The sequence below is a fragment of the Schistocerca cancellata genome, chromosome 12, assembly GCF_023864275.1.
Source record: "Schistocerca cancellata isolate TAMUIC-IGC-003103 chromosome 12, iqSchCanc2.1, whole genome shotgun sequence".
NCBI classification, from domain to species: domain Eukaryota; kingdom Metazoa; phylum Arthropoda; class Insecta; order Orthoptera; family Acrididae; genus Schistocerca; species Schistocerca cancellata.
The window spans coordinates 17,847,166-17,919,254 of NC_064637.1; the positions used below are offsets into that span (position 1 = coordinate 17,847,166).

At 45.2% G+C, this 72,089-nt stretch overlaps 1 non-coding gene across 1 annotated transcript; it reads right to left on the reverse strand.

The window, feature by feature from the left end:
• Positions 1 to 27,085: 27,085 nt before the first annotated feature.
• Positions 27,086 to 27,160, reverse strand: Trnal-caa (transfer RNA leucine (anticodon CAA)). Its single transcript has one exon. It is a non-coding gene; the product is annotated as a tRNA-Leu (tRNA).
• Positions 27,161 to 72,089: the final 44,929 nt, after the last annotated feature.

Consider the following 72,089-nt stretch of genomic DNA (forward strand, 5'->3'; position numbering starts at 1 on the left):
GGCTGGTTGCGGGACACGAGGAATCGTCAGGCAAGAAGTCTGGGGAGTAAAACTTTTAGAGGGGGACCAAGTCTCGAATACAGTAATCTTGTTGAAGTGGAGTTAGAGTAAAATAGTTACGTGAAATGGAGATACTCTGAAAGCTCGGACGAGCGGGGAGAACTGCACGTGACGAGTCTTCCGACTGAACGCCACAACAGTGACGTGGCTGCCTACGGCGGTTTCCGGCTGAGCGGCTCGGTAACCAGACCGGTGCTGCTCCGAGAGTAACGAGGTGGCACGGGGCCGGCAACGGGAGCCGCCGCGTCCCTCCTAGAGGGGGCGCCGGAGAGGGCCATTAGCGCCGACGGCTGCCAGCCGGCGCCGCGCCCCGCCGCGCCGGTCCGTGCCACCAGATAAGGGCGGCGGGGGGCGTGACGTCAGCGGGCGCCACAGGCGCCGCCTGCCGCTTCTAACTCCAATCCGGCACGTACATCTCTGCTCACTTCTGTTACACACTGTGGCAGCAGCGCACCGAGTGGCCTGTAATGTGAATACGATATTCCACAAACGCCAGTACAGTAGGCGCCCATAAGCGTGCAACTACTCTTACAATATACGAGGTGCATTCAAGTTCTAAGGCCTCCGATTTTTTTTCTAAATAACTACTCACCCGAAATCGATGAAACTGGCGTTACTTCTCGACGTAATCGCCCTGCAGACGTAAACATTTTTCACAACGCTGACGCCATGATTCCGTGGCAGCGGCGAAGACTTTTTTAGGAGTCTGTTTTGACCTCTGGAAAATCGATGAGGCAATAGCAGCACGGCTGGTGAATGTGCGGCCATGGAGAGTGTCTTGGAAAAAGCCAAAAGTCACTAGGAGCCAGGTCAGATGAGTAGGGAGCATGAGGAATCACTTCAAAGTTGTTATCACGAAGAAACTGTTGCGTAACGTTAGCTCGATGTGCAGGTGCGTTGTCTTGGTGAAACAGCACAGGCGCAGCCCTTCCCGGACGTTTTTGTTGCAGTGCAGGAAGGAATTTGTTCTTCAAAACATTTACGTAGGATGCACCTGTTACCGTAGTGCCCTTTGGAACGCAATGGGTAAGGATTACGCCCTCGCTGTCCCAGAACATGGACACAGTCATTTTTTTCAGCACTGGCGGTTACCCGAATTTTTTTTGGTGGCGGTGAATCTGTGTGCTCCCATTGAGCTGACTGGCGCTTTGTTTCTGGATTGAAAAATGGCATCCACGTCTCATCCATTGTCACAACCGACGAAAAGAAAGTCCCATTTGTGCTGTCGTTGCGCGTCAACATTGCTCGGCAACATGCCACACGGGCAGCCATGTTGTCGTCTGTCAGCATTTGTCGCACCCACCTGGATGACACTTTTCGCATTTTCAGGTCGTCATGCAGGATTGTGTGCACAGAACCCACAAAAATGCCAACTCTGGAGGCGATCTGTTCAACAGTCATTCGGCGATCCCCCATACAATTCTCTCCACTTTCTCGATCGGCCGGCTTGTGTGAGCCCGAGGTTGTTTCGGTTTGTTGTCACACGATGTTCTGCCTTCATTAAACTGTCGCACCCACGAACGCACTTTCGACACATCCATAACTCCATCACCACATGTCTCCTTCAACTGTCGATGAATTTCGGTTGGTTTCACACCACGCAAATTCAGAAAACGAATGATTGCACGCTGTTCAAGTAAGGAAAACGTCACCATTTTAAGTATTTAAAACAGTTCTCATTCTCGCCGCTGATGGTAAAATTCCATCTGCCGTACGGTGCTGCCATGTCTGGGACGTATTGACAATGAACGCGGCCTCATTTTAAAACAATGCGCATGTTTCTATCTCTTTCCAGTCCGGAGAAAAAAAATCGGAGGCCTTAGAACTTGAATGCACCTCGTAAGAAGAGATGCACGAACAGAAATTCACAGTGATGTAGTATGGCGGCCAATTTGAAGCCGCCATATTGGACGCGATCTGTGATCTGCACACAGTGTTACACGAGGAAACTCATGGTGGCTTTCTCTCGAGCACCGCTTTATTGTTCCATAAGAACATGGGAGGACTGCCGGATATCAGTAACGTCCTGCCACGATTTTTCGGCGTAGAGTCCTCTGGCCATCTTCAGGTGAGTGCCAGTGCAGTAACAATCAGTACGCCGGGAAAGCTTCAAACATCACTGCTTTATTCATTCCCACGTTATGTCGCATTTTGTGCAGAAGGAGGCAAATGGTCAAAAACGAATTTTTACTCTGCTACGGAGTGTACGATGCTTTGAAACTTAATGGCAGAACAAACATATATACCGGACTGGGACTCGAACGTGGGACTTCCACCTCTCCTGGGGAAATCCACTGTAGGATTGAGCTACGCAAGTACGATTCACGACCCGGCCTCATAGCTATACTTCCGCCATCACCTCTCCTCCTACCTTCCGAACTTCAAATAAGTTTTACTGCCGCGCGGGGTAGCCGCGTGGTCTTAGCCGCCCTGCCACGGTTCGCGCGGCTCCCCCCTCCCCTCGGCGGAGGTGTTAGTCCTCCCTCGGTCACAGCTGTATGTGTTGTCCTTGTCATAAGTCATAAGTTACTTTAAGTTAGATTTAGGAGCGTGTAAGCGTAGGAATCGATGATCTCAGCAGTTATGTCCCATAGGAACTTACCACAAATTTCTCCTGCACGCCTTGATCACTGTAGGTTCAGCTGTGGAGAAAATTTGTCCTGGAAGCAGTCTCCTACGGAATTGCTACGTTATTTCTCAGCGATATTCTTTCTTCCAGGTGTGAAAGTCCCACAAGATACACGGGAGAACTCTTGTGAAGTTGGGAAGGTACGAAAAGTGGTGGTGGCAGGAGTAAAGCGGTGGTGGTGGGTCGTGAGTGGTGCTCGGGTAGCTGCCTCTACAGTGCATCAGCCAACGAAAGGCAAAGGTCCCAGGTTCGAGTCCTACTTCGGTACACACTTTTTATCAGCCATGACATTAAAAAAAAAAAAACTAAGTTCTGGTGATTACACGCAATGGCTGAAGATTGTGCTCGACGCGTTCTTCAGCACGTTGTAAAGTTGTTGTTATCCGCTTCACCTATTCGTTATGTACTGCGACCAGGACATGTGACAGAATTCGAGCGCAAGCGGCAATAGTCCGCTGCCTGATGTGCGCAAGGTTTCAGATACACAGATGCCTTCACCTGTTCTCAGAGGCAGAAATATCGGGGATTAAAGTCATTAAATTTCTATCTGCGCGATCATGCGAAGATAATTCAGTACGTGGTGACGATCAGAAACCTTAAACACACCAGGGAGCAGACTATCGATGCATGTACCCGCACTCTGGTACATGCGTTGATCTCTCTTAGATTGTCTTGACGTGATTGATTAACGGCCTCCTACTGAGTGATCAGCTGAGATGTTTTCATTTTATGCACAACTGAAACAACTCTTCCGCTGAACACCTAGAAGCACACCATTAATTACATGTCAGCTGCTTGGAGTGTATCAGAAATGAATGAAATGGATAAAATACCTTGTAACGGACTGGACACAACATAGAGTAGATTTTCTTTGTTCTGTACTAAATGTGGCGTAACTCTCAACAGATAAAGCTATTCTGAAGTGAAAGGGTCTTTCTCACGATGTTCTCACTCTGATATTGCACGTTACCCCATTCCATTTTAAAATTACAGGAGAAGTTAGTGACGCCCGCGCTTCGTACTGTAGTGATACACATTGCACACAACAGCTCTGGAGAACTAAATTATCTGTTACCATTTTCTGGAAAAAGAAAATCACAAGAGAGTACCTGAATGAAGGAGTTACTCCCGTTATGCGGCCGTATTCTAATGGATTACTGCAATTTTATACTGATCTGATTGTTTCCTGCCAGCCGATGTGGCCGTGCGGTTCTAGGCGCTTCAGTCTGGAACCGCGTGACCGCTACGGTCGCATCTTCGAATCCTGCCTCGGGCATGGATGTGTGTGATGTCCTTAGGTTAGTTAGCCGGCCGGAGTGGCCGAGCGGTTAAAGGCGCTACAGTCTGGAACCGCACGACCGCTACGGTCGCAGGTTCGAATCCTGCCTCGGGCATGGATGTGTGTGATGTCCTTAGGTTAGTTAGGTTTAAGTAGTTCTAAGTTCTAGGGGACTGATGACCACAGATGTTAAGTCCCACAGTGCTCAGAGCCATTTGAACCATTTTTTGATTGTTTCCTGCTTTACACTCTGCTAGTGTCAGTGACGTAAGATTTATAATGAGCGTAATCATTAATCACGTGTAGGCCGACTGAATCTTCTTGCCTAACTGCAACGCTGCGGGCGGCCGTGATTTTCTAGCAAACAGACCACTAGAGTCCGGACTTGGAGGTTCCCGGCTCGACCCCGGGTAGGAACAGGAGTATTTCATCGTTTCAGTCCCCCCATGATTGCCCCCCCAGTCCACTTAGCCCGCTGTCAAGTCGAGTGCCGGGGATTTTCCCTGCAGGTAAAGGGCGGCCGGGGCTGTAGACCCATGGAGGTAGAATAAGGGGAGATGGCGCTACAGACATACGCTGTATGTTGTTTTGAAGCCAGTGGCCGGGGTCTCCCGCCATCTTGGATCCCCCAAAACATTAGCAGACGCGTGTTTACAATTGCTTCTTGTTCGTTATTTCTGTCGTGTGCACGCGATATTTGTTTTATACAGTAAATGTTACACTGTTTTAGTGAACAACACAGCATAAGGAACGTAACTTCAAACGTTTTTCCCAGTGCGTATTCGCTACAGTAATACAACACGAAAAATGACGCCTCTGGCCTCAGTACTTTAATTCCTTTTTGTTTATACACTTCGAATAACCTAGAAGAGAAGTATGTCCTATGAAAAACGTGCTTTCGCAATCCATTTCTATTCACTTTCATTGTGTTTGTGCGGATAATTGATAAAGCCAGAACTCCAAAAGCAGTGATTGATAGTTTAGAGGAACCAATTTGTGTTCGTTGTTTTTTCAAGTCAGATGCAATTTTTAAATGTTCAAGTGTGCAAGAAACTTACCTTATTTCCTTTGGTATCCCGTAGATATATGCAGAGATGATATGAACAAGCCAGCTTTCATGTCAACAAAGTGAAAGATTCGTTAAATTACGAAGGAAAAGAACTGAATTTAAGATTGTCAGGTCCATTTTAGTTTACACATATGCTTTGTTTTTAAATTGTACCTACCAATTGACATTCAGTGTGGCAGATAACAGCAATTTACAGGATAACACGACAGCACAGTGATTAATGTAATAATCTAAATAGCCTGGACTTAGATAGGGAACTTTGCTTTAACAAATATATAAAGCTTTAAGTACTTATAATTCAATCACTGTAAAAGGCGTTCACCCAGAAAGCTCTTCGCGTTGGATTGATAGGAAATCTAAAGTCAAATCACAGAAATAAAACCATACAGTAAAATTTTATAGTGCATCAGAATTTCAAGTATATATAAGAAAATAGCGCATAAATAAGTCCAATTACGAATGCAAGTGTTTTGTTTACACTTTAGACTACAATCAGAATGATTAGTACACCCGTAAGCGACGCAAGCCGGCATTTTATTTATCAAAACACTTCACGACTACACGGAATCAAACGACCAGAAGCGAATGTTTTGGGGTAGCTAACATAACGGACCTTCAGTTGGGTCGGATTCAAGTTTGTGACGTCATGGGAACTCCTCTTATTTTTACCTCCATGTGTAGACCTGACACCCCTTTCCATCCAAGCGTCACGGCGAACAAAGGCTGCTCTGTGCCTAGTCAGGCGAATGGCTCGCTCGAGGGCTCCCACCACAGACTGACGATGCAGGCGACAGAAATCTGCAGCCACACTCCAACACCAAAATACTCCATTCGGTAGTGAAGAGATCTACATCTACATCTGCATCTACATCCATACTCTGCAAGCCACCTGACGGTGTGTGGCGGAGGGTACCTCGAGTACCTCTAACGGTTCTCCCTTCTATTCCAGTCTCGTATTGTTCGTGGTAAGAAAGATTGTCGGTATGCCTCTGTGTGGACTCTGATTTTATCTTCATGGTCTCTTCGCGAGATATACGTAGGAGGGAGCAATATACTGCTTGATTCCTCGGTTAAGGTATGTTCTCGGAACTTCAACAAAAGCCCATACCGAGCTACTGAGCGTGTCTCTTGCAGAGTCTTCCACTGGAGTTTATCTATCATCTCCGTCACGCTTTCGCGATTACTAAATGTAACGAAGCGCGCTGCTTTCCGTTGGATCTTCTGTATCTCTTCTATCAACCCTGTCTGGTACGGATCCCACACCGGTGAGCAGTATTCAAGCAGTGGGCGAACAAGTGTACTGTAACCTACTTCCTTTGTTTTCGGATTGCATTTCCCTAGGATTCTTCCAATGAATCTCAGTCTGGCATTTGCTTTACGGACGATCAACTTTATATGATCATTCTATTTTAAATCACTCCTAATGTCTACTCCCAGATAATTTATAGAATTAACTGCTTCAAGTTGCTGACCTGCTACATTGTAGGTAAATGAGAAAGGATCTTTCTATGTATTCGCAGCACGTTACACTTGTCTACATTGAGATTCAATTGCCATTCCCTGCACCATGCGTCAATTCGTTGCAGATCCTCCTGCATTTCAGTACAATTTTCCGTTGTTACAACCTCTCGATATACTACAGCATCCGCCGCAAAAAGCCTCAGTGAACTTCCGATGTTATCCACAAGGTCATTTATGTATATTGTGAATAGCAACGGCCCTACCATAATCCTCTGCGGCACACCTGAAATCACTGTTACTTCGGAAGACTTCTCTCCATTGAGAATGACATGCTGCGTTCTGTTATCTAGGAACTCTTCAATCCAATCATACAATTGGTCCATATTCTCTTACTTTGTTCATTAAACGACTGTGGGGAACTGTATCGAACGCCTTGCGGAAGTCAAGAAACACGGCATCTATCTGGGAACCCGTGTCTATGGCCCTGTGAGTCTCGTGGACGACTAGCGCGAGCTGGGTTTCACACGATCGTCCTTTTCGAAACCCGTGCTGATTCCTACAGAGTAGATTTCTAGTCTCCAGAAAAGTCATTATACTCGAACATAATACGTGTTCCAAAATTCTACAACTGATCGACGTTATATAGGTCTATAGTTCTGCACATCCGTTCGACGTCCCTTCTTGAAAACGGGGATGACCTGTGCCCTTTTCCAATCCTTTGGAACGCTACGCTCTTCTGGAGACCTACGGTACACCGCTGCAAGAAGGGGGGCAAGTTCCTTCGCTTACTCTGTGTAAAATTGAACTGGTATCCCATCAGGTCCAGCGGCGTTTCCTCTTTGGAGTGATTTTAATTTAGTTTTATCCATAGTGGATGCTGTCGAACTGCTTGACTGTTCCTTTATGGGGTTGTAGAAAAATATACGCTACCAGTCACAATAAAAGGTTGTTTAATCGTCACACGACCGGTCTCGGGCTTGCGCCCATTTTCAGGTGTTTATACATTCATGTACTTGTTTGTACTGTTGGAGAACACTGTACAAATACAAATAATTATTTGCTGCTGACTTCACAAATACAAGTGGGACAATTGTAAGTGGGCAGTATTTGACGAAAATATATCTGTACTTACAAAAAGACGAAGCACCATTATTACAGCTATGCTGTGGTGACAGTTTTGCCACTTAGTTACACACTTATGGTCATTTCCACGTCCATATATCAGTTTTAACAAGTATAGCTCCACATTACAGTATTATGATGTGCACTCGTGAAATACACTATGTTTACATACAAAGTTGTGGGCTGTGCTCAAAGAACTTAGATTTTAATTGTTACTCTATCCCTCTGTCGTCAATTTCGATATCTACCATTTTGTCATCTGTGCGACAATCTAGAGAAGGAACTTCAGTGCAGTCTTCCTCTGTGAAACAGCTTTGGAAAAAGCGATTAAGTATTTCGGCCTTTAGTCTGTCATCCTCCGTGCCAGAATGGCCGGTGTGTGCATGAGTACAGTAGGGGGACCCGCGTGCAATTACCGGTAGTGGCAGGGGTGTTTCGTTGGCAGGTGGACTGTAGGGTGGTCCACTCAGACCCGTGATGTCGGCCGAGAAGCAACTTGAGTGAGACGACGGCCGAGGGAGCGCCGTGCTGGCCACACACCGCTCCAGCTGGGACTTTAGCCGCACAGCGTCGCAGACCACGGACCAGGTCCGCTGTCTGCGCGGCCGACGGAACTGACCTCGTGTTGCTCGTGTGCGGTTGCGCGCAGAGTGTGTGACGTAAGCGCGGCGCTGGCGTAGGCCAGAGGCGAGCGTTTCGCACTGAGCTACTGCCAGCCAGATACGCACGCCAAGGGCACATCCCCTCCACGCGTCACCTTTGGCTGCCTGCCACGGGACTGCTGTTGCGCTCTCCATAACGTGCTGCGGTCCTTCTGGAAGTGTCCCCCAGCTTACGACGACAGTACTTCTACATCTACATCTACATACATACTCCGCAATCCACCATACGGTGCGTGACGGAGGGTACCTCGTACCACAACTAGCATCTTCTCTCCCTGTTCCAAACAGAACGAGGGAAAAATGACTGCCTATACGCCTCCGTGCGAGCCCTAATCTCTCTTATCTTATCTTTGTGGTCTTTCCGCGAAAGGTAAGTTTGCGGCAGTAAAATAGTTCTGCAGTCAGCCTCAAATGCTGGTTCTCTAAATTTCCTCAGTAGCGATCCACGAAAAGAACGCCTGCTTTCCTCCAGAGACTCCCACCCGAGTTCCCGAAGCATTTCCGTAACACTCGCGTGATGATCAAACCTACCAGTAACAAATCTAGCAGCCTGCCTCTGAATTGCTTCTATGTCCTCCCTCAATCCGACCTGATAGGGATCCCAAACGCTCGAGCAGTACTCAAGAGTAGGTCGTATTAGTGTTTTATAAGCGGTCTCCTTTACAGATGAACCACATCTTCCCAAAATTCTACCAATGGACCGAAGACGACTATCCGCCTTCCCCACAACTGCCATTACATGCTTGTCCCACTTCATATCGCTCTGCAATGTTACGCCCAAATATTTAATCGACGTGACTGTGTCAAGCGCTTCACTACTAATGGAATGTTCAAACATTACGGGATTCCTTTTCCTATTCATCTGCATTAATTTACATTTATCTATATTTAGAGTTAGCTAGACAAGATCAGAGGTCGTTCGACTCATCAAGCCAGACTGCAAAGCATTTGGAACACATTAAAGTATGTTGAGGTCAAACATGGCAGAAGCGCTGAAAAAAATAATTTTTTATGGTGATGGTTTGCCTATTTTCACTTGTGCAGTGCGTCCCACTTCAGGACTATGGCTTGAGTCGTGTTCACAAAAGCACCGGATCTATTGAAAATAGTATCCCCCCGAATCAATAAATCGTTTTAAGTGTTTTGAAACAGTCAAAGCACTCCTTTTTTTTAGAATTTCATGGCTGTTCTTAACTGCGTCCCAACGGTGTCCTTTTATTGCCAGCCGGCCGGAATGGCCGAGCGGTTCTGGACGCTACAGTCTGGAATAGCGCGACCGCTACGGTCGCAGGTTCTAATCCTGCCTCGGGCATGGATGTGTGTGATGTCTTTAGGTTAGTTAGGTTTAAGTAGTTCTAAGTTCTAGGAGACGTATGACCACAGCAGTTGAGTCCCGTAGTGCTCAGAGCCATTTGAACCATTTTTTTTTTATTGCCAACTTCAATTTCGAGAAGAAGCAGATGCCGACTGGGGCCAAATACGGCGGGTGAGCCAGGACTTGCGATCCGTTTGCAGACGATCTTCGCCTTGTGGGGTGGGGCGTTGTCGTGAAGGAGCGACCGCGAACCTGCCTGTCGGTATTCGGGTCGAATTGACGAATTCTCGGCCGCGAACGCAAAACAGAGCTCTGAACTTGATGCTGCCTTACTGTTGCAATTCCATTTTCCGACGAGTGTCAGGCTCGCACTGCTACGTTCGCGCCCAGGGCATCTGCTGCACCTGCACAGAAGCTCATGCTTTGACTTTCTACACAGCTGGTGTTGAAACTTCAAGGACTGCAACCCTGCAATTCGCTGTGAGGTAGCATTGTAGTTTCGAATTTCACACAATCCGTCCCAAAGGAATCGCAACACACTCCGTATGGCAGCGACAGCATGACAATTCACGAAGACACAAGAGGGAGTCTTTGGACTCAAGAACGGGGCATGGAAAGATCTCTGTTGAGATGTACAATGAAAGACAATAAAAGGGCAGAAGACTTCAGATCAATTACCGACGTCCTGGAGGTAATACCAGTGTCTAATGAAAAATGGGCCATCCACGTTGCCAGAAGAAATTGGGACGTACAGAGTCAGATCAGAGGCAGATCACAAGGAACACCTCCAGCCGACGGGACAAAGGCCTGCTGAAGGTCCCTGGAGCCAACTGGCTGAATATAGGTCGAGACTATTTCTCGTGGAAGAAGAAGTTGCAGACGTACCTTAGGCCAGTATTTACAGAGGCTATACACACCAACAAGCCAAAATATCGTGACCACCCGTTTAATAGCGTGTTGGTTCACTATGCAAACACAATATAGCAGCGATTCTGCTCGGCACGGATTCCGCAAGTCCTTGACAGTATGTGGCACCAGAAGTCTACGCACAGGTCAAGCAATTCCCGCAAATGACAAGGTGGTGGTGTACGCTGATGAGTGTTCCAGCGGGTACACATTAGCACCTTTTCTCGCCAAGACATAAATGTGAGTTCGCTATAATACCCCTCAAAGCACTTTTCACCTCTCTTGCCTAGTTTCGCTTCTCTGTTCTTTTTTTATTTATTTATTTTGCTTTGTTTTTATTCTTATTATTATTCGCGTAACAACTCATATATTAAATGAGTTATGTTACCACGAAAAGAGACTCGAAATACCTTTTAGCGGTGCTGTGCTATGCCTTTCTTTGGATCACTAATTTTCAACAAAAGAAAATGTATTATGTTCCTATTGTTCTGTATCTGGCTTTCTATTAAAGCAGTTATAGTACGCAATGATTGTTCAGTATTATAATTTTGCAGTGGATTTTTGTTAATAGTAAAACAACAATAAGTACCACGGCTAACCCGAGAACATGAGACTATTATCGGAGAAAAATAATATTTTTACTATAAGGTTGCCAGACCAGAACTACGTACAGCAAGATTTCTTTCATGTGATGAAAATAAATTATCTCTTTTCACAATTAGTACTATATTATCAGCAGCCCGCGTCAGCCTGTAAAACACATCATAAAATCTGCTGCTCTGCTCTGCAACTTCGAAAGCTGAAAGAAATAATTTTTTCACTTCACTATTACCTGACCGCTTCTTTGCGGTATGATAGGTTTCATGTACTGCAATTTAAATGAACCGCGGCAGAGGCTGGCTCGTTCGTAGCACCGCTCTGCACCACGACTAATATTTAAACAACTGAAAATGTCTTAAAGGGATGGGATAAAATACCAGGCAAGCTTGACATGAATCATAATGCAAGGTTTCACTAAATAACTATATTCAAACATTTAAACAATTTGAGTAGTACACACCTTTTTAACAATCTTGCCTAATGGCGTCCCTCTTACAAACTTGACAAAAGAATGCTACGCTAGCATACAATATCACGTCACAGGCTATCGTTCTCACGTAACTCCAAGAAGAAGACAGAGAAATTAATGTTCGTTATGTATTATTTATACTAGTCGCATATTCTCATATTTGTTTGATATTTATCGTCTGTGGCGGTTTCATTACTCGCCGACACAGATATTATCTAAAATAAATAATTAAAAAAATACATAATTTTATACAATAACAAAATATGATACACAATGTTTTCTCTTTATCACATAATATGTCTTTTACTAAGAGACGTTACACTCTGTAGTACGATTCTGACTTTGCAACACAGACAGTTGTCCTAATAGATTATGTCATCGCTGCAGAGGGAGACTTCAAGGGTGAATATTCCCTAACATACTTATATCAAATTAGTAAGTGAGACCTAAAATCTTTTAGAAAACAACAAAGTGGAAAAATTCGTTTGCAAAAAGTAGAATGGGAACCAGCATCCTTTCTGTCAGCCATTCACGCCTCTACACAGTACACTATTGTTCAGAATTGTTCCTCGTGTCTGTCTGATCTATAACATCCCGAAGGCTTAAAGTGCCTCTGTGTTATTAACTGGCATTTAATTATAAAGAGTACGTGCCAAAAACGACGCAGTTATTTATAAATCTTCAATAAACAACTGCTTTCATACGACGTACTTTCATAAAGCACTAGTGATAATACGGACAGCACCAAATCCTTTTTTACTCTCGTGATCAGCCAGCCACGGTCATCTGCTCTCTTGTTTTAACATCTTCTGTTTCTTGCGTCTGTCTCTGGTTTTCTTGTCCTGTTTTGTTCACTGTAGTGTTTGTTGCTCTTCTGTTGTTCTTATGGTTCTTCTTTTCTCACGATTTTGTGTAGTAAGTCTCGTTTGTTATATTCTTTCCCTTGTGGACTTGTTTCATAATAGGAACAAGGGACGGATGACCAAGCAGTAATGTCTCCCCCCCCCCCCCTTTAAACCAAACAAACAAATTCCGGAAGCCTTTGACTACCAACTACCGTTTCCCGCCATTTTATTATGACGAATCGCACCAAAAATTCCGCGTTTTCCACAGACCCACTATGCAGCACTGGTTTGAAACATCATATATTAACGTCTGCAGCTCGTGGTCGTGCGGTAGCGTTCTCGCTTCCCACGCCCGGGTTCCCGGGTCCGATTCCCGGCGGGGTCAAGGATTTTCTCTGCCTCCTGATGACTGGGTGTTGTGTGATGTCCTTAAGTTAGTTAGGTTTAAGTAGTTCTAAGTTCTAGGGGACTGATGACCATAGATGTTAAGTCCCATAGTGCTCAGAGCCATTTGAACCATTTTTTTTTCATATATTACCGGAACTAACAGTCATTGGATCTCGACCAACGGGAGCAGCAATGTCGCGATACGATAAACCGCAATGGCGATAGGCTACAATCCGACCTTTATCAAAGTCGGAAACGTGATGGTACGCATTTCTCCTCCTTACACGAGGCATCACAACAACGTTTCACCAGGCAACGCCGGTCAACTGCTGTTTGTGTATGAGAAATCGGTTGGAAACTTTCCTCATGTCAGCACGTTGTAGGTGTCGCCACCGACGCCAACCTTGTGTGAATGCTGTGAAAAGCTAATAATTTGCATATCACAGCATCTTCTTCCTGTCGGTTAAATTTCGCGTCTGTAGCACGTCATCTTCGTGGTGCAGCAATTTTAATGGCCAGTAGTGTAACATCACTCAGCATTGGAAAGGCATCTGGAACGGATGAGATACCTGCGAAATTGTACACAGAGTCTGCGAAACAACTAGGCCGTCTTTCAGCAGAAGTTTATCGAAGGTTACTGGAACAACAGACGGAACCAAGTGTAGGGGAAAAAAAAAAAAAAAAGGCAAGTCATTCCCGTTCTCAAGAAGTGTCACAGAGCGAGGTGGCGCAATCGTTAGTATACCGGATTCCCATTCGGGAGGACGACGGTTCAAACCCGCGTCCGGCCATCCTGATTTAAGTTATCCGTCATTTCTCTAAATCGCTTCAGGCAAATGCCGGGGCGGTTCCTATGAAAGGGCACGGCTGACTTCCTCCTCCATCCATGCCTAAGCCGACGGGACTGATGACATCGCTGTTCGGTCCCCTCCCCTGAATCAACCAAACAACCGTCCAAGCATTGATGGACGAGGTATAGTCCAGGTATCGCTGCCGTCAACCTGTTGTAGAATTATCGAACATATTCTATGCTCGCGGTTTATGACGTTTCCTCTATAAAAAGCAAGACGGATTCTGTAAACAGAGGCCTTGCGAAATACACGCTACTCCGTCCGCCCATGACGTGCACAGCAGGTAGGCAAAGCGGCCTTGCTGGTGCCGTGTTCCGTGACCGCCGGAAGGTGTTCGCTGCAGTTCCGCACTGTCGATTAGTGAACAAAACAGAAGCGTCAGGTTTGCGACTGGATTCAGGACTTCCTGAGAGAGAGGACACGGTGCGTGACCAAGTCGACAGATGTAAAGGTAATTCTGAAGTACCCCAAGCGAGTGTGACAACAGCATTATTGTTTACAAATACATATACTATCTCTACCCCAACACGCGTTGCTGTGGCTGAGTCTGGTAAAATGGAAAAGAAAGAAAAGAGAGGACACGTTTTTGACATGTATGCAAATTGCATATATTTATTTATTTATCTAACCTGATCAGATTAGGGCCATCAGGCCCTCTCATACATCGGACCAGTGTCTCACACATGCAGCATTTCACACATCACAGTTACATCACGACAATAGTTTAAATAAAAAAATTAGATTACTGTAGTGACAATATGATTAAAGAGTAATGACTAAGAACTAATAAAGTAAGTGCTCGCAGTATTTTTGAAACAGCTGATATACATACAAATTATGATAAAAGCAATAATAGTAACAGACAAATAGATCAAATAATAATGATAAACATGAGAAAAATTGGCAATAGTAATGAAGATTTGTGCAGATGTACATTAATATCTTTTGACAATGTTGACTGGAATACTCTCTTTCAAATTCTAAAGGTGGCAGGGGTAAAATACAGGGAGCGAAAGGCTATTTACAATTTGTACAGTAACCAGATGGCAGTTATAAGAGTCGAGGGACATGAAAGGGAAGCAGTGGTTGGGAAGGGAGTAAGACAGGGTTGTAGCCTCTCCCCGATGTTATTCAATCTGTATATTGAGCAAGCAGTAAAGGAAACAAAAGAAAAATTCGGAGTAGGTATTAAAATCCATGGAGAAGAAATAAAAACTTTGAGGTTCGCCGATGACATTGTAAAGGACTTGGAACAGCAGTTGAACGGAATGGACAGTGTCTTGAAAGGAGGATATAAGATGAACATCAACAAAAGCAAAACGAGGATAATGGAATGTAGTCGGATTAAGTCGGGTGATGCTGAGGGTATTAGATTAGGAAATGAGCCACTTTAAGTAGTGAAGGAGTTTTGCTATTTGGGGAGCAAAATAACTGATGATGGTCGAAGTAGAGAGGATATAAAATGTAGACTGGCAATGGCAAGGAAAGCGTTTCTGAAGAAGAGAAATTTGTTAACATCGAGTATTGATTTAAGTGTCAGGAAGTCATTTCTGAAAGTATTTGTATGGAGTGTAGCCATGTATAGAAGTGAAACATGGACGATAAATAGTTTGGACAAGAAGAGAATAGAAGCTTTCGAAATGTGGTGCTACAGAAGAATACTGAAGATTAGATGGGTAGATCACATAACTAATGAGGAAGTATTGAATAGGATTGGGGAGAAAAGAAGTTTATGGCACAACTTGACCAGAAGAAGGGATCGGTTCGTAGGACATGTTCCGAGGCATCAAGGGATCACCAATTTAGTACTGGAGGGCAGCGTGGAGGGTAAAAATCGTAGAGGGAGACCAAGAGATGAATACACTAAGCAGATTCAGACGGATGTAGGTTGCAGTAGGTACTGGGAGATGAAGAAGCTTGCACAGGATAGAGTAGCATAGAGAGCTGCATCAAACCAGTCTCAGGACTGAAGACCACAACAACAACAACATTAATATCTTGGTGTGTAAAGTAGATGTTTACTAGTATAGCGAGTTTTGGGGGAGATTTAAGGAAGAGGAAAGAGGGAAGTAATGAGGTGAAGTGCATTCATGTACAGAGGAAGGCATTACTGTTGCTTAAGTAGATACGTCATTAACTGTTTTTTGAGGCCGGACATGTTTTTAAGTTCTCTAACATAACGAGCGAGGCTATTCCAGGGTCGAGTTTCCGCTACTGTAAATGACTTGGAGAAGGTGACTGAGCGATGCAGTGGAAAAGAGAGGATTTTATTATGATGGGTACGTGTGTTTCTGTCACGTTGTTCCGACATAAGCGTTAAGGACGAGGAGAGGTATGAGGGACAGTGTACATTTATAAGGCAGTAGATGAGACAGAGTGTATGGAAATCTCTGCGTTTGTCTGCACGAAGCCAGGACAATTTCGCATATGCTGGTGAAATGTGATCAAATAGTCGAACGTCACAGATATATCTGACGTAGGCATTCATGACCAGTTCCAGACGTCGTGAATTTTCCTGAGAGAGGCCTTGTAGAATAATATCGCTTTAGTCAATGATTGGGGGGAGTATAAGCGTTTGTACTAATTTCCTTTTCAGATCGAAAGGGAAGAGCTTTTTTATATTTTTGTAGGACATGATGCTTTTTTGCACACTGCAGTTACGTGTTCTGTCCAATTTAGATTTTCATCTTTTATTACTCCCAAACTCTTTGCTGAGGGAGAGAAGTTAATATTTGTTCCATTTAGGATAAGAGATGGTATGGATTCCCGAGGTTTTGGGCTAATGAGCTTAGAGTGGCCAAAAAGTACCGCTTGGGTTTTAGATGGGTTTAGTTTTAGTCCTATGTTCTGTGCCCATTTTGATAGTGCATCGAGGTCAGTATTGAAATTTTCAATAGCTTTCGTAAGATTGCTTGGTTTCGCACTTAGATACAACTGAAGGTCATTAGCATACATATGATATTTGTAATAGGTCAGAACCGATGACACATCCTTGACATACAGAGAGAAGAGTATAGGACCTAATACTGAGCCTTGGGGGAACGCCAGAGACTACCTGCCGCCATTGTGATTTTATATTCCCGGACAGGACGCGTTGCTGACGAGACGTCATGTATGAGCGAAACCATTGCATTGCATTTGGTGAGAAATTTAGACAGCTAAGTTTGGCTAGTAAGATGTCGAAGTCGACAGTATCAAATGCTTTGCTGAAATCTAAGAAGCAAATGATAGTCGCTTCTTGTCTGTCCATGGCAAGTTTCAGGTCATCTGTCACCTTTATCAGTGCGGATGTTGTGCTTCGATGTTAACGGAAACCTGATTGTTATTCGCCTAGTAGGTTGTTAGTAGTTAGGTAGTTGGTGAGCTGGTCATGGACTATATATTCTAAGGCCTTTGATAGTGCAGGGAGAAGGCAGATGGGGCGGTAATCAGAGGGTGCTGTGGCGATGTCCTTTTTAGGCTGCGGCTTAATTTGTCCCAGTATGCAGGCCTCATGGAAAGCACTTGTGATTAATGAATCGTTGAAAATGTCTGTTATAGAGAGCAGGAGTTGATCTATAATAAGTTTTACCATCTGGATAGTAATGCCATCATGTCCAGTAGATGCTGATCCAATCCGCATTATGACTTTCTTGACAGTATTGCAAGTGACGTGCTGTAGATAGAAGTTTTCTTTGCTACAGTCGTTCATCCCCATGAAGTAATCAATGATTTTTTTTTCGGTTCAATTGTGGTTGCAGGTAATGTGAAGAATCGGTTTAGTTCTTCAGCTGGGACCATGGGATTTTCTGCAACTTTTATTTTGCCTACGGGCATGCCTGAGCTTATACGTCCTAACATTCTCCTCCCTCCACTCTACATACATGTTCTCCTCCCTCTGTCATTGTTCATCTTCTCCTCCTTCGTCCTGTCCATCACCTCTTTCCCCCTTCTATCTCCCTCTCCTCCTGCTCCCTGCCACTTTCCATCTCCTCCTTTTCGTTCTACATGTTCATTTCCTCCCATCGGTTTTTCTATCTCTTCCCTTCTTCCCCCTTGTCCTCACCCCTTTCTTACCTTCAGCCTTGTTTATTGTTATTGCAAATTCATATTCCGCTATAGCAATATTTTAATAAAAAGCCCGTGAGCCAGCAACACAACAACCTTATTTTCTGCGAAAACCGGCTGCCACGAAGAAAACAAAGCAGCACATTGTTGTGTATACAATTTATGTTTAAACATGTGTATAATGAGGAAGAACACAGATGTGAAAAATAATCTGTCTAATGGTTTGAATGCCCTCTATCGTAGTTAAAACTTGCTGCGACAAATAAAACAAAACCTGACATTTTTACAGCAGAGTAATTTCTCCATCGCAATCGGTTTTAACAGAAAATTGAACAGTGATACAACTTTGTGTGGAGTGACGAATCACGGTACGCAATGTGGCGATCCGATGGCAGGGTGTGGGTATGGCGAATGCCCGGTGAACGTAATCTGCCAGCGTGTGTAGTGGCGACAGTAATATAAGGAGGCGGTGGTGTTACGGTGTGGTCGTGTTTTTCATGGAGGGGGCTTGCACCCCTTGACGTTTTGCGTGGCACTATTGCAGCACAGGTCTACACTGATGCTTGAAGCACCTTCTTGCGTCCCACTGTTGAAGAGCAATTCGGGGATGGCGACTGCATCTTTCAACACGATCGAGCACCTGTTCATGATGAACGGCCTGTGGTGGAGTGGTTATACGACAGTAGCGTCCCTGTAATGGACTGGCGTTCACAGAGTCCTGACCTGAATCCTATAGAACACCTTTGGAATGTTTTGGAACGCCGACTTCGTGCCAGGCCTCACCGAACGACATCGTTGCTTCTCTTCAGTGCAGCACTGGGCTGCCATTCCCCAAGAAACCTTCCAGCACCTGACTGAACATTTGCCTGCGAGAGTGGAAGCTGTCATGAACGCTAAGGGTGGGCCAACACCATACTGAATTCCAGCATTACCGATGGAGGGCGCCACGAACTTGTAAGTCATTTTTTTCGGACAGGAGTCGGGCAAAACGTTACTTCCTCCTCCATATGTCTCGCGAAATAACGACGACCAGAAAATCAGAGAAATTATAGATCACAGGGAGGATGGTACACAGTGGTTCTTCCCACATTCAGTTCGCGAATGAGACGGTGAAGGAATAAAAGTGGTAACAGCCTCTCTCGCGCGCCGTAACTTGGCTTGCAGAGTACAGAGGCAAATATAGGAACGCGAACTGTAAAATTACAAGTAGTGACGGCAGGAGGCAAAGGCGTGTGTATCACTTCACAGAAATTTTGGTCGATGCCATCTATACTTTCGTACCCTCTGGTATCAATGGAAAATAGACTCCGACTTATTGGTTACATACAAAGAAAACATCAGTATGGAAAATTACCCAGCGATAGAATCTCCATTACGGCGGCAATTAGATTATTGAGGGAGGGCGTAGTAGGACACATTCGGAGTGTGAAGTGCCTGTTCCTTTGCTGGACGTGCCAGAGAAACATATACTGCTATATAGGCAACAGTATTTTAAATCGTAACGTCAGTGGCACACCCAGCCAAAAAAAGTTTCGAAGCACACAACAACGACTGGGTGTACTGCAGATCTGAAACATGCGCTGATAGTGCGCATGCCCTGGAGAATCCTGGAAGAGGGACAAACCTAAATGAGATTGGAAAGAACTCTTGGTGCACTGCTCTTGTAGGAGAGAAAGCTGGAGAGAGATCTAAACGACGAAGCGCAGTAGCTGGATAGACGTGAGAAGACGATAACCACACTGGGAAATAAGATTACCTTAGACTACCGTGCTATTGGCGACCCCTTAAATAAACATGCCACATCCGTTTAACCTTAACAGCGGACCCCGCATGCCACATCCGTTTAACCTTAACAGCGGACCCCGCAACGTCGCGATTAATGCTTGGAAGGAGAGAGAGACTACCACGCTACTACCGAAAGCTAGAAAGAGGAAAGAAAGAAGACAATCACTACTCAAAGGTTGTGAAGGGCACAATGTCGCGTCATTACGTAACGCGAACTGGCGGTTTTTAAATATGTAGCGATCTGCTTAAGTTACTCGGGTCACATATGCTATGTGAAGTGAAAAGAATGCTTCATTCATTCATGCAAGGTATGTAAGTAATACACTCTCAGTTGTGAATGGAAAATTCAACACGAATCTTAATAACGCAGCGGAGCGGTTAAGTAATATTATTGTAATATTCCGGCTGCGAGTACCAGCGATGATGCCCTAACGTAATTGAGACGACGACGTTATTTGCTGTGTAAAAGGAGAACCTATGGCTTTTTGTTATTTTGGAGATGAGGAATGGCTATTGGATATTGTTTTTTTGGAGTCAGATACGTAGTTTGCTTATAGACGTAATTTGAAGTGCAGAGGGGAACTTGTAATCTTAGTAATCAAGAATAAAAAATTTATTTTGTGAAAAATAAAGTAAATATCGTCTACGAACTTTTATTCGATTTTGGGTCCCCGGACCTTCACAAGTGTTTCAGCAATCCAGTGCATAGTGATTTCTTCGCACATGAACAATACTCGGGGGGGAATCTGCTACTATCACGGTTCAAACGACGCGCAATATTTCGCCGCCAGCTTGTGTGTTAAAGACGTTCCCTAAGTGACCAATTTGTTAGTAAGAAGATATCATACTGCCACTGTTGTTGAACCTTCTCGTTCTGAGAGTGTTTTCAGAAAATCTTACGGCGACTGTGAATACTTTAGCTGCCGCGAGGGACGGAGTCTTCATCGCGAGTTGCAGCAGTTTTCTCCGACTTTGCCTGGCGTTCTCTGAGAACCGGGGAAACGGAAACCTTCGACTGCCAACTTATCCGTTCTCTCCTTTCAGCAGCCACGAAGAAAACATATTCATTCTAAAGGCAAATTTTTTCACAGACTTTTATATTAGGCAATTCAAAATTTTAAAATCCCAGCATCTAGGCAAAAAGTCAAGAGTTTAAACGCAGTACCTGTCTTATCTGTGTCAAAGGTCAAGTTAATTACTTTCCATTTACGACTTAGCTGTTCACTATACCGAGTTTGTGCCTGGTTTGGCTGTCTCGTGTACGACGAGCTAGGGAGCAGCAATTTCGCGCCTTACGCTACGCCGCACAGAGCTAACGAACGCAACTGGACACGAAACCTGATGTCATCCGCGGCTGCTTGCATCATCCGGTAGTAATTGTGCGAGTACTGCCCTTCGCGACCACTTGACCTGTCCGGGTCCAGGAAATGGAGAGGACGTCAGAGAACAAGTAGTTTGGAGTTAAGTGTCCCGTAGTATCAAGGTCACCAGAGTTGGACTCTTAAGGCAACAAAACCAGAATATGCAGAGAAAATCGGGTGCAGCTGCGTCCTAAAGCCATCAGTAGATGGTAACGTAATACCACATGAGAACCCAATTTGGAAATGAGACAGAGTTACTCGCAGAACTGAAGCCGTGATGGCGGGTTGCGAGGTGTTCCTGGGCAGCTCAGTTGGTAAAAACAAAAAAACCTGAAAAGCAAGGTTCATATCAGAGTGTTGGAACGGCATACTGTTTCAGTCTACTAGAGGTTACAAACGCAACACGACGATACTGAGGAGAAGAGGCTGAAATCCAGCGATGTCTGCATGAAGCTCACACGCATTCATGAGCCAGAACGTTAAGACTAGTGCTCCCAATTGCCGCCTGGCGATGTTGTAGGGACATGACGCGCTAAAAAAATTAAGAGTGCAGAAGAGGAGCAGAGACGAATGACCAATCACTCTGGCGACGATATGAGCCGCAAGTGAGGAAACTAAGTAACATTAGCGACTTTGGTAAAAGGAAGATTGTGTACGGCCCGGCGTCTGGGAATCAACACCTCGGAGACGCCGAATCTCGTCGGCTGACCGCATGCTACCTACCTCTCCGGAGCACGTGTGCGAAGTTGATCGAGGACGGTGAAATCACGATCAGACGACGAGGAGTTGAACGTGCACGTCTCATTACAGAACGTGGAGGTCAAAGGCTTGCTCGCTCTGTAGAGCAGAGGGTGGTGACTCGTGTCACATCTCAGCACAGAGTACAGTGCTGCTTCAAGCACCGTTCAGTGTATATTGTTGAACATGGTGCTCCGCTGCAGTCGACCCTACACGTTCGCATGTTGACCCAATAACGTTGCCGATTAAGATTGCAGTGGTGCACACGATCACCGAAGTTGGTCCGTGGATCAGTGGAAAGTTGTCACCTGGTTCTCGTTACATCAGATCGCGTCTGGATGCGCCGTCATCCAGCTGAACATCTACATCTACATCCATACTCCGCAAGCCGCCTGACGGTGTGTGGCGGAGGGTACTTTGAGTACCTCTATCGGTTTTCCCTTCTATTCCAGTCTAGTATTGTTCGTGGAAAGAAGGATCTCTCTCTGTTAGCACACTGGTACCCCTCCTGCTCCAAGTCGGCCTGTTTGGCGTCCTACCCCCCTCAAGTCGCTTGATAAAGGAAAGGACTGAGCGAGGTGGCGCAGTACTTAGCTCGCTGGAGTCACATTCGGGACGGTTCAATCCCGCGTCCGGCCATCCTGATTTCGGTTTTCCGTGATTTCCCTATATCACTTCAGGCAAATGCCGGGATGGTTCCTTTGAAAGGGCACGGCCGATTTCCTTCCCCATCCTTCCCTAACCCGAGCTTGTGCTCCGTCTCTAATGACCTCGTTGTCGATGGGACGTTAAACACAATCTCCTCCTCCTCTAATCTCTCTGATTTTATGCTCATGGTCTCTTCGCGAGATATACGTAGGAGGTAGCAATATACTGCTTGACTCCTCGGTGAAGGTATGTTCTCGAAACATCAACAAAAGCCCGTACCGAGCTACTGACCGCCTGGTTAACGCCACAGACGCAGGCCGGTGGGAGCTGGATCATTATTAGGCAGATATTGACCTGGACTTCCCTGAGTACCAAAGTAGTAATGAAAGGCACCACGACTGTTCTGGACTAGGGACATTAGCGAGGACCAGGTGCATCCCTCCATGCTGATGGCGTCTCCCAGCAGGCCAAGTGTCCATCTCATCGTGCTTCAGTCGTGTGAGGAGCTTACCTCGATGAGTTGCCCACTACATTCCTCTAATCTGTACCCAATGGACGCTATCGATCCCTAGCAAACATGCTCCCTGGTTACCGACCTGAAATTTACGGGAATTTCTAAACTCCGACCGGAATGTATATCCTAAAGATAGGATGAACGGTGGACGGGGGTTGGCGTGTTTATAACAATAGAAAATACGGCAATATCTACTGAGATTAGCACACATGCAGAATGCGAAATAATTCGGGTGAAGATAAGTGTTAAAGGTGGATCGACCGTGAATAATAACGGCAATCAGATGCTTTTATAGACGACACATCTGGCTGCTCAGCAGCAGGTGGCGAAACAGTTGAGTGGAAAAACTAGGAGAATATTTTGCGTTAATTTACTGGTCGTTTTACAGTTTTACATGGAGATTTCAACTCGCAAGATGCAGACTTGGGACTCTTAAGTGAGTTGGACAGCAACTAGGGCAAGGAATTGTGTGATTGTTCTAAGTGCCTTATCTGCCCAATATGGTTCAAATGGCTCTGCGCACTGTGGGACTTAACATATGAGGTCATCAGTCCCCTAGACTTGGAACTACTTAAACCTTACTAACCTAAAGACATCACACAATCCGTGCTCGAGGCAGGATTCGAACCTGCGACCGTAGCAGCAGTGCGGTTCGAGACTGAAGCACCTACAACCGCTCGGCCACAGCAGCCGGCGCCTTATCTGCAAACTACCTCGAGCTGACAGAAAACCGACACATTCAAGATAATATCTTAGACCTGCTGATGACAAATAGACCCGAAGTTTTCGACTCAACGCAAAATATGGAATCAGTGATCATAAGGCCATAGCATTACTAAATACCGCTGCAAATAGGAATACAAAAAATAAGGGTTATATTACTGTTTCGCAAGAGCGACAAGAAACAGATTTCAGGTCAACACGAAAATCTCATCACCAGCAGTGTCAGTACTGTCCATCAATGGTCGAGGTTCAAGAGCATTGTAGGTATAGTGCGCTTTAGACTGATATGTGTCGAGCAAATTTGTGAAATATGTTGTTCGACAACCGTGTTAGAAAGTTTTTACGAAAGCAAATACAGCTGCACTGCAAATTTCAACGTAGGCAAAGCCTCAGTCAAAACATAAACTAAGCCAAAATTAGCGTAAGGAGTATCACGCACGAAGCGTTCAACGAATTCGAAAGTAACATTCCATCTTTGCCTGCCCGGTTGGCCGTGCGGTCTAGCACAGGGCTTTCTGGAGCGGGAAGGAGCGCCTGGTCCCCGGCACGAATCCGCCCTGCGGATTTGTCGAGGTCCGGTGAGCCGGCCAGTCTGTGGATGGTTTTTAGGCGGTTTTCCATGTGCCTCGGCAAATGCGGGCTGGATCCCTTTATTCCGCCTCAGCTACACTATGTCGACGATTGCTGCGCAAACAAGTTCTCCACGTACGCGTACACCACCATTACTGTGCCACGCAAACATAGGGCTTAAACTCGTCTGGTTTGAGACGTTCCCTGGGGGGGGGGTCCACCGGGGGCCGAACCGCACAATGACCCTGGGTTCGGTGTGGGGCGGCGGAGGGGTGAAGTGGACTGCGGTAGTCGTCGTGGGGTTGTGGACCACTGCGGCTGCAGCGGGGACGGAGCCTCTCCGTCGTTTCTAGGCCCCCGGTTAACATAACATAACATCCCATCTAATGATTTGACAGAAAATCTGGTCGTACATTAAACGGACTGAAGCCATCTGTCGAGATGCACTGTGACCGTAACTCTTTTGAAATGGAGGGTGACCCAGAAAAGGGCAAAATACCAAACGACGTTTTCCAAAACTGTTTCACAGAGGAATATCGCGGGTAGTTCCTTCTTTAAATCGTTGCACGAACGACAAAATTACAGGTATCGAAATAAATGACAAAAAACAGCAAGGCAACTAATATCACTCATCCGACAAAAGGCACTGCTATTGACGAGATCCAGCTCGATTTTACCCAGCGTCTGCGACAGAACTTGCGCCGCTTGTAGCAGCAGTGTGTCGTAGGTCTCTGGAGCAGCGAAGCGTTCCTAAGGATAGGAAAAAAGGAGAGGTCAATCCCGTTTCCAAGAAGGGTCGTTGATGGGAGAATTGGAAGACCAATATCTCTGACCACCGCCGGGTTGCAGAAATGAGGAATATGTTTTATGCTTGCAAATTATGACATTCCTGGAGAACGAAAATCTGCTCTTTAACAGTCAGCATCAGTCAACAGCAACCGCATTAAATCTGTCTCGCTTTGTTCGTCTACTGGACCCAGAAAGCAGTGTGCATGGGCGACCAGGTAGATGTCGTGTCCTTGAGTTTCGGAAGGCGTTCGACAGAGTTCTGCGCTGTCACCTGATGAACAAAACAGGAGTCTACGAAATATCAGATCAGCTGCATGACTGGACTGAAGAGTTTACAGCACACAGAACACAGCGTGTCGTTCTCAACGGAGACGAGTCCTCACACATAAAACTAACTTCGGACGTTCCCCAGATGAGTAATACAGGACCATTCCTTTTCACAATATATTTAAATGACCCAGTAGATGACGTTCGAAGTTCCATGACGGCTTTCGCGGATTATGTATTCAGAGAAGCCGCGAAAAGATCCTTTATCGAATGATTACACGATTGAAGAACAATCTCTGGAAAAAGCTGCTGCTGCTGTTGTTGTTGTGGTCTTCAGTCCAGAGACTGGTTTGATGCAGCTCTCCATGCTACTCTATCCTGTGCAAGCTTCTTCATTTCCCAGTACCTACTGCAACCTACATCCTTCTGAATCTGTTTAGTGTACTCATCCCTTGGTCTCCCTCTCCGATTTTTACCCTCCACGCTGCCCTCCAATACTAAATTGGTGATCCCTTGATGCCTCAGAATATGCCCTACCAACCGATCCCTAGTCAAGTTGTGCCACAAATTTATCTCTTCTCCAATTATATTCAATACCTCCTCATTAGTTATGTGATCTACCCATCTAATATTCAGTATTCTTCCGTAGCACCACATTTCGAAAGCTCCTATTCTCTTCTTGTCCAAACTATTTATCGTTCATGTTTCACTTCCATGCATAGCTACACTCCATACAAATACTTTCAGAAACGACTTCCTGACACTTAAATCTATACTCGATGTTAACAAATTTCTCTTCTTCAGAAACGCTTTCCTTGCCATTGCCAGTCTACATTTTATATCCTCTCTACTTCGACCATCAGTTATTTTGCTCCCCAAATAGCAAAACTCCTTTACTACTTTAAGTGTCTCATTTCCTAATCTAATTCCGGGAGCATCACCCGACTTAATTCGACTACATCCCATTATCCTCGTTTTGCTTTGGTTGACGTTCATCTTATATCCTCCTTTCAAGACACTGTCCATTCCGTTCAACTGCTCTTCCAAGTCCTTTGCTGTCTCTGACAGAATTACAATGTCATCGGCGAACCTCAATGTTTTTATTTCTTCTCCATGGATTTTAATACCTACTCCGAATTTTTCTTTTATTTCCTTTACTGCTTGCTCAATATACACATTGAATAAAGTCGGGGAGAGGCTTCAACCGTGTCTCACTCCTTTCCCAACCACTGCTTCCCTTTCATGTCCCTCGACTCTTATAACTGCCATCTGGTTTCTGTGCAAAATGTAAACAGCCTTTCGCTCCTTATATTTTACCCCTGCCACCTTCATAATTTGAAAGAGAGTATTCCAGTCAACATTGTCAAAAGCTTTCTTTAAGTCTACAATGCTAGAAACGTAGATTTACCTTTCCTTAATCTATTTTGTAACATAAGTCGTAGGGTTAGTATTGCCCCACGTGTTCCAACATTTCTGCGGAATCCAAACTAATCTTCCCCGAGGTCGGCTTCTACCAGTTTTTCCATATAATATCTAGGAGCCTGCGTACGGAGCTATTTGAAGTGGAATGGCCACATAAAATTAATCGCGAGTGAGGTAGAAGCCTCAGGAAATGTAGTCCATCAACAAGTTCGACCAATAGTGGAATATTGCTCGTCAGTGTGCGATTCGTATTAGTTAGGAGAGATAGAGGAAATAGAGAAGACCCAAAGAAGAGCAGAGCGTTTCGTTACAGGCTCATTCAGTAAGCGCTAAAGAGTCACGGAGGTGCTCAGCCAACTCGAGTGGCAGACGCTGCAAGAGAGGCGTTCTGCATCACGGTGTGGTGTGCTGTGCTGTTAAAGTTACACAGCGCACGTATATTGCTTTCCCCTAGGTATACCTCTCGACTACACTGTCAGGATACAACTACAGACATTCTAGAATGAGATATTGACTCTGCAGCAGAGTGTGCCCTCATATGAAACTTCCTGGCAGATTAAAACTGTGTGCCGGACCGAGACTCGAACTCGGGACCTTTGCCTTTTGCGGGCAAGTGCTCTACCAACTGAGCTACCCAAGCACGAGTCTCGGTCCGGCACACAGTTTTAATCTGCCAGGAAGTTTTACAGACATTCTAGTCCAGGCAGAGGGTTACTAGTAATCGTTCTTTCTCGCGAACTATTCGTGACTGTAACAGCAAAAGTGGAAGTGACGCTGGTACATACAGTATCCACCGCCACATACGGTAAGGTGGCTTGCGCGGTATAGCTGGGAGACATAGAATTCGTGATATATGCGTAACCATGATGGGCCACATACCTCCGCAAACCGGCCACGTACTTGTTAAATCCACGCCAGACAGAATGCTGCTATATTGCGTTCCTAAGCAGATGACCACAATATCTTAGGTTATCTGTGTACGACTCAATACCGCGCGGGGTAGCCGCCTTGACGCGGTTTGCTCGGCTGCCCGCGTCCTCCCTGGGGCGTGTGTGTGTGTGTGAGAGAGTGTTGTCCTTAGCATAAGTTCGTTTAATTTAGATAAAGCAATGTGTAAGCCTAGGGACCGATGACCTCAGCAGTTTGGACCCATAGAAACTTACCACAAATTTCCAAATTTGTACGTCTGAAGAACTGTAGTTTCCCCGCAGTCTTGCCTACCAGAGGCTGTGACAAATGTCCTGTAAACCAGACTCACGCGATTGCAGAGGCAGCGGTGTTTATTGAGGAGCTAACAACAACGAGACTGGATCATAATGGAGGAATGAGTTTTGGTTTCGTTGCACATTCGTCTGGAAGGAAATCAGTTGCCGATGCAACGAGAGGAAGATCCTCGAGTTACGTGCTGCGTTGTCTTTTTGTGAAGTAATGTTTTCGTTAATGGTAAAAGGAGTAATGTTAAAGCTCAGAGGTGATGTACTGCAACCACATGGGCGAATTTGTGTATTCCCGTGGCGTATTTAACCCTTTATTTGGCAGTGTTGCTCTCAAGCAACTTCAAATTTACGTTGGCCTTATGGGACAACAAACACTTCCCGGTGCCTTTTACTGGTATTGTTGCCTCCAGGCAACGTTCCTTTACCCACTGCGAATGCCAGTTGTTGTAATAGTTCTAGGTTTTCCACACAAGATGGCAGTTTTGTGCAGTGGTGTTACAGAGATCTCCTCGTGTGAGCAATAGGGGTGTCTTATTTTGGTTCTGAAAGAGTGGATTTCAATAAATTAGGAGATTTTCTTCACGAAATACCCAGACGTGAGTTTACAGCAGAAATATTTCAATCCAATATTGTTTTGAATTACGTAAATACTATGAAACTTTTATGTTCCCTGTGAGCAACATTGCCCATAGTTGGGACATGTGCCATTAGTATATTACATATGCTTACGGCGTGACAGACATTTTTATTTTCAGGGGCTTTTTAGCTATGGATTCCAGAATATTTTATGGAATTAAAAAAGCGAGAGGAATAGTAGTTCCACCAGAAAACCCGGCTTTGTCTGATCTAAGCGAATCTGAAGACTGTGAACTCGAAGTTTTGACAGACTCTAGTGGTGATGATCCAGACTACATTCCAGAGCGTCAATCTCAGTTCCATAACCTAGTTATAGCAGAAACTGATTCTGATTCAGGAAGTGAAATCTCAGAAGCTGAACACGTGCAAGGACCTTCTGCAGCGAATCCTTCTATTGCAAGTGCCAGCGTATGGGAGGAGTTGATCTTGCTGGTATGTCGATATACTCTACAGAGTACCGATGAAAACTAGGCGTTGGTACATGAGCTTGTTTCGATTTATGCTAGATCTGAGTGTTGTAAATGCCTGGCTGGTATTTCGAAGAAAATCTCTGGGCAAGAAGACCTCATTGAAGTCATTCAGGGCAGATATTGCCAATGGTTTGATGTTTTCAGGGAAAAGGAAAGTAAGAAAGCCCTAAATAGACATCACAAAAGAAGAGGAGGAAGCCAACAGCGCCGACTGTTACACAAGATGTCCGATTTGATAATATGGAGCATTGGCCTGTATACGGTCCCAAAGGTCGTCATCATTGTCCATCTGGATACTCTACAGTCACGTGTTCAAAATGCAATCTAGTTTAGTATTGTGCTTCGTTCCAAAGAGGAACTGTTTCCAAAAATTCCGTTGCAAGAAGAAGTAGAAGGGAAAATGAAACAGTTCTATTACACAGCAGGAATGCATAAATGTGGTTATAAATTAAATTATTCACGAACAGGAAACCTTTTGCTTGAGGTTATTGGCAAACACTTTTTTTCTATGATATGTATAAATGTGTGCTTGTAAGCAGCATTTCATAATTTTTGTCAAAAATTTCTAATACTGACTAATTGTATTTCTTCAACCATAATAAATAACTATAAGCACTGAAAAATTTTTTTTGTTTTTATTTTCACCATTTGCCAGATAAAGGGTTAAACCCAATCGCGAGTCGGTGGGACGACGTCGATCGGGCTGGCCGCGCCACCAACCTCAGTCGAGAAACCTGGAGCTACCGTCCACCGCCCTGGAGTCGCCGTGGCTGCACACCCCTGAACCTCGCTGACACTCTTCCTACGAGTCTCGCAGCACCCCGCGCTGCAAAGGGCTTCTGACAGGTGGTCACACTGTGACTGGAGAGTGTAACAATGTCTTCACTTAAAACTTCCGGGCTGATAGGCCGTGGTCGAAGTATAAAACACTCTCCTGCCGTTTCGTCTCCGACTGCGGGAGACATCCTCGGAGGTAAAGCGGCGAACTGCGAAGAGAACTCGAGGCAGCGCTGGTTATATAGCCAGTGCAGAGGGCGCCACTGTCGATCACGTGGCGTCTGCTACGAGGCTGTCTCTGGTAATGCCAACATTCTCGATTGAAAGTAATCGAAAAGTTATTGTTGTTGGTAGGATAGACAGTCATATTAAAAATTCAGCTCATTTCATTGACCAGTTAAAGGAAACGAGCGTGGGCCCGGATGATATCCTCGTCAGTTTTGGCGTTGTGTCGTTATTTACCATGATTCCGGTAAACGAAGCTATCTTATGCATAGCGCATATTTTTCCTACCGATAATGTGGCATTATTCCGACACTGTCTCACCACAACCTACTCTCAGTACAATAATAACTTTTATGAACAGATTGACGGGGTGGCTATGGGCAGTCCTCTCAGTCCTGCTGTCGCTAACTTATTTATGGAGACTTTTGAACAACGGGCGTTGCAAACTGCCAGTAAGAGACCAGCCAGATGGCATCGCTGTGTCGATGACACGTTCGTAGTATGGACAGACGGAGCAGAGGAGTTGGATGCCTTCCTGACACATTTAAACAGCATTAATCCGAAAATCCAATTCACTATGCAGACGGAAAGGAATGGGCAATTGAATTTCCTGGATGTGTCTGTGATTAAACGACGGGACGGAACGTTGGGCCATAAGGTGTATAGAAAGCCCACACATACTGATCGTTATCTACACAAAGATTCAAACCACCACCCTAGACAAAAAAGAGGTGTAATGAAAACTTTGCTAGACAGGGCGTACAAACTTTGTGAACCTGTTTATTTAAAAGATGAGATTGAACATCTACGGTGAACTTTCGTGATGAATGGCTATTCTAGCAAGGATATAGATCGAGCACTTCGCTCTAGGCACAGAATCAGGAGTAACGACGAACAACAGTCGCCCAAGGGCAAAGTTTTTCTTCCGTTCGTTAGTAAGGTCACAGATCGCATTGGGAAAATTTTAGGCAAGTATGGCGTGGAAACTATTTTCAGACCCACCAGGAAAATAAAAGAATTTTTAAGGCCGGCAAAAGATGCACGACACCCTTTGGCTACACCGGGGGCATATAAAATTCCTTGTAGTTGTGGACAGGTTTACATCGGTACCACAAAGAGAAGTGTGAACACCCGTCTTGTTGAACATAAGAGGAACTGCCGCCTGGGTCACACGGATAAATCGGCCGTAGCGGAACTTGTTTACCAGGAAGGTGATCATGAAATAAAATTCAGCGAGACGAGCGTCATCAAAAACCTCACATTATTATGCACGCTTGTATGGAGAGGCTATCGAGATTGATAAACATCGTAATAATTGTAACAGGAAAGACGAAGGTGTTAAACTGGATAAAATTTGGATGTCAGCGTTGCACCGCAAGCGTGACGATCGATTACTTTCAATCGAGAATGTTGGCATTACCAGAGACAATCTCACAGCCGACGCCACGTGATAGACAGTGGCGCCCTCTGTACTGCCTACATAACCAGTGCTTCCTCGAGTTCTCTTCGCAGTTTGCCGCTTTACCTCCGAGGATGTCTCCCGCAGTCGGAGACGAAACATCAGGGGAGAGTTTTATACTTGGATCACGGCCTATCAGCCCGGAAGTTTTAAGTGAAGACAATACCGGCCGTGACAGCTTACATTGTATGAATGATAACAATGATTATGACGACGACGACGGCAGTGGTTGTGCACCGCTACATGCAGATGATGACGATGATGTTTAATTTTGTGTCTCTGTATTTTTAAATTTAAATGTGTTGTACAGTTTTTTACGTGGAACACATATAGCGTCTCCCTACTCTCTATCATATTTGAAATCGTATTAATTTTGGCAAATACACTCCTGGAAATGGAAAAAAGAACACATTGACACCGGTGTGTCAGACCCACCATACTTGCTCCGGACACTGCGAGAGGGCTGTACAAGCAATGATCACACGCACGGCACAGCGGACACACCAGGAACCGCGGTGTTGGCCGTCGAATGGCGCTAGCTGCGCAGCATTTGTGCACCGCCGCCGTCAGTGTCAGCCAGTTTGCCGTGGCATACGGAGCTCCATCGCAGTCTTTAACACTGGTAGCATGCCGCTACAGCGTGGACGTGAACCGTATGTGCAGTTGACGGACTGTGAGCGAGGGAGTATAGTGGGCATGCGCGAGGCCGGGTGGACGTACCGCCGAATTGCTCAACACGTGGGGCGTGAGGTCTCCACAGTACATCGATGTTGTCGCCAGTGGTCGGCGGAAGGTGCACGTGCCCGTCGACCTGGGACCGGACCGCAGCGACGCACGGATGCACGCCAAGACCGTAGGATCCTACGCAGTGCCGTAGGGGACCGCACCGCCACTTCCCAGCAAATTAGGGACACTGTTGCTCCTGGGGTATCGGCGAGGACCATTCGCAACCGTCTCCATGAAGCTGGGCTACGGTCCCGCACACCGTTAGGCCGTCTTCCGCTCACTCCCCAACATCGTGCAGCCCGCCTCCAGTGGTGTCGCGACAGGCGTGAATGGAGGGACGAATGGAGACGTGTCGTCTTCAGCGATGAGAGTCGCTTCTGCCTTGGTGTCAATGATGGTCGTATGCGTGTTTGGCGCCGTGCAGGTGAGCGCCACAATCAGGACTGCATACGACCGAGGCACACAGGGCCAACACCCGGCATCATGGTGTGGGGAGCGATCTCCTACACTGGCCGTACACCACTGGTGATCGTCGAGGGGACACTGAATAGTGCACGGTACATCCAAACCGTCATCGAACCCATCGTTCTACCATTCCTAGACCGGCAAGGGAACTTGCTGTTCCAACAGGACAATGCACGTCCGCATGTATCCCGTGCCACCCAACGTGCTCTAGAAGGTGTAAGTCAACTACCCTGGCCAGCAAGATCTCCGGATCTGTCCCCCATTGAGCATGTTTGGGACTGGATGAAGCGTCGTCTCACGCGGTCTGCACGTCCAGCACGAACGCTGGTCCAACTGAGGCGCCAGGTGGAAATGGCATGGCAAGCCGTTCCACAGGACTACATCCAGCATCTCTACGATCGTCTCCATGGGAGAATAGCAGCCTGCATTGCTGCGAAAGGTGGATATACACTGTACTAGTGCCGACATTATGCATGCTCTGTTACCTGTGTCTATGTGCCTGTGGTTCTGTCAGTGTGATCATGTGATGTATCTGACCCCAGGAATGTGTCAATAAAGTTTCCCCTTCCTGGGACAATGAATTCACGGTGTTCTTATTTCATTTTCCAGGAGTGTATGTTGTCATCTTAGATTGTGCCTAAATTCTGAAATCTACCGTAGTTGACAACTTTTCGTCATCCGAAAGAAGAACACTAGATAACCTGGATATTTCGTACACATTGTGTACATTCAAGCGAAATTGCGATTCATCACGCACGTGACTAGTGTTTGGCAATTAGAAAATCATGGTGTTGTGACTCAAAATGCGACGTCATCTCTTGCTTAATGGTTTCCTTTAGCAAGCAGCACTCTCTTTCGAAACCGAAGGTCACGAAAGGCAGCACTTGTCGTACGTGAGTCGCGCAGGGCCCGTGGCACTAATTGCTGCGCCTCGCACGAGCGGGCCGGGCCGTATGAGGAAGAGACTGGCGCAGCAGGCGGAGGGGGAAGTGCGAGTCGCCAGTGGCAGCTGCAACGGGAAGGAAGCTGGCCAGATAGCGCTGCGCCTACAGGGAAACAACAGCACGCTCTCTCACCCACATCCCGATTTCTTTGTCCACAGACCAACGTGTCTGAATTAATTGAACAGCTCTGAAAAAGTTTGGGTTTATTTTTAAGAAAACCAACTTGAAAATACACTATGTGACCAAAAGTATGGACTCGCATTGGGGAGGACGATGGTTCAATCCCGCGTCCGGCCATTCTGATTTAGGATTTCCGTGAGTTTCCTAAATCGCTCCACGCAAATGCCGGGATGGTTCCTTTGACAGGGCACTGCCAACTTCCTCCCCCATCCTTCCCTAATCCGATGAGACCGATGACCTCGCTGTCTGGTCTCTTCCCCCAAACAAACCAAACAAATCAATCAAAAGTATCCGGCTGAAACTTCCTGGCAGATTAAAACTGTGTGCCCGACCGAGACTCGAACTCGGGACCTTTGCCTCTCGCGGGCAAGTGCTCTACCATCTGAGCTACCGAAGCACGACTCACGCCCAGTACTCACAGCTTTCGTGCTTCGGTACCTCAGATGGTAGAGCACTTGCCCGCGAAAGGCAAAGGTACCGAGTTCGAGTCTCGGTCGGGCACACAGTTTTAATCTGCCAGGAAGTTTCACATCAGCGCACACTCCGCTGCAGAGTGAAAAGTCTCATTCTGGTATCTGGCTGAAAACGACTTACATCCATCGGTAATGCTGGAATTCAGTGTGGTGTTGGCCCACCCTGATGACCGCTTCCAGTCTCGCAGGCAAACGTTCAACCAGGTGCTGGAAGGTTTCTTGGGGAATGGCAGCCCATTCTTTGTCTGCTCCAGTTTTACAGGGCGTTTGTGCGGTCTCGGCTCGATTATGGGTGCACGGTGTATGGGTCTGCGAGGCCTTCTTACTTAAAAATGTTGGACGTTGTGCGCCATGAAGGGCTTCGGTTGGCCACTGGGGCATTCCGAACTAGCCCCATACCCAGCCTCTGTGCAGAGGCTGGTGAACCGCCACTTCATATGCGGCGACGGCTACTTACAGTGTGCCAGGCGTATAAAACTTTGTCCACACCATACACCCCTGCATACCATACCGTTGCTCAGCCTCCTCTGGCACGATTGTTTCATAACCGGCAACGTGCGACGCAGCCCTACGGGATTCGCGCACAGGATTGCCTCGGTGCGATGTCTATGGCTGGTCTTCGTGTTTTACGTCGCGGTTGGAGCAGATCTCGACCTTGGCTCCTCCGGAGACCCAAACTTATTTTAGATTTGACTGATTTTAAGAAAGCTGGCACAATAGATTTTACGTTCCAATCTCTGTTTTTTAACATTTTAGATGTGCATCACGGTTTCACTGTCGTTTATACTGATGGCTCCAAACAGGAGACTTTCCTTGGCTGTTCTGTGGTGTTCCCTGATCATGTTACCCGGATTCGCCTCCCTGCTGAATCTACCGTTTTCGCAGCGGAGATCCACGCGATCCTGGCGGCACTGGAGCAGATGCATCGTGTTCGGGGCGATCGATTTCTTCTCTGCTCCGATTCCCTTAGTGCCTTACAATCAGTGCAGAACCTGTACCCGACTGAAGAGATGGTCCAGCTGATACATGACCAACTGTACTTGCTCCAACGGCGGGGTAAAGAGGTATCTTTCTGCTGGGTGCCTGGTCATGTCGGCATATTGGGCAATGAACAGGCTGATCGGGCTGCCAAGGAGGCCTGCAGAGAGCAGGATGTGGTCCAGTGTCCTATCCCCTTGCAGTCAGACATCGCTGCACTCCACAGGAAGTGCATGGAGTTGTGGGAGGACGAATGGCTGGCGGTGACGGCCAATAAACTGCGGTCGGTAAAGTCGACCACTCGGCCGTGGCGTTCCTCCTGCCGGCTTCTCAGGCGGGAAGAGGTAGCCCTCACACGTCTTCGGATCGGGCACTGTCCTCTGACACATAGCTATTTATTACGGCGGGAGGATCCTCCGTTTTGTGATGCTTGTGGTGTGCACATCTCTGTCCGGCACATTTTAACAGACTGCGTTTTATACCGTGATGCAAGGGCAGAAGCACAAGTTGATGGGGATCTGCCCTGTGTTTTAGCTAACGATGAGACGTGTGTATCTAGGGTTTTTAAGTTTTGTGATGTGTCTGGACTCAGGCCTAAACTTTTAGGCTGGCGGTTTTAGTGTATTGCAGAGTGGCTGACTCCTCCCTTTTTTCCTTGCGGTCAGCCAGCCACTTCCATCTGGTCCATTATTTTAGCTGCCTCTACCTTTTTCTTTCTGTGTTGGCCGTGTTTTACTGCTGACGCCCTGCTTCATCCCACGCTTCGGTGTGGGTGAGCACATATTTTTCCATGATTGTTCCCTGTGTTTTATGTTCCGTTTGATGTAAATGTTCTGAGTTTTTTTCTTGACACCCGTCTCACTATGATATTGAACGGGCGCTGAAGACCTTGCTGTCGTGCGCCCACAAAACCCTTCTACTACTACTACTACTACTACTACTACTCTTCACGGACTGCTGCACTGAGGAGAGGTATCAGTGTCGATCGGTGAGGCCTGGCACGAAGTCGGCGCTCCGAAACTTCCCAAAGGCGTTCTACAGTATTCAGGTCAGGACTCTGTGCACGCCAGTCCATTACAGGGACGTTATTGTCGTGTAACCACTCCGCCACAGGCCGTGCATTATGAACAGGTGCTCGATAATGTTTAAAGATGCAGTCGCCATCCCCGAATTGCTTTTCAACAGTGGGAAGCAAGACGGTGCTTAAAACATCAGTATAGGCCTGTGCTGTGATAGTGCCACGCAAAACAAGGGGTGCAAGCCCCCTCCATGAAAAACCGCACAATAACCCTGGCTTTGGTGTGGGGCGGTGGGTGGGGTGAGTGGACTGCTGTAGCCTGTTGTGGGGTTGTCAACCACTCAGGGCTACGGCGGGGACGAAGCCTCTCCGTCGTTTCTAGGTCCCCGGTTTAATACAATACAGTACATGCATACTACTTTATTCACAATTAAGTGCCTGGCAGAGGGTCATCGAAGCACCTTGGTACTAATTCTGTATTATTCCAATCTCGAACAGCGCGTGGAGAAAACGAACACCTATATTTTTCCGTGAGAGCTCTGATTTCCCTATGTAGGTAGCCGTCAACAAAATGTTTTCGCATTTGGAGGACAAAGTTGGCAGTTCAAATTTCGTGAGGAGATTCAAATGGTTCAAATGGCTCTGAGCACTATGGGACTTACCATCTGAGTTAATCAGTCCCCTAGAACTTAGAACTACTTAAACCTAACTAACCTATGGACATCACACACATCCATGCCCGAGGCAGGATTCGAACCTGCGACTGTAGCAGTCGCGCGGTTCCGGACTGAAACGCCTAGAACCGCTCGGCCACCGTGGCCGTCGTGTGGAGATTCCGTCGCAACGAAAAACGCCTTTCTTTTAATGATGCCCAGCCCAAATCCTGTATCATGTCAGTGACGATCTCTCCCCTGTTTTTCGATAGTACAAAACGTGCTGCCCATTTTTGAACTTCCTCGATGTACTCCGCCAATCCTATCTGGTTAGGATCCCACACCCCGCAGCAGTACTCGAAAAGACAATGGCCAAGCGTAGTGTAGGCAATCTCTTTAGTAACCTGTTACATTTTCCAAGTGTTCAGGCAATAAAACGCAGTCTTTTTTTTTTGCCTTCCCCACAACATTTTCTGTCTGTTCTTTCCAATTTAAGTTGTTCGTAATTGTAATTCCCAGGTATTTAGTTGAATTTACGGCCTTAAGATTTGACTAATTTATCGTGTAACCGAAGTTTAACTGATTCCTTACAGCACTCATGTGAATGACCTCACACTTTTTATTACTTATCGTCAATTGACAGTTTTCACACCATACTGACTCGTTTTGCAATTTGTTTTGATCTTCTGATGACTTTACTAGAACATAAACGACAGCATTGTCTGCAAACAACCTAAGACGGCTGCTCAGATTGTCTCGTAAATCGTTTATATAGATAAGATACAGCAGAGGGCGTATGACACTACCTTGGGGAACGGCACAAATCACTTCTGTTTTATTCAGTGCCTTTCCATCAATTAGTACGAACTGTGACCCCTCTGACAGGAAATCACGAATCCGGTCACGTAAGTGAAATGATATTTAATAAGCACGCAAATTTACTACAAGCCGCTTGTGTGGTACAGTGTCAAAAGCCTTCCGGAAATCCTGGATTTCAGGACGAGCTGCCCTTCTTTGGACTTTTTGGATGTCCTCCTCCAGTCCAGTCTCGTAACGATTCCATTGAGCATAGCGGGCTAGTGTAGGCAGTCTCTCTGGTCGACCTGCTGCGTCTTCTAAGTGTTCTGCCACTAAATCGGAGTCTATCGTTCACTTTCTCCACATCATTACCTATGTGACTGCTCCACTTCAAGTTATTCGTAATTGTAATCCCAGGTATTTAGTTGATGTGAAAGCCTTTAGATGTGTGTGGTTTGTCGTGTTACCGAAGTTAAGCGGATTCGTTTTAGTACTTGTGTGGATGACCTCGCAATGCAATGCAATGCAATGCCACTTTTCGTACCATGAGATAGCTAAAACATTTTCCAATTGGTCTGAATCTTCTGTTGACTTTAAGAGGCAGCATATGACGGTACCACCTGCAAACAATTTAAGCGGGCTGCTCAAATTGTCTCCTAAATGGTTTATGCAGATTAGGCACAGCAGGATGGCTGCAACAGGTCCTTCGGGGACGCCAGAAATCACTTTCGTTTTACTGGACGGCTTTCCGTCAGTTACTACGAACTGTGACTTCTTTGACAGGAAATCCAGTCGCGCAACTGAAACGATACTCCGAAGGCACGCAATTTCACAAGAATTCGCTTGTGAGGAAGGGTATCGACGGCTTTCTGGAAAAACAAAAACATAGATCCGTTGTGAGATCCCCTGCAGTCACTACTTCTTGCGAACAAAGAGCTAGTTGTATTTCGTAAGTTCGATATTTTCTGAGTCCGTGCTGACTGTTTGTGAACAGATCGTTTTGTTCGAGGTAATTCATAATGTTCGAACACAGTATGTTCCAAAATCCTACTGCAAATCAACGGTAGTGATATAGGTCTATGATTCATTGGATTGCTATTACTTGCTTTGTTGAGTGTTGATGTGACCTGTGCAAGTTTTCTGTACGGATCATTGGACGAGCGAGCGATTGTATACGGCTGCTACGTATAGGGCTATTTTGTCAGCGTACTCTGAAAGGAACTTAGTCTCGTATGCGCTTTCGGTGATAGATGTAGTGCACTTTAGCAGAATCATTAAAAACTCTATTTCCACTGTATTTTTGTACACTAATGTAACTGTATCCTGGCTACACAACGGAAGACATATTGTCCGTACAGTAACTGCCTATGTTGTAACCAGACAGGAGAAACACAACAGATTCCGTTAACGTGTGCTCAAAGCACAGCACGTAATAAGGTAGCAGACGCTTATCACAACGGCTGGACAGATATACGGCTGTCGTGAGACCTTGTAGCAGATTCGTGGATATCTTACAGGCTTTAGAGTGGCACGTGTCACATCCTTGAGGTGTTAAGCGATTGCCTGTTAAGGAAGCTGGACCAAGTTCTCTTTCTACGGCTCTGTATCTCGGTCGGTAAAAACTGAACCATTGCAGGATCACTTTGTAGTCTGTCTGTCTGTCTGTCCGACAGAACCATTTTTCTCACGAACGGTTGGACATATCAAGTTGAAATATATGTCACATAATAAGGTGCACGACCCCTTTGCGGAATAAAAAATTTGAGGATGTAAGACAAACGGCCGTATCTTTTAATTTCATTATATTACATATTATGACGCTCACAAACTCACTCACCAAAACCTATAGTGCACTCCCCGTTGACACATCAAATTTGGCAAGAAACAAGGTTTCACACTATAAGTAAAGGAAAAAATCAAATTCTTAATATGTAGCTATATCATACGGAAAAGTATTTCTTTTGTCATCTGTTATCCGACCGTCCGTGTGTCCGCGTTTAAGAAGCTGTTTTTCCTCAGCAATGGGTAACTAATATCAAAACTGTCACATACTGACATCTACAGTCGCTTTGTGGTGTAAAAAACTGAAACCTGTAAGTCAATCCAGCCCGAAGATACTGATATTTATGTCACATTGTTTGATATCTCGGCTGTTTCGACATCGATAGCGGGCAAAAATCGTCGATTTCGCGGGATGGGGGATCATCTATCTAATACTTCGAACGGTACCCTCGGTGCGCAAGTCCTACTCGCAAAACATCCCAGTTTTTTTCCGTTCATGCTGTTTCAAATGGTTCAAATGGCTCTGAGCACTATGGGACTTAACTGCTGAGGTCATCAGTCCCCTAGAACTTAGAACTACTTAAAGCTAACTAACCTAAGGACATCACGCACATCCATGCCCGAGGCAGGATTCGAACCTGCGACCGTAGCGGTCTCGCGGTTCCAGACTGTAGCGCCTAGAACCGCTCGGCCACCCAGGCCGGCCATGCTGTTTCACTGCCTTCGTCACACAGCGACGATAAGGGGTATCAGCAATAGTGTTTATCGTGTACGGATACGCCGGTATCTAGGCGAACAGCCGTTAGATACTGACCAGTGTGAAGGGGGGGGGGGGGGAGGGTACATTACGCTATGGAGGACATTCACCTGGGTTTACTACCTGAGATGGTAATCGAAGGCATCATTGCAGCTGTCGACCGCATGAAAAGTATTGCATACGAACTGCATTCCTTTATGCTTGAGTGCTGACAGTGAGCGTACCTTCCAACAGGATAACTCTCCATGTCTCAAGGCCAGAATCGTGATACACTGGTTCGACGGACATGACAGCTAACTCACGTTGGCGCCTTGTCAACCAAATTCGCCTGGTCTGTACCCTATGGAAGACATCCGTGACTCCATCGTGCGCCAGTTCCGCATCCACAAACCAGACTGTTGTGCGAACTGTGCGTAGATATCTGTGCCACATACTGCCACAAATCCACTATTTATTTGTTGAATCCAAGATACCCATAATAGCTGCTGTATTGCCTTCCAGAGCTGGCGCAACGAGATATTAAGTAGATACCCAAAATGTTTTTTGCTCACCACTGTATTTGGAAGTAATAATGCGTAGAATGTGGAAGTTTGGATTGTAGCTAAAGCATCTACATCCGTACTGCTTGGAAGCAACAATGCCTACAATGTGGAAGGTGGGATTGTAGCTAAAGCATCTACATCCATACTGCTTGGAAGCAACAATGCGTAGAATGTGGAAGGTTGGATTGTAGCTAAAGCATCTACTTCCATACTGCGCACGCCGCCTGACGCTGTGTGGTGGAGTCTACTTGTGGTACCACTGTATGATCTACAACTACACACATTCTACCAAACCCACCGTACGGTGCACGGCGGAGGGTACCACGCACATCTACTAGTCATTTTCATTTGTGTTCCACTCACAAACAGAGCGAGGGAAAAGCGACTGCCCCAATTTTTTGCGTCTTATTTCGTGGTCCTTATGTACGTTGGCGGCAGTAGGAGCGTTCTGCAGTCAGGTTCCGGTTCTCTCAAAATTTCCCAGTTGTGTTGTGCGTAAAGGTCGTCGCCTTCCCTACACCACTTGCCGTTTAATTTCTGAAACATGACTGGACTCCTACTAGCGTGTCCTTCGAACCTACTGAACGTTCCAGTCACAGCCCTCCTCTTAATCGCTGCAATTTCTTCCGTTAGTCCCACCTGTTGCGGATCCCAAACTCTCGAATAATACTCAAGAATGGGTCGCTGTAGTGTCTCATATGTTGTCTCATATACAAGTGAGCTACACTTTCCAAAAATTCTACCAATAAACGGATATGGAGAATTCACCTTCCCTACAACCAACCTGACGCGCTCATTCTGTTTCACATCGCTTTACAACGTTACGCCTGAATATTTAATCAATGTGATCGGCTCAGACAGCACACCACTACCGCTGTACTGCAACGTTACGTGATTGTTTTTCCTACTCATTCGCATTAACTTACATTTTTCTTCATTTAGAACATGGCCCAACGACGATGATCTTTCGTACACGGCAGTGTCATCAGCCAACAACCGTAAGTTGCTGCTCACACTGTCCGCCAGACAACTTATGTACATACAGAGAACATCAATCAGCGGTCCTATCACACTGGGAGGAACGACTGTCGGCAAACCACTGTATTAGCTCTAATTTCTCAGATTTTCCCGTAGTGATCATTTTGCGAGGCATATGTGGGAGCAAGCAATATGTTGTACGACACTTCCCGGAAAGTACTCTCTCCAAATGTGAATAGCAAACCTCTGCGTTATGCACAACACGTCTCTTGAAATGTCCTGCCACCGGAGTTCGTCGGGCACCTCTGTGACGCTCTCTCTCCCGTCACGAAACGCACAGCTCTTCTATCATTCCCCTCTGGTAAGGGTCTCAAACTCATGAACAATATTAAATACTCGCTCTAGCAAATGCCTTGTGAGCCACTTCTGTGGTGGACGAATTACACTTTCTTAAGGTTCTTCGTACGAACCTCAGTTTGGCATCTGGTTTTTCTACAGTTTTATGTGATCATTCCTGTGGTGTCACCGCCAGACACCACACTTGCTAGGTGGTAGCCTTTAAATCGGCCGCGGTCCGCTAGTATACGCCGGACCCGCGTGTCGCCACTGTCAGTGATTGCAGACCGAGCGCCACCACACGGCAGGTCTAGAGAGACGTCCTAGCACTCGCCCCAGTTGTACAGCCGCTAGCGAAGATACACTGACAAATACGCTCTCATTGGCCGAGACGATAGTTAGCATAGCCTTCAGCTACGTCATTTGCTACGACCTAGCAAGGCGCCGTATTCAATTGATATCTTGTGAAGCATGTACAGTCAAGAGAGATGTATACCAATTATGGATTAAAGTTAAGTATTCCAGCAGCAGCGTACCTTATTGGCTACATTAATTACATTGTCCTGTTCCAGACCTCACGCCACTTTGCGTGAGCTTAAACGCGTGCCTTTCGGCTTCCTCCAAACCCCGTGAATTGGCTCCGGCCAATTCACAACAATTCCAGTTAAGGTCGATTCGAATAGATACTCCCAGGTATTCTATGACAGATACTGTTCCCAGCGGTTTAGTAGTATAGTTGTACAATAGTGCATTTCTTTTCCTGTGTCCGCGCGATATGTTGCATTTACTTACGTTCAGGGTCAAATGCCAGAGCCTGCACCATTCATCAAGCCTCTGCAGGTCCTTCCGCAAATCGTCACTGTATTCTGGCTTTGCTACTTCGTTGTACACAACCGCGTCATCAGCGAACAGCCTTAAACACATACCGACGCTTTGTACTAGATCATTTATATGCACTGTACACAGAAACGGTCCTCCACACTCCTCGGAATTAATTATACATCTGTCGATTTTGTTCCGTTAAGAGGGCGTGCTGCACTCTACATGCAAGGAAAACTTGTATCTAATCGCAAGTACACTACGTGATCAAAAGTATCCGGACACCCCCAAAAACATACGTTTTTCATATTAGGTGCGTTGTGCTGCCTCTTACTGCCAGGTATTCCTTATCAGCGACCTCAGTAGTCATTAGACATCGTGAGAGGGCAGAATGGGGCGCTCCGCGGAACTCATGGACTTCGAACGTGGTCAGGTGATTCGGTGTCACTCCTGTCATACATCTGCACGCGAGATTTCCACACTCATAAACATCCCTAGGCTCAAATGGCTCTGAGCACTATGGGACTTAACATCTGTGGTCATCAGTCCCCTAGAACTTAGAACTACTTAAACCTAACTAACCTAAGGACATCACACACAGCCATGCCCGAGGCAGGATTCGAACCTGCGACCGTAACAGTCGCGCGGTTCCGGACTGAGCGCCTAGAACCGCTAGACCACCGCGGCCGGCAAACATCCCTAGGTCCACTGTTTCCGATGTGATAGTGAAGTGGAAACGTCAAGGGACATGTACAGCACAAAAGCGTACTGGCCGAACTCGTCTGTTGACTGGCCGAGACCGCCGACAGTTGAAGAGGGTCGTAACGTGTAATAGGCACACATCTATCCAGACCGTCACAAAAGAATTCCAAACTGCATCAGGATCCACTGCAAGTACTATGACAGTTAGTCGGGAGGTGAGAAAACTTGGATATCATGGTCGAGCGGCTGCTCATAAGGCACACATCACGCCGGTAAATGCCAAACACCTCCTCGCTTGGTGTAAGGAGCATAAACATTGGATGATTTGATAGTCGAAAAGCGTTGTGTGGAGTGACGCATCACGGTACACAATGTGGCGGCCCGATGGCAGGGTGTGGGTACGGCGAATGCCCGGTGAACGGTCATCTGCCAGCGCGTGTAGCGGCAACAGCGAAATTCGGAGGCGGTGGTGTTATGGTGTGGTCGTGTTTTTGATGTTGTTTTGCGTGGCACTATCACAGCACAGGCCTACATTGATGTTTTAAGCACCTTATTGCTTCCCACTGTTGAAGTGCAATTAGGGGATGGCGATTGCATCTTTCAACACGATCGAGCACCTGTTAATAATACACGGCTTGTGGCGGAGTGGTTACACGACAATAACGTCTCTGTAATGGACTTTCCTGCACAGAGTCCTGATCTGAATTCTATATAACATATTTGGGATGTTTGGGAACGCCGACTTCGTGCCAGGCCTCACCGACCGACATCGATACCTCTCCTCAGTGCAGCACTCCATGAAGAATGGGCTGCCATTCCCGAAGAAACCTTGCACGACCTGATTGAACGTATGCCTGCGCGAGTGGAAGCTGCCATCAAGGCTAAGGATAGGCCAACACGATACTGAATCGCAGCGTTAGCGACGGAGGACACCACGTACTTAGTGGTCATTTTCAGGCAGGTGTCCGGATACTTTTGATCACATAGTTTATGGACCGGTATTCAGTAAACTCGTGTTTTTCATTTTTCATTAAACGGCAGTTCGGGACGGTGTCGAATGCCTTTCTGAAGTGAATGAACTCCGCATCAACCTGAGGAAATTGCAGATTACCGTTCATAGGGTAGTGGCAGTTTATCTACAAAAGACATTACCTACAAAGCGCTTGTGCAGCCCATACCTCATAATACTGTTGAAGACTATTGGCTCCTTATTAAATCAAACTAACAATAGACATCCAGCATAACACAAAGAGGATCAGGACGAACGGTGGCAGGTTCGTTAGGCTTGGAAGCGTAGCAGAAGTGGTGGGGAAACATGACAGACGCTCGAAGAGTGTCGCCATACTGCTGGCAGGAGTGTTTGGAAAACTTAAAGGGCCGTATTACAATAGAAAATAAAAAATGAAAGTAATGTGTTGCGAGGGAGAGCTCCCAAATGTATCTCCAGCGCCCGAAACAGCGTCAATCAAGCTTCTTAAGCATAAGACTTACTGTCTGTGAAAAAAATACTGTGGACTAGGACATTGTTTGCACACCTTTTGGTTCTAGGTGGGAGTGTGGTAGGAAAGGATGACTATGAAGTGAGTGGCAGTGGGCACTTCGCAGGATAACACATGTTAGTTTAATTTGGACCATTAATTTCATGTTCCATGGACCATTTGCCCGATAAATCGTAATAATGCGGTACTTGTCACTTAACATTCAGATCTCAGATTAATTAGTAAATGTGGCAACATGCTGAACGTTTGAGGTTAGTAACTCCTACCCACTGCCTTTTACACATGACAACAATTGAAATTTTTTCTACTGAACAGGAGGAGTTGTTACGGAGAAACTTCCTCAATTTCTTTTCAAATTTTCCCTTTCTCTCTGTCGGATGTTTCACATCACTATTATTACTCTTCTGTTATAATTTCATGTACTGACTCGTTCCACGACCAAGAAGGTGACTATGGTCCTGTTAAACACGGAATGTAAAATAAATAGGTGATCAGAAATTTTAGTTACAGCATTTTGCACCCCTTTTTGTGCTAAAACAGCCTTAGTGTAGAGTGATGAATATCATTTTTCCTTCTCGTGTAATTATGTAGAGTATTGCTCCGTAACTTGATGGGAAAATACGTGTACTGTGAAGCCGTAGTCAGAGTGACCAACTCCTTAAACAGATGTCAGCAAGATGGTAGTGGGTGAGCATCACATACTACTCTTACAGCACCATTTTGATCAATGAAGACATTCTTTCTTGATGATTAATTACCCACGAAAATTATTCCACGTGACATTGTTGAATGGAAATATTCATAATACGTCAACTTACTGATTGGTTTCTCCGCAAGATTTACAATGGTTCTGCTGAACTAACCTTTTATAAGGAGTTCATAAATGTGCTTTTTGCAGTTTAATTTCTCACCTATATGGACGCCTCAGAATTTGAATTTTGAAATTTCCACCGTATTTGTTATCTCCTCACCAGGTGTTTATTTATCATTGGTGTGGTACCTCTAAACACTCAGAACTGAATATGTTGTGTCTTTTTAAAATTGAGGGTGGGAACATTCGCAGAAAACGAGTGAATAGTACTTTTAAGGATATTGCTTACCAATTCCTGATGTTGCCGGATGTATGTCTGGGAAAACTAACGCTTCTTTTGTTGCATATACACAGCCGGGAGAAAAATTAGCACACCTGGATCCGATGACGGCAAATGCCACGTGGGGGATAGTAGATATACTGACGGTGGTCTCAACATTGTCGGTCAACAGATGGCGTAGTTGCATAGCTACCAGAGCGCAACCTGTGTCTGCCCTTTAATGGGGAATGTTCACAGCCAGAAGGGTCCGAGTGGAGCCGACGTGTGAAGCAAGCAAGCAACCATGGCACGGAGCCGCAACCGTGGCTACTACGGCCGAGTGACAGAGTTTGAAAAGGATCACAGTGTGGCCTTCCGAGTCGCGGGATGGACGTTTCCGATAACTGCCGAGCAAGTGGCACGTAATGAGATTTTCACCCTGCAGCGGAGAGTGCGCTGATATGAAACTTCCTGGCAGATTAAAACTGTGTGCCAGGCCGAGACTCGAACTCGGGACCTTTGCGTTTCGTGGGCAAGTGCTTTACCATCTGAGCAGAAGAGCTTGTGTGACGTTTGGAAGGTAGGAGACGAGGTACTGGCGGAAGTAAAGCTGTGAGGACGGGGCGTGAGTCGTGCTTGGGTAGCTCAGATGCTAGAGCACTTGCCCGCGAAAGGCAAAGGTCCCGAGTTCGAGTCTCGGTCCGGCAGACAGTTTTAATCTGCCAGGAAGTTTCAAGTTGCACGTGCCGCGTCGGTTGTGCAACGATGCTCGTATCGGTGGCCACGTGGACATTCCCGCATCCGTAGAGATTCTGGACGTCCACGCAGCACAAACGCCAGCCGGGATCGTCCTACTGTCAGGGCGGCAGTGGCAGACAGGCCGCACAGCTACCACAGCACAGATGTGAGGGCTCGTGAGCCGAGACGTCTCAACACGGACTGTCGCGAACCAGTTTTATTAGCACTGGGAACTTTTTCTTTAGTTGCACTTGTAGAATGACGTGTTAGAGTATTTGCACATCTTCGTGAATCAACCTGTACAGGCCGGTCCCCGGCGCGAATCCGCCCGGCGGATTGGTGTCGAGGTGCGGTGTGCCATCCGGCCCGTGAATGGTTTTTACGGCGGTTTTCCATCCGCCGCGGCAAATGCAGGCTGGTTCCCCTCATTCCGCCTCAGTTACACTGTGTCGGCGATTGCTGCGCTAACACTGTCTCCACGTATGCGTACAGCATAATTACTGTACCATACAAGCATTTGGGGTAACACTCATCTGGTACGAGACGTTTCCCCCGATGGGGAGGAGGGGGGTGGGGGGTGGGTAGGGTTGGTCCGAATACACAAGGGCACGCAACTCACGCCGCAGCATCGCAGCATCGACGTGCACGGCTCGACTCCCTGCACGCACAGAGTTGATGATCTTTCGCTTGTGTCACGTAGACCTGGTGAGCACTGTCTCGTAGAGTACGTTGGTCCAAGACACACTGGCCGCACGACTGGACTCCTGGTCTGGGCTGCGATAAGCTGCAACCCTCGTTCACCTTTGATGTTTCTCGATGGATTGTTCCAGCAGGGTAATCCTCGCCCGCACACTGCCCGTGAAACTCAACTTGGTCTTCAGGACGTGCAAAAACTTCCCCGGCCAAAACGATCTCCAGACTTGTTCAAATGGTTCAAATGGCTCTGAGCACTATGGGACATAACTTCTGAGGTCATCAGTCCCCTAGAACTTAGAACTACTTAAACCTAACTAACCTAAGAACATCACACACATCCATGTCCGAGGCAGGATTCGAACCTGCGACCGTAGCGGTCGCGCGGTTCCAGACTGTAGTGCCTAGAACCGCTGGGCCACTCCGGCCGGCTCCACACTTGTCCCCCAATCGAGTACGTGTCGGATATGATGGGACGAGAAGTGACTCGTGCGACTCGCCAGCCAGCAAGTCTCACAGAACTACCTGAACAGGTCGAAGAGGCGTGGCGTAACGTATTCCAGGACAGTATTCTTCATCTGTACGATCGACGGTATGCCAGGGTCAATACCTGCATTGTTCCCTATAGAAGCTGTACCGGCCGGCCGTTGTGACCGAGCGGTTCTAGAAGCTTCAGTCCACAACCGCGCTGCTGCTACGGTCGCAGGTTCGAATCCTGCCTCGGGCATGGATGTGTGTGATGTCCTTAGGTTAGTTAGGTTTAAGTAGTTCTAAGTTCTAGGGGACTGATGACCACAGATGTTGAGTCCCATAGTGCTCAGAGCCATTTTCGCTCCTGTTTGTGATGCAGCGTCAAGGGTAACCGCAGCCATGGTCTCCGAGCTGATAGTCCGTGCTGCTGCAAACGTCGTCGAACTGTCTGTGCAGATGGTTGTTGTCTTGCAAACGTCCCCATCTGTTGACTCAGGGATCGAGACGTGGCTGCACGATCCGTTACAGCCGTGCGGATAAGATGCCTGTCATCACGACTGCTAGTGATACGAGGCCGTTGGGACCCAGCACGGCGTTCCGTATTACCCTCCTGAACCCACCGATTCCATATTCTGCTAAAACTCATTGGATCTCGACCAACGCGAGCAGCAATGTCGCGATACGATAAACAGCAATCTCGATAGGCTACAATCCGACCTTTGTCAAAGTCGGAAACGTGATGCTACGCATTTCTCCTCCTTACACGAGGCATCACAACAACGTTTCACTAGACAACGCCGGTCAACTGCTGTTTGTGTATGACAAATCCGTTGGAAACTTTTCTCATGTCAGCACGTTCTAGGTGTCGCCACCGGTGCCAATCTTGTGTGAATGCTCTGAAAAGCTAATCATTTGCATATCAAAGCATCTTCTTCCTGTCGGTTAAATTTCGCGTCTGTAGCACGTCATCTTCGTGGTGTGGCAATTTTAATGGCCAGTAGTGTACATACATAGATAATGAATACGACATTTCGTAATGATGTGGAAGGTGTCACTTTAACACAAGTTTTCTTTACACAAAATAATTAATTTTCTTAAATTTACAGTTACTACTTTATATCTTAGACGTACTGAAAAATCACCGTGTTAAAGTTCCGTTTCTTTTTCTATGCAGTTCAGACAAAAGCCGACTTGTCGTGGTGACTGTTGAATAGATTCCTTTGATTCAATTTACAAATTGCATCTTCTAAATTTTTCATACTAATCAAGGCCATAGAACTTGCTCTTTTTCGCACGCACTTCTGACCAAAAAGCGATTCTGCATTCATAATTCTGTTTATCGTTTATTTCACTCCCTTAGGGGTTGAATTTAAAAAAAAAATCTTTGAAACACGAAGTTTTTTCATTTATAAACGAGAAATCAAATACCAGTTTTTATAGACGTAGTTTTCCTCCAAAGGCACTGAAATACGTATTTTCTTTTCTGGCCAAAAAACCAAATACCAATTTCCATAGTTCGAACTTCAAAATTGCCTTAATAGCAACATATTTTCGAAAAATCTATTATCCCCTATTTTACCCCCTTACTGATGCAATTTCGCAACATCATACAGTACAAGGTCAACATCCTCTCCAAATTTCAAGTTTCTACTAGCCTTAGCAGTTTGGGGTGGGTGATGATGACTCACTGAATCAGTCAGAACATGTCCTTTTGTATATAGAGATAACTATCATTTGGAAAAAGTCTGTGGTTAGTATTAATATTGACTGCCGTGTGATTAATAAGAACAACAAGGGCGACAACACTCTTCCTTAGGGCACGACTAAAGTGTCTTCCATTTCTGTCAACGATTCTCCATACGAGAAAATATGCTGCATCTCCCATACCAAGAAATCCTCAGTCGGGTAACAAACCTTGTCCGCAATCCCATTTAATCGTACTTTGCTAACAAACATCGGTGTGTTACGGATGGAAGCATAATAATTGGGAAACATGTCAACCAACTTAGTACATATATAGCTTACTATCTAGGAAAAAGAATGCATGCCGAGTCTATAGTTTTCCGGCTACGTTTGCTGGTAAATCACGGCATTTATTCGTGGGAGTGGGTGTGGCAGTAGGCAGCGTGAAAAGCAGAGGATAAGTCTGGAACGCTTCCAACAATTTCAGCCGAACATGGTATACTTATGACTTACTACATAGAAAAGAAGTGTCAAGTACACTTTTGGAAACGTGTGGATAAAGTCAGCTTCTTTTTACACTATAAGCAGATGTAATTCCTTTTTGAAATCAATAACCAAGCGATGTGGAGCAGTGGTAAGTCAGTGGCCCCGCGGTTAGAATTCTCGCGTAGTCAATTATTTTTAGGTTTGGCAAGGTTTCACTAAAATTGGTAAGGCAAGTGCTGGAATGATTGCTTCGAAAGGGAGCGATTTCTCTCCGCTATCCGAACTTGTGACCCAACTGTGATGACTTCGTCGTCGACGCGATGTTAACTTCAATCGCTCTTCCTGTCTAACAGTGAGGTTGGGAGAAATGACTGAAGAACCACGTAACTCAGCTATTAATCAACAGAATGTCACATAGTCCATAAAACGTTGGTTGCAAGTGCAAGTAGTGTAATTTTGCGGTAAAGGGATGAGCATAGTACCAAAAAAAAAAAAAATAATAATAATGACGTTCAGCCGGTTTTAAGTTAGAGTTTTAGATGTCTGCCACTTCAAAATGCGGGCACGTATTTACACACACACACACACACACACACACACACAGCGTAAACCCCGCCCACCTCACAGGAGCAACGATATTCTTTTCTTTCTCAGACTTCGGAATCGGAATTCACACGATCCACTGCGAGATATCAATATTCCTGTTTCCTCTTTGGACGAAGGCAATTTCCGCTTGTTTCTGCTGGGTCGATATCGTCGTTTCCATGGGGGCGGGAGCGCCGAAACGCTCTGCGATCTGAAAGCAAGGCGACAAACAGGTATGGCCAGGGGCAGTACTTACTCGTCCAGTTCCTCCTCGTCGGACGACATGATGATCAGCTTCTCCGGCTTCGACATGGCTGAGAATCGACGGAAAAGGTGTCAAAGGGGGAACGGTGACGAAAATTTCGTGTGCAGACGGGATGCGCGCTGTCGAGGCGACGGGGTAATTGGTGTAGGCGCGACGCGGTCTCCTAGAGCAGGGACGGCCGCATCCTGTCGCACTTGGGAGGAGACGGGGGTGTGTGCGCCTGCAGCACCGCGCACTGACGGATATAGGGAGCGGGCAGCGACGTTCCACCTGCGCCCGGTCGCCACTGGTCCGTCAGCGCAGCGCACAGCCGGCCGAGCGCTCGTAGTTCTGGCGTCTGCCGCGAGGGGCGCTAGCGCGAGGCGCCGCTGTGCGCGCTTCCTGCTGTGGCAGCGACGAGCGCTGCTGTCGGGGTCGTAATTTTTGCGACTGTCGATCACTCGGCCTCGTCGCTCTGTTCTTCAAGTCGATCCAGCGGAGTATCGAGGAAAGGATGAAGGGCTGCAGCGACCACCTTCCCCCTTCCACTATCACAAGAAGCGTATCCCCACTACCCAAAGAAAGACGTGCTCTCTAATATTAGTTTGCATGATATTATTTCACAGTTTTTTGTGTAGTGTTGTTGTTTAACGTTGTTTTATTACTCTTTAAGTTGGTGTTTCCAACATGTTTATTTTATGTGCTGTCATCATTATATAAAAAAAAACGCAGGATTAGCACTGCGAGGTTTGAGTACGAATTCATATAGACAGTTCATCCATTCCGGGAATCTAAAATCTCTACTATTTAGGCCTGTTATCAGTACTGATGCTGGCAAGATATCGGTCCTGGGGACTCCAGGGCTGTAAAGAATGTTTTTATTTCATGTTCGAAATCGGATTACAAATGACGAAATATTTTTTTAGTATGGTATAACTACAAATTAACAATTTACTGATTCTTTTTCCTCTACTTCTACTGTGGAACGTTGCTTCTCGATAAATTTCATGATTTTAGGCCAATAGGAAGTGTACCCTATGGAGTTCGATGAGTGAGTTTGCAAGTATCAAAATATGTGACATAAATGCCTGTATACATAAAAGATTTCTGGGTATAGTACCTCGTCATAATGTAAAAACTACTGCTGCTGGAGAAAAACCAACGTTTCGGCCGCGGTTGCAGCGGCCTTCTTCTGGACAAGGTGAATGCATTACACACAGCAGGCGTTTACAAGGTGGAACGCGAATGTGGAGAGGCATACATCGGCGAGACTGGTAGGCCAATAGCAACGCGCATTCGGGAACACGAGCGTTATATTCGTCTAGGGCAACACAACAAATCCGCAGTGGCAGAATACCAGCAAGACTGCGGAAACGAAATAATATTCAGCGAAGCCTGTGTGTTGGCCAAGTAGCCAATTATGACGAAACGCAAAATCAGAGAGGCCATCGAATCTCGGCTGCCAGCAATCAGAGCCCAACAGACCGCACTGTCAACACGAGGCACGAGCACCACCGGCGAGTAACTGCCGACGTCCAGCAGTTGGTAAACGGTGACCACCAGTCATGGTACATAACACAAGAGCCAATAGACAACAGAGGTCACGTTCTCCCTCCACCGCAATAACCTATTAAAATAAAGTTCCCTCTCCTTCTTCCTTAAGTGACCAATGAAACTAACTACCTTTTTAAAATTATGACGTAATGGCATGCGCAGTGAACACTAACAACAAAATATAAAGGACACTGCATAGCTAGAACGCACCATTAGACCCAGGAGAAGGCCGCTGCTATCGTGGCCGAAACGTTGGTTTTTCTCCACCAGCAGCAGCACTAGTTTTTACATTATGACGCCGAACCATACCAAGAAAACTTTTATGTCGACTGACTGTGGCCGAGGAACTCTACGCAATTATAAATGCCTGTATGTTTTGATTGCAAGTTCATCCTGTACACACCACCAAGGAACAATAAGCTTCAGTATTTGACGTAACTTTCAAGCTGATAGGGGTATCCGTTCCTGAGAAAAGGGCTTTTTAACAAGGTCTTTTTAACAACCGGACGGACAGACAGACAGACAGTCATATAACAAAAGTGAATTTTTTCGTATTATATAATTACATATAAAGTATTTCCTGATTTTTTTTCCATTACCTGTACTGTGAAACCTTCCTTATGGCCAAATTTATGTCAACGGGTAGTACGTTACAGGTTTCGATAAACCTCGCGAGTATCAAAAGATGTGATACGAAATGCCAGGTTAGCCGAGAGCGCTAACGCGCTGCTTCCTGGACTCGGGTAGGCGCGCCGGCCCCGGATCGAATCCGCCCCGCGGATTAACGACGAAAGGCTCCCGGCAGGGGCCTGGGTGTTGCGTGTCCATTTTAAAACGGCCGCGCGGGGTGGACGCGCGGTCTAGGGCGTCCTGTCACGGTCCATTCGGCTCCCCCGGCGGAGGTTCGAGTCCTCCCTTGGGCATGGGCGTGTGTGTGTGTGTGTGTGTGTGTGTGTGTGTGTGTGTGTGTGTGTGTGTGTGTCGTCCTTAGCGTAAGTCCGCAGGCCGGACACTGTACCGCAGTTGTTTACTTCCGCGTCGCGGTATTTCGTGTCGTGTAGCGTCCATTACTACTGCACCCCATGGCGCCGAGCGACACTTAAAGTAACATTCCAAGCCGAACTTGCACGACCACGCGCTTATGAAACTGAACAATTCATTCGCATACGCATTCACTTCTCTATCACTGGCAGTATCGTCTATATTAAAATGACGACGGAGGAAACACGTGCTGAGGTAGTTCGACAACAAGCACACGGACTCAGCCATTCTGACAGGCATATTGGAGAGGTCACGGTAGATCACGCTGGTTTCGGTCTTCGTACAACTCTGGTCTTTGAGCTCCCTTTCGAAGTGCCACAACACGTGGTCGTCGAAGCTTTCCGACCCTGCGAAAACGTTGTGGGGCACATCGAGGAAAAATGAATTTCCTTGAGACAGAGAAGTTGGTGTCCATGCATCAGCACAGCTTTAGAAAGCATCGCTCCAGCGGAACGCAACTCATCCTGTTTTCACACGATATCTTGCGAACCATGGACGAAGGGTATCAGACGGATGCCATATTCCTTGACTTCCGGAAAGCGTTTGACTCGGTGCCCCACTGCAGACTCCTAACTAATGTACGAGAATATGGGATTGGTTCCCAAGTATGTCAGTGGCTCGAAGACTTCTTAAGTAATAGAACTCAGTACGTTGTCCTCAATGGTCAGTGTTCATCGGACGTCAGGAGTACCCCAGGGAAGTGTGGTAGGTCCGCTGTTGTTGTCTATCAATATAAATGATCTTTTGGATAGGGTGGATAGCAATGTGCGGCTGTTTGCTGATGATGCTGTGGTGTACGGAAAGGTGTCGTCGTTGAGTGACTGTAGGAGGATACACAGGATTTGTGATTGGTGTAAAGAATGGCAGCTAACTCTAAATATAGATAAATGTAAATTAATGCAGATGAATAGGAAAAAGAATCCTGTAATGTTTGAATACTCCATTAGTAGTGTAGCGCTCGACGCAGTCACGTTGATTAAATATTTGGGCGTTACATTGCAGAGCGATATGAAGTGGGACAAGCATGTAGTGGCAGTTTTGGGGAAGGCGGATGGTCGTCTTCGGTTCATTGGTAGAATTTTGGGAAGATGTGGTTCATCTGTAAAGGAGACCGCTTATAAAACACTAATACGACCTATTCTTGAGTACTGCTCGAGCGTTTGGGATCCGTATCAGGTCGGATTGAGGGAGGACATAGAAGCAATTCAGAGGCAGGCTGCTAGATTTGTTACTGGTAGGTTTGAGCATTACGCGAGTGTTACGGAAATGCTTCAGGAATTCGGGTGAGAGTCTCTAGAGGAAAGGAGGCGTTCTTTTCGTGAATCGCTACTGAGGAAATTTAGAGAACCAGCATTTGAGGCTCACTGCAGTACAATTTTACTGCCGCCAATTTACCACAAAGATAAGATAAGAGAGATTAGGGCTCGCACAGAGGCGTATAGGCAGTCATTTTTCCCTCGTTCTGTTTGGGAGTGGAACAGGGAGAGAAGATGCTAGTTGTGGTACGAGGTACCCTCCGCCACGCACCGTATGGTGGATTGCGGAATACGTATGTATATGCAGACTTTCACGACATACCACGTGTTGAGTGGTGTCCGCCAAATCAAAATCGAACTCTCCAGACATGTACCTTGTAACCTCCCCGTAAAAATTTCTAAAGACAATGCTAGTGAAAACGTGTGCCAAATGTTGACTTCCCACAAAATTAACGCTAAAATGAACCTGATAAATTTTATAAGGGCAGCTGCGCTGACCCTCGGCCCTGTGCAATTATTAAATCTGAACAAAAAAACCAAAATTCTTACATCAGTAAACTCCCTCAATATCTGCTCTTGTTTTTCGGCACAGCTCCGTGCAATGCTAGCGTATATTTAATTCTGATTCTCGGCGGAAATGCATAGGAAAAATTCTTTAAATTGAAATGATTGCTTTTCTTTAGAAGATTTAATTTATAAAATATTATTATTGGGGCAATTCTTCAACAAATTAATTACAATTAACATATGTTATTAGCTGAGCGCAATGCTGCTTCATTACCTTCGATAACAATATACCTCGTCCAGAACCGTGACCAGAGACCCATGTCGACGCCCGCCGACTCTTCACACACAACAACGACAGTACAACTCGCAACTGTACTACATGCTCTCGCGACTCGCTACGTACAACTACTGCGTCCAACTCGGAACTGCACACTCGCGCGGTTAAGCGCAGACTAGCAACGATAGATAAATAACTCTCTGGTCAGAGATTCTGTTGTCATGCCTCGCCATCGCTGGTTGAAACGTACGCGTTTCATAACCCTTCACTGGGGGGGGGGGGGGGGGGGGCAAAAATTTGGCAGCGATGGTGAGTCATTTGGACTTGCCATGAGCAACAAATTTTTTCAGAATTAATTAACTTCACAATTACAGCATATTCAGATATAGATCATGAAGTAAATGTGGTGCACATGCACCGAGTACAAAATATATATACATTGAGTACAAAACAAATGACATAAGTGCACACGCACTGAAAAACACAATGGCATAAAATCATGTTGACAAGTGACATAAGTGCACATGCACTGTAGTTCAGAATATATGAGCAAATCAAAATGTACATACAATGAGTAGTAATCATGTTAGAAAATGACAAAAGTGCACTCGCACTGTAGTTTGAAAAAGTGTATAGGCCATGAATACAAATGATGTTAGCAAAAAAATGATTTTCACTACGTTACAAGAATTAGGATAGGAAAGGGAAGGATTGCATCATGGTTGTAGCACTTTAGGTTGCACGCAGCTGCACTGAAAGTCCATATCTTTCCACAGAAGTACAACACCAAGTGAGACAATCTGAAGTTCTTTTCCCAGACGTGTTTATCAGCGTAGCCAAGACACTGAAATGTCGTAGTAATATTCCATGTTATCATTTTGGCAGTACGTCAGGCACACCAAACAGTGGGACCATAATAACGTCTCCATCGCTCACGGTAGTGGACAGCATGTCGTGTCAACACCACGCTTTTACAAGGCACACCAACGTAGAATTAGTGCAAAACCAAATATAGTGCTCCATGATCAAGAGGATATACTGGACAAATGGATATTACAGTAATTCAGGGTAGTTAGGTCAGAAAGTGAAGGACATTAAGTCACATACTAGTCTTCATTGGGAATTACATTAGTAGTTTGCGGCATTCATAGCCCAGTTATTGAACATTTCTGTACCATGTATGTAGTATTACAGAAAAATGTTCATTAATTGATTTACAGACAACATTGTCATTGGTCATTTCAATACCATAATTAGTAGCGTTCATTTCCCAGTTACAAAGTATAATCAGTAGCATTCATTTCCTTGTTACAAAGCATAATTAGTAGCATTCATTTCCTAGTTACAAAGCATTATTAATGATTGGTCATTTAAATACAGTAATCATCTCAATACAGTAATCAGTACCATTTTTTTCCCAGTTACAAAGCATAATCAGTAGCATTCATTTCCTATTTACAAAGCATTATTAGTAGCATTCATTTCCTAGTTACAAAGCATTATTAATTAATCATTGGTCATTTAAATACAGTAATCATCTCAATACAGTAATCAGTAGTATTCTTTTCGCAGTTACAAAGCATAATCAGTAGCATTCATTTCCCTGTTACAAGGCATAATCAGTAGCATTCATTATTCAAGTGACATATTATTCATAGCTGATCAGCATTACTTAGAACTCTCTTAAACTGGTATCATTATTTGGGACTGGTAATACATTTTTTGTTAGCAATGCATTGCTTTGGGTAATTATTGGGGAAAGCAAGGGAAAAAAAATTTGCTTCTGGGTTGTTGCTGTAAATGAAAATGTGTAACGTCATTCGTCATGAGTCCGCTGTTGCAAGATTATGAAACAAGTAGAGTATATGTAATCACATTCATAAATGACGTAGATTTAATGGACAACTGCTTATAGCACATTAATTTCATAAGTAATTTCTCCTGCAAAAATATACAAAAATGGAATATTAAACTGAAAGAAGAAATGCATTTTATGCTGAAAAGTAGTGAACTTCGAATTAACAGGTAGTGAAATGTGTATGTTCCATAGCTGTCCTTTCCAAAACCGTCAGTCATCATACTATGCAATAAAACACATACTGTCAAAACGAACTGCAACAAATACTTAAATAACTACATACCATAAATACATAACTTCAACATTATTCTTATCTGTAAAGAAAAGAGCTTCATTATCCATCACTTCATTATCATAACTCCATTATTATCATCACCTGTAAAGAAAAACTTCATTATTCATAGTAGCATATTCTTCATCATTATTCATCAGCATTCATTATCATCTGCAAAACAAAATCACCTCATTATTCATTATACAGTTATTCCTTATTTCTATCATACTTCATCACTAAAACTAAGATGTGTAGTTCTGTCTGATAACCTGCATCAATCGCCTCGTATTCTGAAATTAGTTAAGACTGCTATTCTACGATGTGTACAGTATATTCTTGTTAATGCTTGTCAATCCTGATCCATTTACACTTCATCACGAGGTTTGCATCTTCTTTCGTTCATTCCGAAGATGAAATTCCCATTTCTGTTTAATTTATTTCTTTTACGCATCATTTCTTTCTGAAATTGATGAACAAAGATTAATGTCTTGCATTTACGTCATATACTCACTAAATAATGACTGGTTTATGATAACATAATTAAGTATACAGCATACCATGACAGAAAACGTAATATGAAAAAAGAGAAAAAAAATAGACAGTGTTCAAATGCAAAAATGTACACAGAATATCACAATGCAGCAGCAAAAAATGTAAAACAGTCACGATCTTGAGATATCATAGGGCAAAAATGTTAAAGTCAACTGGTGTGTGTTATATCTTAATTATTTCACAGTGCATATGAAAACAATCGTACATACATAAAAAAAATGATGACAAGAATAGTAACCTTCTTTAAGTTCACCTTGTATGTTGTGTAGTTAGTAGAGGCGAGAATTAAAGACTTTAATGGAGAGAGAATTTAATAAAATTAATATGTCACTAGATAAAATTGCATAATTATTCATAAGATACGTAAGTTTCTCCGGAAAAAAAAATGTGCACAGTCTGATATGTAACGACAAGAAGAGCGACCTGCTAACCTTACCTTGCCGGCCACTTGCCAAGAAAAAATATGATAATCATCAGTAATTAGTCATGTGAATATAATTGCATAAGTGATCATAAAAATTAGTAAATGGCATCATAGCATGTTAAATCACAAAGTGTCTTCATTCAATAAAGGGTTTAATATTGGAGACATGGTGGTTGCCTTTACTTTTTCTGGTTCTCAGAGTTTCGACGTGTACTACATTGGGGTGAGGAATGCTGCGAATCCGATATGGACCTGCATATAGAAGTTCAAATTTACTGCACTTACCTTTTATTCTGCTGGATAAATAGTGTGTACGTACTAATATCTTCTGTCCAATGTGAAAGTCACGGCGTATACAAACTTGTTTTTGCTGTCTTCTCCGGCGCTCTGCGGCACGTTTGATGTTGTTCAGCGCAATGTTCATTATTTCATGGTGTAGTCGACGAGATGTTGGAAAGGCTACTAATTCTTTAATTTTGTTATGTGGTTCAACATTTTTCAGTATAACAGACGGAATGGGATAATGCTTTGCTTAAAATGTGTCGTGCTGTTTGACTTGAAATTCATACATAAAATCGGACATAGTACCAGGAATGTTGTCAAAAACTGGAGCTTGCTGTAAAAGAATTTTGTGTAGTTGCGTGCGTTCGTCGTCTGTATTTGCACTGTTTTGTTTAACTTTGCCAGAAATCATCTGCATTACGTCGTAGTCAGCTTCGTCTGGAGTATTATAGTTATGTACGTACGTATCTGTGAACAATGTGGAATTACAATCTATATTACGTGATACGGAAATGACCTCTGTGCGATTAATTGTTTGTTCTTCCGCAGATAGTGAGTGCTGAAATTCTATAGCAAATTGTATATTTTCATCCTTCAACATTAAATAGGAATTCTGAAAATCGATAACTGCGTCGTGTTGTACCAGAAAATTTGTACCTAAAATAACGTCTGTTGTCAATAAAGGAACAATCCAAAAATTTGAGTGAAACGTGTGACCTGCAATACAAAATGATAAATGTGTCTGTAATTTAACGTCTACTCCTCTACTCGATACTGCTCCTTTCACTTTCATTTTGCCTAATGGTAATGTAGGATACTTATTCTCTTTGTTACACTCGTTAAAAGTTTCTTCATTTATTACTGACATAGGTGATCCGGAATAGATTACTGCTGAAAATTTCGATGAACCAATTTTAATTTCGATGACAGGGTGTGAAATGGTTTTCTGAACAATTGGTCTTTCCTGCAAAAGAGTGTCTCTGATGTCGTCAAAAGTAATTACATTTTCGTGAATAACATTCTGTGTATCTGAAGTATTGCTTACGTTACTGGAAGATGCAACCTGTACTGTATTTAGTCAAATTCTATCTGACGTGTTATTATTGTCAGGACGATTCTGTGGCATTTCGACTATTTGAACTGTTCTATTATTTCTTCCTGACGTATTACGTTCTGGATGATATCTACTGTGTGGTAAATTCATGATTATTTGTTGTGGCGGATGTTCTTGTTGCTGATAAGATAGACTGTTATTAAATGTACGCTGAAAATTGTGCTCATTAATTTTAAGTCTGTCGTGATAGTCATTTCTATACGGTGCAGTGCGATAGGAATTGAAATAGTGTGTTTTCTGTGCGTAGTTATTTCCTTGCTGCCGTGCGTTACTATTTGTTGGATCTGAGACTATACGTGCACGCGGCGAAACATTAAAGTTTGGTTGACCTTGTAGACTGCATTGTTGGTTAGGTATGCTAACCGGCTGGCTTTGATGCTGTTGCGGAGAAAAACCTGTATTGTTGCCAAAGTGCGTTTGCTATTGCTGATAATTTTACACATACTGATGATTACGATTTTATCTGTTATTAAAGTTCTCGTGGTTGTCATTTCTTGAGCGTCCAATGAAAAATTGTCACTTTCGGTATATACTTGTCTTATCCGGTTTTCTTTAGTCATTTTTCTTAATTCTAGGTAGAGCAATAGTTAAAGAGCTGTTTTGATAGATATAAAGGATAGTAGAAGAGAAGGCAGCAGTGCAGAAAACTAAAGATGAAACAGCACTACTACAGCTCGGGGCCCTATGCGCGCTACGGCACATATTCATTAAAGCGTAATGAATCCCCTGAGGTTTATTACGCGCTGCAAATAAATTTTAGCTTTTGCATTACAGGCAATGGCGGTAAAAATTCAAAAGTAAATTGTTGTATCAAGTCCAAAGCTAGTTTCTGCATTACAGGTAATGCTGTAGAAAGTACAAAAATAAATTGTATCCAGTCATTAAATTCCTTAGTTTTTCTTACGGATAAAAATTGGTCGTAACCTACGTTATCGTCTCTGAATTTGACAACATGTTCAAGTTTGTGTGAGAATCTGTTTGGCTGTGTCATTTCAGATTTCAAGTTGCGTAGCTTTTCAGATTTTAAGTCGCGTAGTCTCTGTAAATTGCTTAAGTTACACTGGCTGTACGAGCGTGAATCTGACAAATGTTCGCAAAGTGGCGTCTGCTGTGATGTGTTATTAACTGAAATATTTTTTATCTCTATTACCTCTTGCTGTAAACTTGACAATTTTCTACGCAACGTGTTATTAAACGAATCGATCTCATTAATTGTCTGCTGTAAATTTTGGAATTAAGATGTTTGGTTAAATGAAACCGGTGAGGTATCGTCTGATTTGCTGTCATTATTACTTTCAATAACATCAATACGACTGGCCAATTCATCATATTTTTCAGTCAGTATTTTTGCCTGATCATCGTTTTTACTGTCAGAAGCATTAATCTGTTTTTGTAATTTACGTGTGGTTTCGTTCAATTTTTTAACGTCAGCTTTCACGACATCGGAATCCTGTGTTAGTTCTAATTGTTCGAATCTGTCACTGACTGAATATCTGCTGTGTGTATATCTGTTTTTGATTTAAGATCAGAAATTTCATCACGTAATTCGGCGTTCAACTGTTTGATGGTATTAATTTCGTCGGACACTGTAGCAATATTGTTGTCTACGTATGCTTTTGCCTTCGCAAACAATTTACGTTTGTCTTCTTGTCTCTGTGCTGTGATTGTTTCCATTAATTGACGTTGTACTTTATTTTGATCCTGTATAAATTTGCGGAAACGCGTATCACTGTTTTGTATATGGTGATTAAAGCGCTCGTCAATCTGAGTGTTCTGTTGTTCGAATTTCGCGTCTATCTTTGCGTCCATTGCGCGCGAAAGTTCTGCTGTCATTGCTTTAAACTCGTCGCGTAATTGTGTAGCTTTTTCAGAGCATTGTTTACCGACTGCACTAATTTCGTCTCTGAGTGATTCTGTTGCAGCTGTTTGCATATCCCTTAATTCTTGAGCAACAGATCTAATTTCTTCGCTGCTTTTCTTTGAACAAGCCTCAATTTCCTCGCGTAACTGTTCCTTAGTATCATGACACTGCGCGGCAACGGCTCTAATCTGATCACTAAGCTGCCTGGAATTGTTGTCTAATTTTTCATTAAAGTATTGTTTGAGTTTTTCGTTAGCCTGTTTGTTATCTTCACTAAGGTTGTCTAATTTTTTACTAAGGTTGTCTTGTTTTTCATTCTGTTGTCTGTTCTGTTCACTAAGTTGTTGTTTGAAATCTTCTTTAAGGCTGTCTTGTTTTTCATTAAGGTGTTTGTTCTGTTCAAGAATTTGTAACAATAATGCCGTCGTTTGATCCAAGCCAAAATTAGCATTTCTATTCTCTGTGCTGTTTAATGGTGGATCTGGAATTGTCTCGCTTTCTGTAACCATTTGGTTATTCTGAGATTTACAAAAAGGTTTGCCAGTCAAGTGTACACTGTCAGTCACTATTTCGGAATTAAATGAATCCGTCGTACTTTCAGTACACTGACCATTTTCACTAGAAAAATTTATCTGTACGTTACTTGAATTTTTCAAACCGGGTGTGTTAAGTTGGGCAGCGCTCATTACAATAGAGCGCCCCGCGTCATCAATTGTCGTCAAATTAACAGAGGAGACAATTGAGTTCATTTGTTCATCATTAAGATAAAAATCATCACTAGTGGTTGGAACGCACTGATTGTCAGTGAACGCAGGATTGTCATCATTACACTGCGTGTCGCAAGTACTATCGGTGAAGTTATTTAATTCGGTTATTTCATTCATTATACTTCGCGATGCACTATTCACAGTCTTTTGCGGCATTTTAACACAAATCACAATTATTCACAAATGAAACAAAGACAATGCAAAATTCAACAAACACAAATACAACAGAGCAACGAATTGCCGATGATCTGAGGAAAGAAAGTCATAAAATTAGTAAAAGAGTTGCGCCAAATGCTAATTATATTTTACTAAATAAGAGTAGATATCTGGCTACTTTTCAGAAGATTCTCAAAGAAATACGATCCTAGCCCGGATGTCGCCAAGTGTAACCTCACCGTAAAATTTTGAAAAGACAATAATTAAATGTAAATGGGAATAGAGCCAAGTGTAACCTTCCCACAAAAATGAAAGAAAATAATTAATTAAATGTAAATGGACATCGTGCTAAGTGTAACCTCCCCGTAAAAATATTAAAGTGAAAAGGATTGCATAGAATTGGAAATAGTGCCAAATGTTAGCTTCCCATAGTAACAAAACTGAGTGATAATAAAAATGTGCAAAAATGTTAAATCCCCACAAAATTAACGTTAAGATCAACCTGATAAATTTTGTAAGGGCAGCTGCGCTGACCTTAGGCCCTGTGCAGTAATTAATCTGATAAATTGATTCACGGAGGAAAATCATAGGAAATATTGTCTCAACTGGAATGATTCTTTTCTTAAAAGATTGCTATGAAAACAAAATTATTATTGGGACATTTCTTGAACAAATTAATTACAATTAATATACATTACATTATCAGATGTGCGCAATGCTGCTTCATTACCTTATTTAACAATATACCTCGTCCCGAACCTTGACCAGAGACCCATGTCGACGCCCGCCGACTCCTCACACACAACTCCGACTCGCAACATACTACATCCTACTCGCAACTCGCTACGCACCACTACTGCGTCCAACTCGGAACTGCACACTCGCGTGGTTAAGCGCAGACTAACAACGATAGATAAATAACTCTCTGGTCAGAGATTCTGTCATGCCTCGCCATCGCTGGTTGAAACGTACGCGTTTCAACCTTCCTATCTGCTGATACCCCCCCATGAACCATGGACCTTGCCGTTGGTGGGGAGGGTGCGTGCCTCAGCGATACAGATAGCCGTACCGTAGGTACAACCACAATGGGGGGGTATCTGTTGAGAGACCAGAAAAACGTGCGGTTCCTGAAGAGGGGCAGCAGCCTTTTCAGTAGTTGCAAGGGCGACAGTCTGGATGATTGACTGACCTGGCCTTGTAACAATAACCAAAACGGCCTTGCTGTGCTGGTACTACGAACGGCTGAAAGCAAGGGGAAACTACGGCCGTAATTTTTCCCGAGGGCATGCAGCTTTACTGTATGATTAAATGATGATGGCGTCCTCTTGGGTAAAATATTCCGGAGGTAAAATAGTCCCCCATTCGGATCTCCGGGCGGGGACTACTCAAGAGGATGTCGTTATCACGAGAAAGAAAACTGGCGGGTAAGCTACTACAAACAGCATAGTGAACGCATTATTGTGGCCAAGATAGATACGAAGCCCACATCTACTACAGTAGTACAAGTTTATATGCCAACTAGCTCTGCAGATGACGAAGAAATTGAAGAAATATATGATGAAATAAAAGAAATTATTCAGATAGTGAAGGGAGACGAAAATTTAATAGTCATGGGTGACTGGAATTCGAGTGTAGGAAAAGGGAGAAAAGGAAACGTAGTAGGTGAATATGGATTGGGGCTAAAAAATGAAAGAGGGAGCCGCCTGGTAGAATTTTGCACAGAGCACAACTTAATCATAGCTAACACTTGGTTTAAGAATCATGATAGAAGGTTGTATACATGGAAGAACCCTGGAGATACTAAAAGGTATCAGATAGATTATATAATGGTAAGACAGAGATTTAGGAACCAGGTTTTAAATTGTAAGACATTTCCAGGGGCAGATGTGAACTCTGACCACAATCTATTGGTTATGACCTGTAGATTAAAACTGAAGAATCTGCAAAAAGGTGGGAATTTAAGGAGATGGGACCTGAATAAACTGAAAGAACCAGAGATTGTACAGAGTTTCAGGGAGAGGATAAGGGAACAATTGACATGAATGGGGGAAAGAAATACAGTAGAAGAAGAATGGATAGCTTTGAGGGATGAAGTAGTGAAGGCAGCAGAGGATCAAGTAGGTAAAAAGACGAGGGCTAGTAGAAATCCTTGGGTAACAGAAGAAATATTGAATTTAATTGATGAAAGGAGAAAATATAAAAATGCAGTAAATGAAGCAGGCAAAAACGAATACAAACGTCTCAAAAATGAGATCGACAGGAAGTGCAAAATGGCTAAGCAGGGATGGCTAGAGGACAAATGTAAGGATGTAGAGGCTTATCTCACTCTCAAAGCAGAAAGGTGGAAGGAGTATATAGAGGGTCTATACAAGGGCGATGCACTTGAAGACAATATTATGGAAACAGAAGAGGATGTAGATGAAGATGAAATGGGAGATACGATACTGCGTGAAGAGTTTGACAGAGCACTGAAAGACCTGAGTCGAAACAAGGCCCCCGGAGTAGACAACATTCCATTGGAACTACTGACGGCCTTGGGAGAGCCAGTCCTGACAAAACTCTACCATCTGGTGAGCAAGATGTATGAAACAGGCGAAATACCCTCAGACTTCAAGAAGAATATAATAATTCCAATCCCAAAGAAAGCAGGTGTTGACAGATGTGAAAATTACCGAACAATCAGTTTAATAAGCCACAGCTGCAAAATACTAACGCGAATTCTTTACAGACGAATGGAAAAACTAGTAGAAGCCGACCTCGGGGAAGATCAGTTTGGATTCCGTAGAAATACTGGAACACGTGAGGCAATACTGACCTTACGACTTATCTTAGAAGAAAGATTAAGGAAAGGCAAACCTACGTTTCTAGCATTTGTAGACTTAGAGAAAGCTTTTCACAATGTTGACTGGAATACTCTCTTTCAAATTCTAAAGGTGGCAGGGGTAAAATACAGGGAGCGAAAGGCTATTTACAATTTGTACAGAAACCAGATGGCAGTTATAAGAGTCGAGGGACATGAAAGGGAAGCAGTGGTTAAGAAGGGAGTAAGACAGGGTTGTAGCCTCTCCCCGATGTTATTCAATCTGTATATTGAGCAAGGAGTAAAGGAAACAAAAGAAAAATTCGGCGTAGGTATTAAAATTCATGGAGAAGAAATAAAAACGTTGAGGTTCGCCGATGACATTGTAATTCTGTCAGAGACAGCAAAGGACTTGGAAGAGCAGTTGAACGGAATGGATGGTGTCTTGAAGGGAGTATATAAGATGAACATCAACAAAAGCAAAACGAGGATAATGGAATGTAGTCGAATTAAGTCGGGTGATGCTGAGGGAATTAGATTAGGAAATGAGACACTCAAAGTAGTAAAGGAGTTTTGCTATTTGGGGAGCAAAATAACTGATGATGGTCGAAGTAGAGAGGATATAAAATGTAGACTGGCAATGGCAAGGAAAGCATTTCTGAAGAAGAGAAATTTGTTAACATCGAGTATAGATTTAAGTGTCAGGAAGTCATTTCTGAAAGTATTTGTATGGAGTGTAGCCATGTATGGAAGTGAAACATGGACGGTAAATAGTTTGGATAAGAAGAGAATAGAAGCTTTCGAAATGTGGTGCTACAGAAGAATGCTGAAGATTAGATGGGTAGATCACATAACTAATGAGGAAGTATTGAATAGGATTGGGGAGAAGAGAAGTTTGTGGCACAACTTGACCAGAAGAAGGGATCGGTTGGTAGGACATTTTCTGAGGCATCAAGGGATCACCAATTTAGTATTGGAGGGCAGCGTGGAGGGTAAAAATCGTAGGGGGAGACCAAGAGATGAATACACTAAGCAGATTCAGAAGGATGTAGGTTGCAGTAGGTACTAGGAGGTGAAGAAGCTTGCACAGGATAGAGTAGCGTGGAGAGCTGCATCAAACCAGTCTCAGGACTGAAGACCATAACAACAACATCTGCTGATAGGTGGCGTGCGATCCATCCTTATGTATGATGACCAGCCGCGGACGTGTGCCGGTTGCTGACAAGGGGGCCATATTCGGGTCAGACTATCTCCGCCGACGTTCGCTCCAGGTCCCAACCAGTGACTCAGCTCCCAAAGCGACGGTCACTTCTTTACCAGACAGCTACGCCACAGCCGTACGCAGCTCCGATGCGTCACTACAGGAAGCGGCTGTTCTCCCCCCAGCACTCCTCACTGGAAATGACGGTGCTGCCATCACGGCCTCACCGGCACACCATCTCCTCCGACGGCTACGAGACCGCCACCTCTCCAGAGCTGGATGACCAGCCCGCCCGCTGCGATGATGCGAGTGCAGTACCTCCCTCTGCTTTTCTTCAGACGGGCGCGACCTCGGACATTGAACGACCACATTCTGATACAGAACAGCACCTCCGAAAGCAGCGGTCGCCCCGAAAACGGAAGAAGAGAAGTCAAACACTATACGACGACACATTTCTTCATGTGGCATCACAGGCAGCAGAGCGGATACAAGACAGTGATCTCCCTTCGAGTGCGCTGACGACAGGAGTAGCCGCTCCTGGTGTCACATCTGAGGAACGATCCCACCTGACGATGATGGATCCTATGGAGGGAGAGTCCCTGGACCCCGCTACAGCAGCGTCACCACGACTCGTCCTTGATCAGTGTGACAGTTTTCCAGTGTCCAGGGCGGATGATGTCGACGATGGAGCAGATCGAGATGGTGGCCCTCCCATCAGTCACTGCCCCTTGGAGGTGCCTGACCCACCTTCACCCAGTGACTGCGGCTACAGTGGCTGTACCAGATGTTACACGCCAGCCGGACATCTCTGCCAGAATATCTGCCCACAACAGTAGTGCATTGCGATGATGAATCTGGCCACCATTCGGGCTTCCCACAAACTGGCACTGTTTCAAGAGATCATTCATGCTGCTGATGTCGACATTACCCATCTCCAACAAGTGTTCGTCACTGATTTCTACGTCCCCACTGGCTATGCGGCACAAAACTCCCATGCCCTTGACAAAGGTAGTGGAGTCGTCATCCTCCTTCATTCTGGAGTCCCTGCTGAAGATGTAGCGTACCTTCCTAATGCTAGAGGTACTGTTCGGCATCTGCATCTTCAATGTGTATGCGCCATCCCGCTCCAGTCGACGTCGTGACCGATACACCTTCTTTGCTGACGAGGTAACGCCGCTTTTCCAGCGTCCTCTGGGTGAAATGGTCCTCGGTGGCGATTTCTACTCCACACAAGGGCGTGATGACTAACTTCCACATCATTAACCATGTGCAGCCCTCTCTGTCATCATCGACAGACTTGAGCTTGTTGACACATGGACAAACATTCATTTCACCCACGCAGGTTTTACGTATTATACAGCGCATTCGTCCAGTCGCCTCAACTGTATATACCTCACACGTTCACTTGCTGTTGACACTCGACATGCCGAAGTATGGCCTCTCGCTTTCTCTGACCACTACGCCTAAATCTGCGATGTTGTCCTCGCCTGGCAACAGGTGTGGCACAGCCATGGTCTGTGAAGTTAAACGTTTCCCACCTGACTGTCCCCGTTTGCCGACGGATCGTTGAGGATGCGTGGGCTCCCTGTCGTCGACTTCGCCCCTCATACACATCCACCTTATCCTGGTGGCTACCCTGCGCAAAACCAGCTCTACACAGGGCATTGATGGGATATGGCAAAGACTTCAAAGCTTGGCAAGCGAGCACTTCGATGGCATCCCCACTGGCGATAGCGCACTGTGCTAAAGCGCAGATCACTTCACTCATGCGACGATGCTTGGAAGGGCTGCTTGTCAGATCCTGCACCCGTGACCATATGCCTCACAAAACGCCATCGACGTACCACCTCCTCACAGAACGCTGACGTCGTCGTCGAGCTCTCATCCATGACCTCTCTGATGCGGAAAGTCGACGGTACACTATGCAATGCGCCATTGGTCGTGCTTTCTATTCTCATTTCCGCTGGCTGTACACTGCCGTCCCACATCCCCTGACCCTAATAGAGGAGACAGCGGCATTAACTGTCAACACCATGCCAGAGGATGTGGCTCGAGAACTTGAGGAACACCTCCGATGAAGTCCTAGATGCTATCAAGGTGGTACCTGCCAACAGGGTCCCCTGGACCTGACGACCACCCCCTCGAATTTTACAGGTGTTTTTGCTATCGTTTGATACCAACTTTGACATCCATCTGTCACGAACTGATGTCACCCACAACTACGATCCTTGATGGGGTCATCACCCTGGTCCCTAAGCCACATGGGCGATCACGGATGTGTGATTACTACTCCATCTCTCTGCTTAACAGTGACATGAAAATTTTTACCCATTTGTGATGATGATGATGATGATGATGATTTTTGGTTTGTGGGGCGCTCAACTGCGCGGTTATAGCGCACATAGAAATTCCCAACCTTTGCTCAGTCCAATCTCGCCACTTTCATGAATGATGATGAAATGATGAGGACAGCACAAACACCCAGTCATCTCGAGGCAGGTGAAAATCCCTGACCCCGCCGGGAATCGAAGCCGGGACCTCGTGCTCGGGAAGCGAGAACGCGACCGCGAGACCACGAGCTGCGGACTACCCATTTGTTGGCCTCACGACTCAAGAAGGCAGCAAGATACGTCACGTCCCTTGATCAGACTTTCCTGGGCATTGACAACAACATCCATACGGCCCTTTGCTGTTACAAGGCCATGATCGCGTTCGTGCGGTCGCAACATTTGCCTGGCGCATTAGCAGCGCTTGACTTCAGTCAGGCATTTGACCTTGTTGACCATATCTTTCTGAAATCGGTCCTCCAACATATGGGTTTTCTGGCTCGTATAGAAACAGTGGTAATGCGGCTCTTGAACGGCGCGACTTCACTGCGCCTCTAGCGATCGAGCGCTCTGTCCGACAGGGTTTCCCACTTCCCACGATACAGTATGCTTTGGCATTAGAGCCCCTACTCCAGGGGCTTCGCCAAAGGCTGATGGGCCTGACATTGCATGGGCACCGCTTCTGTTGTACAGCCTATGCTGACGATGTAGTCCTCTACCTCCGCAATGAAGATATTCGCGGGGCTCTGACTTGGGTGGCGACGTATGGGGAGGCATCGGGCAGTTCTCTTAACATTCCTAAATAGAAAGGTTCTGCTCATTGGTGAGGGTCTACCTGAGCGATAAGTTGCTCCTCTAAGTATGCCCACCAGCGTCCGCTGTTTGGGCATTGATTTTATGAATGACCTCCGTCGTTCAGCGGCAACCAACAGTAGACGTCTCGTCCAGACGATCAGGGCTGCACTTGTGGACCACCGCCTTCGATCCCTCGACATTGTACAGTGTGCGCAACACGAGAATGTTTACCACACCTCACTCGTCCCCCATGTGGCACAAGTGTTCGCTGTCCCCATTACCCTTGAACGTTGTATGTTGATGAGGATGGGATTCTTTGTCTGTACCGGGATATTATTTAAAGTTCAATATTCCTCCCTTGCCCTCCCACGGGAGAGTGGTGGAGTGGGCTTATTGCATGTGCCAGACAGAGTTACGGCACTTTTTGTTAAATCCCAACTGAAAGTCTGGCGTCGCTGCCCGACGAGCCCGACTGGACTGGACTGCAAGAGGTGCGTTTTATTTATTTATTTTTTTTTTTTAAGGACACAAATGGTAGTGGCAAGTAGACTTTTTTGTAGTTTGTCCTTTCGTGTCCAGGAGCAGAAAAAAACAACTAGTATAGAAAAAAAGGAGCCGGTGTGCCGCCAGCCTGGATGTGGTTTTTAGGCGGTTTTCCACATCCCTGTAGGTGAATACTGGGCTGGTCCCCCACACCCCGCCTCAGTTACACGACTCGCAGACATTTGCAAAACCGTCCGCACTATTTCACGCTTTGCACTAGACGCAGACAGCTGGGGTACACTCCTTCCACGCTGGGGGGTGCGGGGTGGCGACAGCAAGGGCATCCGGCCACCCTCTGAAACTAACATTGCCAAACTCCATAGTAACGACTCACACCCGACAGTCGCTGCAGCCGGATTCGGATATAGACACAAAATATGTTATACAAAAGGCCGTTTCTCGCGGTTGCACTGACTTAGAAGCTTCAGAATGAATTTTCATTCCGCAGCGGAGTGTGCGCTGATATGAAACTTCCTGGCAGATTAAAACTGTGTGCCGGACCGAGACTCGAACTCGGGACTTCTGCCTTTCGCGGGCAAGCGCTCTACCAACTGAGCTACCCAAGCACGACTCACGCCCCGTCCTCACAACTTTACTTCCGCCAGTAGAAGCGTCAGTTTGGTACACCACACCAACACATCACAGGCCTTCGTTTTTTTTTTTTTTTGTTTTTTTTTTTTTTTTTTTTTTGGTCATCAGTCTACTTACTGGTTTGATGCGGCCCGCAACGAATTCCTTTCCTGTGCTAACCTCTTCATCTCAGAGTAGCACTTGCAACCTACGTCCTCAATTATTTGCTTGACGTATTCCAATCTCTGTCTTCCTCTACAGTTTTTGCCCTCTCGCATTCTCCATTTTCTTTTCCATTCTTCTGTATATTATTCTTGTAAGCAGCTTCGATGCATGAGCTGTTAAGCTGATTGTGCGATAATTCTCGCACTTGTCAGCTCTTGCCGTCTTCGGAATTGTGTGGATGATGCTTTTCCGAGAGTCAGATGGTATATCGCCAGACTCATATATTCTACACACCAACATGAATAGTCGTTTTGTTGCCACTTCCCCCAATGATTTTAGAAATTCTGATGGAATGTTACCTATCCCTTCTGCCTTATTTGACCGTAAGTCCTCCAAAGCTCTTTTAAATTCCGATTCTAATACTGGATCCCCTATCTCTTCTAAATCGACTCCTGTTTCTTCTTCTATCACATCAGACAAATCTTCACCCTCATACAGGCTTTCAATGTATTCTTTCCACCTATCTGCTCTCTCCTCTGCATTTAACAGTGGAATTCCCGTTGCACTCTTTAATTTTACCACCATTGCTTTTAATGTCATTTAAAGGCCTTCGTGCGTGACATAAATTTCAGCTTCATACATCTACCCGTTCCTGAGAAAAACTATTTTTAAGGGGGGTAGGACGTCAAGCAGGAGAGTCACCACAAGATATTTTAATTTCTACTGTGTATACTTTTACAAATAAATTCATAAAACTTTGTCACCATGACCAGAAAGAATTGAGGACTCACACTCATCGCAGTGGAAGTTCAAAAACGTAGCAAAATATTTTTTTTACCTGT